A 72,089-nucleotide genomic window follows, 5' to 3' on the forward strand; every position below is an offset into this window, starting at 1 on the left:
GTGTTGCTGCTGTTGATAGTCCAGGATCCACCAAGGCCTGGATAATGTTTAGTAATTCATCAATTTTAGCCAAAAGACTGCTTTTCCCAACCTAACCGAATGGGCCAGTGATTTTTGCATTGTCTAAAAGCAGGCTGGGTGGGCTCAGGCAGGGGAGCCTCTGGAGGGAGAAGTGAAATGTTTGTACTCAGAGGCTAATCCATTGCCTCCTCCGGGGCATCGGCAAGATGTGTGAGCGGGCACCACCCCTCTCTCATGTCAACACCCCCCTTACACCGAGGGCAGGCAGTGCTGCCTCTGGGGACGCTAGACAGACTGATGAAGGATCAGAAGGAGCCACGGTTAGGCCATGAATCAACACAAGCTGTGCTGTGCCACTGGCAAATGAGGAAGGGAAGAAGGGGGAGAGTAGTAAAATCGCATGCAGTAAGCACCCAGGAATCCAGCCAGGCACTGCCTGTGCATTAAATCCTTTATTCTCTATGAAAATCCTCAAAGGCTGGCATTATTAACTGCACTTTCTAGATTAGAAATTGTGACTCAGAGAAGGTAAATTGCTTGTCAGCCTGGAAAGCATCTCCGTGACACCAAAATCTACCTTCCTTTCATTACAACACACTAAAGAGCATCTTATATTTTAAGTCATGCTGCTGGCGGGCAGAGGAACTGGGTGACATGTCTTCCACTTGTGAGTCAGTTTGTCATGGCCGTGATAGAAGTGTTGTCCATCTCGTGCTTCTCTGTAGCATTTTCCATCCTTTAGAGTTTATCTAAAGGTAAGAAGACAAGAAGAAACAACCTATAAATGGAGGTTGTGGGCAAGGAAGCAACGAAAGTTCAAGAATTGCTGGCACTTGTTTTCTGGGCTCTTCTCTTCCTCTGGTGTCTGTCATTATCAAGACCAGAGAAAAGAAAACCATATCATACAATGCAATTTTGATAAATAAAGTATTATGTATATTTTGTCTTACTCCTTGGCCCCCTCCATTCCAACTAGACTTTGCTAGCTAGAATTTTCTTTTTTACCCTTTCTTAAAAATGTTTATTTATTTTTGAGAGAGACAGAGCATGAGCAGGGGAGGGACAGAGAGAGAGAGGAGACGCAGAATCCAAAGCAGGCTCCAGGCTCTGCTCTGAGCTGTCAGCACAGAGCCTGACATGGGGCTCGAACCCCCGGACCGCGAGATCATGACCTGAGCCGAAGTTGGACACTTAACCCCCTGAGCCACCCAGGTGCCCCACTAACTAGAATTTTTAAATAGGATAAGCTGACTCCGTTGCTCAGGGCATTTATACTCTCTGTTCCCTCAGGTAATGCTATGTCTTTCTTTTCCCATCTTCCTTGGCCTTGATGACACCTCCTCAGAGAACATTTCTCTGACCAGATTGCCTGGAATGGTTTTCCCATGCCAGCCATCTCATGATTCTCAATCCTCTGGCCTTGCTGTATTTGTATAGGATTCCTGACTCTTTGATCTTATATGTTATATCTTTTTATCTGTTTACTACCTGTGCCACTCACCTGCTAGTACAATACTTGTCAAGCTTTTCCTTAAAGGGTCAAATTGGCCCTTCAGCCTTTGCATGCTGTCCAATCTCTGTTACAACTACTCAGGTCTGCTGTCGTGGAACCATCGGCAATTTGAACATTGATTGGGTGTGGCTATGTTCCGCTAAAACGGCATTTACAAAAATAGGTAGTGGGCTAGACTTGGGCTGCATGCCACAGTTTGCTGATACCTGATCTAGAAAATAAGTTTCACGTAAACATTGTCTTTCTGGTCTCCCACAATGTGCTCAGTATTAAAACTCGGGGCTTAGCATCTAGTAGCATTTAAAATTTATTTTTGAATAAATGTGTGAATGCATGAGTGAACCCAATACCTCAGGGAATGGGGAACACGTGGGAACTTAAACCACAAAATAAATAAATTACAGGATTTTAAAGCTGATATTCCCTCTCCTAAGGCAGGGTGATATCTCTGCTGCCATGACATGTCTTTATTCTTAAAAGAATAATTAAACAATTTTTTAAAGTAGGGTGAGAGCCAGATAACAATACAATTAATACTGGCATGATCTCTGTGAATGGACTTTGCCCCCTGCCCCTTCTAAGCTGAGTATGACCAAGGGTTTTGGGGGGGGGGTGTTGAGCAGAAATTCACAGAGAGCTTTGGGGATCTAAGAATAGAGCAGACCTGTTTCTCTGCCTCATCTGTACTTGAAGAGCTGAGGAAATGTCGATCATGGCAAAGAAAGAATGAAGATGGAGATTGGATAGTGTGGTAGGGGGATGGTCATCCTTACAGAACTTGTACTTATGCCAACATGGCGGAGGTCAAGGATCAATGGCCACCATGCATCTAAAAGCAGTTTGACAGTGGTCTTGGGGTTGGACCTTTTAGATGTCAGCTAGGAACAATGATGTGTATCCTGGAGGGACTAAGGCCTTCCTAGTAGATGTTGGCATACAGCAGATGCCTTTCCCCAGCCCAGTACCAAGGTGATATGAAAAACCTACCTCTTGGGCACACTATCTCTGCAATCTCACAGCATCATGCTTAGAAAGACCTCGTGCTTAGTTTAATGCAGTCTTGAAATTCTGAATAATTTTTTGAACAAGAGATTCCACATCTTCTTTTGGCATCGGGCACTGCAAACAACGTAGCTGGCCTGGCTTTGTGTGAATACACTAAACTTAGATCCAAATCCAAGGAGAGAAAGTGATGTTATTCTGTGATTGAACGGAGAAAACTTTTAATGGACTTGTTGAATTCAGTTTACCTTAAATTGTCAAAAGTTTAAAATTTTGTAAAGAAGGAGAATGGGATGACCTTGAAACAGATTCATTAAGATACAGAAAAATAAGTTGAAACTTTTGCCAAACGTGCATTTGTGGGCTAAGATTCTGGTCTCTATTGATAGGTAGAAAATGAACTAAACATAGATCATTTTCTAGCAGATTAATTAAAGTCCCCACTGGATTTTAATTCATTGTGAAAATACTAGGGAACTGAATTTTCAGTCTCTGAGAAGCTTTTCCTGAACTATCCTGTTATCATGGGAGGGTTGTTTTGGAACACAGGGGAAATGGTCTAATTCTTATTCCTCACATAGTCCTTATGAATTAAGCAAAAGCCGTATATATTCAAGAACTCAAAGCTTTAGGTCTAAGATCAAAAATTAGCTTGTGTTGAATAAGCAGACTGCACCGTACAAGCTGCCTCCCAAGAGAGAGGAAATGAGAACAGTCTGGAGCCACGAGGAGGATGTAAGGATAAGGGGACAGGACCAGGGGCAGCTAGCAGATCATTTTATGCTGAGGGTATCTCTCATCCATGTCCACTCTGGCTGAGACGGACATCTCTCTAGGTGACTGGAAAAGGGCATAGAAATAAAGCCAGGCCTTGTAATGAGGCTATTTTTATGGGGCTGTATAGTCCCCGGTCATGAAACTCACATCCACATAACAATTCAGTCACCAAGAATTCTGAAACATCACAGAAGCCTAACACATCTTTGTTTTCATGTAAAATAGGGGGATTTTCTTAGACTCTTTCGATAGTACATCTTAGGGCTGTCATGATAATATGGCATTTATTTGTAGGAACACACCCTGTATCAAGCAAAGGGCATCTTGTGACCTAACGATGTTCTTCCAAGTACAAGGAGTCTGTGGACCTGTACGGCCCTCTAGGAGCCTCGTATAAGCAAGGAAGGGCAGGTAGCGTATGTCATGGGCGAATGTCCACATTGAATTTCTGCAAATTAACTCTTGGAGGAATTGCTATAAGTTCTTCAAAAACAATAATCTCTCTAAAATGCATACTTGATCACGGCACGAGCTGATGCTGGCCTTCAATGTTCCCTGGTTGAGTAATGTATCAATTTAGAGCCCTCAGCTTGGCCACTGGGCCCCACTGTGGCCCAACCCCCACTAATTCTCTACTTTCACCTCTCAGCTTGCTGTTTTCTGCCTCTCAACCTTTGCTTGTGCTGTTTTCTCTGCCTGACCTATCTCTCTCTCCTCTTTCTGCTTGTGATTATGTCTTCATTTTCTTCTCCTCTGTAAAATCCCACTAATGCCTCCAAGTAAAAGTGCTACCTCCCTCCTTTGGACCAACATTAAAGCCCATAAGGGCCTTTATTGGTGCCCTATTCTCACTCTGCTGTCTGGAGTACAATCTGGGAGCCCCTTCAGGGCAAGGACTGGGGAAGTTGTTCACCACCACCTGGCCTGTTGCAGGATAAGCTCTTAATAAATATTTGTTGAATAAATGAATGAATGAGTGAGTGAGTGAATAAATGGACCCTTGCTAGACTGTGAGCTCTCAGCGGACAAAGGGCTATGCTTTTTCACTCATGCATTACCTGAATATTACGCAGTAGTTAGGAAAAGTGCAGTTATTGCTTATTTATAAAATAAATATGCCATTGAAAAGCAAATCTTTCTGATAGCAGAAGAGGCTGCACACTCAGTGGAGAGTAGCTGCTTTGGGAAGAAACACTGAGAAACCACAAGACAACACCCCCAACCAATGTGAACACAAGACCTTTTTGGAATTCCTTAATTCATCATCAGCCTTTAATTTCATAGAAAGAAATTTGTTATGGGTAGGGTGATTATACATCCTGTTAGCCTGGGGCCATATTGGTTAATGCGTGTCATCTTAGAGTAATTTTTGGTTGATCCCCTTTTATTCACCAAAGTGCCCTGTTTGGAAGATAAATTATAGGGCCACCCTAGCTGTGTGCTAAGTAATATACATACATTACAGGTCTCAGGTTATTAATGCTTCCATAAAGCCTAAAATGTGATACCATCTGAAGAAGCTTGCAATGGAGTAAGAAGGATGAGGGAAATACTCACAAGTTAAAATGCACCCAACACATCACTAGGTGAATTGAAGAGGTTGCACAATGAACAATATCCATGTGTTGGGCAGTTCTGGGAAAGGTTTATAAGAGAACGTGGCACTGGACAAAAGCCCTGAAGAATGAAGAAAGGGTCCTTCTTTCAGAAACGGAGGTCTCTTATATTTTCCTGGAAGCATCTAGAGCAATCTTGCCCTGGCTTGTACTGGTGTTTTCTCCTGCTCCCCCCAACCCCAATTTTGCTGGCAGTTGCCCACACCTTCTAAGATGCCTTCCCTCCTTTTATGCACTTATCTGAGGGTTACTCATTCTTCATGACCCAAGTTGATCCTGCACCATTCAGGGTATGCCCAATTCACCATGATTCCTACATATCTGAACTCCTATAGATCTTATGCTCTTCAACTCTTCCACTGATTTTCCATTTACCATATGGTGTCTTCTAGAATTTCTTTCTATTTGAAGCATCTACCCTTAGCTTCAAGTAAAAGAGCAAACCTGCTGGTGAGAATCAGACAGGTTTGGCTGAAGGAGCAGAGACTGAAAGCCAGTCACCCTGGAGTGACTGTGGCAGAGGAAGGTAAGGGACTGAGTTCTAGGACCAGGTATCAGCCAAGAGGAGCAGAAACTGTCTGTGGGAAAACGTCTGCCTCAGCCTAGAGCAGTATGAGTGGCTCTTTACTTGGGACTTGGGACACAGGGATCCCTACAGATATATATGGAGAAGGGAAGAAGCAGCAAAAAGTTCAAAGGTAGACTTGTCCAGTCACTGGGGGTGAGCAGAGGTTGAGCAAGTCGCTCCAAATAATGGCGGAACAAGCCTCTTCCTGTTGGTGACATGGGTTCTTCCAGGTCTCGCTGATGCCTAAGCTTTGCCCAAGGTAGGGAGGTCTGGAGAGGATAGGCTGTCCACAAGGCACAGGGGCAGTCATGGAAAGAGCAGCGAGTAGACTTTTCAGGCTGTCGACAGATTTTAGGAGTAGGGCACGTTGTTTCCATGCGGCCCATGGATTCTTCAGGAAGCAAGAAACAAACAGTAAGGGACAAGAGCACAACAACCTGGGACTAAAACCACACAGGACAGAAAGAAACACCTCAAGAATAATTTTCCTGCTTTGATTCAGAAAGAATTTCTGTAGGAGCTGAGATACCAAATAATTGTGCTGAAAGAAATGAGCAAATTGATGTGAGTTCTAACCTGGTCATCTGGGAAACACCTAATACATGCCTTCCTTTACTATTTTCCTTTCTTCTTTCCTTCCTTCCCTTCCTTTCCTCCTTCCTTCCCTCTATTCTTAAGCACAGTATTTAGCCTGATGCCCTGAACCTGGAAGGTCATAGGTGCTTGATAAATATTATGACTGAATGACTGTTTAAGAATGTTCATGGAACATAGGCATTTGAATCACTCTTGAAACTCACATATCAGTCATTAGCAACGTCCTTGGCTACTTGGTTATTTATTTTGGAAATACCCTTTTAAGATCCATCCTGTGGACACTATCTCTTGGTGTCTGTACGGTTCCATGCTCAGATAGTTTGACTTTAACGTTCTTAACCTTCTTGCTGAATTTGGGTAATGGTGGATGCCATAAGGAGGGGAAACAACATAACTAGAAGTCAAGTTCTGGAACCCAAATGGTCCGAACAGAGGAGAACAGCAAGAGCTAGGATGCTGGTTGGGCACAGAATGGTTTACAGGAACAGAGCACACAATCCACCAGGTGACCATTGACTCTCTGGCCAGCACCAAAGTAGTCAGTCCAGAAATTTAGAAGAAAAAGAATTAAGACAGGATAGGTCTTTGTGAAGTGGCTGAGGAATTTGCTGAGTCAGGAAGGGTCTCTACATTCTCTTGACTTTATTTTGTGCCTGAATTGGGGGATGGTGGCAGAAACTTCTGTTTGGGGTTCGGCTCATTCTCACCCACTTTGACCAGTATCCAAACCTCTTCCTATTTCTGCTGCCTTTTGTAAGCCTCTCTCTCATCACCGCATGCTCCATGATCCTCTCAGTTCAGCCCTTTAGGTGCTTTTCAAGTTCAGATGCAATCTTGGACTCCAGAAAGCAAGAATATACAGATGGCCTGTCCTTTGTTTCTTTCTGACACTTCAATGTATGGAATTTCACGCTTACCACAACTTTTGCCAAAGATTGGCTGACTTTTTCCACCCAAGAAAGAGCTTCCCAATGGGTGGCCTTGGCTCAGAATTGCTGGTGGACCAAAATGCTGACTCTCAGGTCTGCAGGGCAGTGGAGCTTCTTGACTGATCTCCAGGGTCATGTTAGGAAGCATTTATATAAATGTTTAGTTTAGGAGCAACATCCTTAGGAAACTCTAATCCCAAAGAACCTGACATCTTTTTTTTTTTCAAAAATGAAGAAGAAACACACCAAACAACTCTTTTTCAGGGCTCCAGGAGACTGTCTGAGAAGCACTGCTTGCTCTGGACAAAGATTAACGCTGCACAAATCATCACTCTTCAGGGCAATCATCATAAGCTCTTTCTAATCCCCTTACTTGGCCTCTCTTTGCCTGCCTTGATGTCTTTGCCTGTGTGTTTTTGAACTCCTGCTGCCCAGAAAGTTCTTCCTCCCCTGGATGACCTATCAAATGCCTAACTTGTCTTTCCAGAAGCACCCAGCTCAGAATCATCACCTCTGAGAAGCCTTCCATGATTTCCCCAGGCAAATGTGGGAGCTGTTTGTGTGGGTCTACTAGATTACTTTCTATTACTCTATTTGAGTACTTAATTTCGTAATAAAAAACATGATTGCCATAGGCCAAGAACTCTGCCCAGAACTGGGAAAAAATAGTAATAAAAGGGGGGGTAGACATAGAATGTTGTCATCCAAATTCTTACACTCTGTCTCTTGTCACATTGGTGAGATGATGTGCTTGTATATGGGCTCTGTGCAAAAGGAAAGCACAGTCTCTGAAATAAAGCTGTCTGGGCTCATACCCTGGCTCTGCATCTAACTAAGCTGTGGGACTGGAAGCACTCTAAATTCTCTGTGCCTCAGTTCTCTTATCTGTAAAATAGGGATATTAGTATCACTTCACAGGGTTATCATGAGAGGTACATGAATGAACATTTATAGAGTGCTTAGAACAGGGCTTGGAATTTAGCAAGCTCTCTTTAAATTGTAGTCATTATTTCACTAGACTCTTTTCCCTCTGGAGTAGGTCCCCAATTTTATTTTTTGTGTATTCTAAACATTTGATGTAATATGTAGCACACAATGAGCGCTTAATAAATATTTGTTGAATGAAGGAACCATTATACAACAGATTAGTTTTAAAAAGAAAAGACTCTAATTCATACATCTCCTCCAAGGCAGAGAATTCACTATTTGTTCCCTTAAGACATTCAGCTTTGACAGCCATGCATGAAACCATATTAAGCCTGGAGAATTTTCCATCCGCTCTGGTGGCTGCTATTGATTTTACCTACTGAGATATTTGGTGCCTTCATAAAATGAAAAATTATTCACAAACAAAACAGGAAAACAGTCTTTAAATGCTTATATCTGCAATTCACATGTGATTTAACATTTTCCCTTTTGGAGAGGAATGAAAAATATCTCTCCGTTTTGGATGAGAGTAAAAAATGGCTCCAAATCAATTGATTATTTGGTCTATAGTCATTTCAGAAGATGTATGGGGAAACAGAAAGTAATTTTGTAAACTGATTTTGCTTGGAAACAGCAGAAGATCGGATTTCCTTTTTGGCTCAGCCAGAAACCGAGATTTTATGTACTGGAGTTTGTTGTGACGGAATCTGCCAGTTAACTGGGTCAAACATTTATTTTGAATCACCTGTCTGCTGTGCCTAATGCTTACTTGAGTAAACTGGCTCACTCATTGTCCTTGTTTGGAATGGGAAGAGAGCTGTGGTACAAGAGCAATGCCATGCTTTGCAGGGACCTGGGTGCCCTCTCTGCCTTTCTATTAGGTAATTTTATTCCTTTTGGGATCAAAGTCTTTTGACAATCCAGTATAAGCCTGTCATTCTTCCAGGTTTCCCCCAAAGTTCACCGAGAGCCTGATCTGAGATCTAATATAAACTCATCCTTCCCTCTCCTCTTTATTAATATCAAAGTATATTACCAATTACTTAACACCTTTCACGTGTCAGGTTCTTTACGTGCATGATCTCCGCTAGTCCCCATAATGGTGGCACGTAATAGTCTTCGTGATGGTCTCAGTGGCTTCCCACACTACCGTTTTATGGTCTACCTCATGTCACAGTTCAGTCACATGCTTCCGGGGTGGTGGTCTCCTTCAGTGTGATTTAGGATCCAGGCTTCATTGATCTGGTGACTGCCTCCCCCCCTCCCAGGACATTGGAATGCTCCACTGGACCCTCTCCATCCACTGGGACACTGGAGAATAGTGTAATGGGATGAACTATGTCCTCCAAGAAGGCCTGTTCAAGTCTCAACTCCTTGGACCTGTGCAAGGAAATAGGGTTATTATTTGGAAATAGGGTTTTATTTGGAACCCTATTTGGAAATAGGGTTTTCGCAGATATTTGGAAATAGGGTTTTCGCAGATATGGTGAAGACATAAGTTAAGATGATGTCATTCTGGAGTAAGGCAGGTCCTAAATCCAATGACTCGTGTCTTTGCAAGGGAAGAAATATTTGAAGACCCGGGGAACAAGACCACATAGTGGTGTAGACAGAGACTGGAGTGATACGTCTATAAGCCGGGGGTTACTCTCGACCACCAGAAGCTAGGAGGGAAGCCTGGAACAGATTCTCCCTCAGAGACTCCAGCAGGGACCAACCCTACTGTCACCTTGGTTTCAGACTTCTGGCCGCCAGAACTGTGAGAGAGTAAATGTCAGTTGTTTTAAGCCACACAGTTTGTGGTAAGTTTTATAGTAGCCTTAGGAAACAAACACTCCAAAGTAGGAGAGTCCACAGAAGTCTTCCTTACTGTGGATGCTTTTAGCACTTTAGATGTTGTTCCATTGGCTTCTTCCTGTTTCCAGTGAGAGAAATCTAGTGGCTGCTTTATTTTTGTTCTTTTGTACGTGATGTGGCTTTCTCTGGCTGCTTTACAAATTTTCTTTGTGTCATTGGTTACATTTTTTTTTAACTTAAATCTGAGTTGGTTAACATATAGAGTCATACTGGTTTCAGGAGTAGAATTTAGTGGTTCATCACTTACATATAACACCCAGTGCTCATCCCAATGAGTGCTCTCCTTAACGCCCATCATCCATTTAGCCCATCTCCCCACCCAATATCCCTTCACAACCCCTAGTTTATTCTCTGTATTTGAGAGTCTCTATGAATTGCCTCCTTCTCTGTTTTTATCTTATTTTTGCTTCCCTTCCCCTATATTCATCTATTGTGTTTACTAAATTACACATATGAGTGAAATCGTATGGTATTTGTTTTTCTCTGACCGACTTATTTCATTTCACCTAATACCCTCCAGTTCCATTTATGTTGTTGCAAATGGCAAGAATTCATTCTTTTTGATTGCCAAGTAATATTCCATTATGTATGTGTATAAATACACACACACACACATATATATATATATATATATATATAATATCTTCCTTATCCATTCATCAGCCAATGGGTATTTGGGTTCTTCCATAATTTGGCTATTGTTGATAGTGCTTCTATAAACATTGGGGTTCATGTGCTCCTTCAAATTAGCATTTTTGTATCCTTTGGATCAATACCTAGTAGTGCAAATACTGGGTTATATGGTAGCTCTATTTTTAATTTTTTGAGGAACCTCCATACTGTTCTCCAGACTGCACTAGTTTGCTTTCCCACAAACAGTGAACCAGTGTTCCCCTTTCTCTGCATCCTCACCAACACCTGTTATTTCCTGAGTTGTTAATTTTAGCCATTCTGACAGGGGTGAGGAGGTATCTCATTGTGGTTTTGATTTGTATTTCCCTGATGATGAGCAATGTTGAGCGTTTTTTCATGTGTTGGTTGGCCATCTGGATGTCTTCTTTGGAAAAGTCTGTTCGTGTATTTAGCCCATTTCTCCACTGGATTATTCGTTTTTTGGGTGTTGAGTTTGATAAGCTCTTTATAGATTTTGGATACTAACCCTTTATCTGATATGTCATTTGCAAGTATCTTCCCCCATTCCATCAGTTGCCTTTTAGTTTTGCTGATTGTTTCCTTTGCTGTGTGGAAGCTTTCGATTTTGATGAGGTCCTAATAATTCATTAAATTTTTTTAATGTTTTTTGTTTATTTATTTGTTTATTTATTTATCTGAGAGATACAGAGAGAGAAAGCTGGGAAGGGGCAGAGAGAGATGGAGAGAGAAATCCCAAGCAGGCTCTGTGCTATTAGCACGGAGCCAGATGTAGGGCTTGAACTCATGAACCATAAGTTTATGACCTGAGCCAAAACCAAGAGTCAGACACTTAACAGGCTGAGCCTCCTAATAGTTCATTTTTGTTTTTGTTCCCTTGCCTCTAGAGACATGTCTAGTAAGCAGCTGCTTAAGCTGAGGTCAAAGAAATTGCTGCCTGTTTTCTCTACTGTCAACACTGTTGTTCCACATAGTACTGGAAGTCCTCGCATCAGCAATCAGACAACGAAAATAACTAAAAGGCATTCAAATTGGTAAGGGAGAAGTCAAATTTTCACTTTTCTCAGAGGACATGATACTCTACATGGAAAACCTTAAAGACCCCACCAAAGAACTGCAAAAACTGATACATGAATTCAGCAAGTCACAGGATGTAAAATGAAGCAGCAGAAGGAGAAATCAAGAAGTCAACCCCACTTACAATTGCACCAAGACCCACAAAATACCTAGGAATAAACCTAACCAAAGAGGTAAAAGATCTGTACCCTGAAAACTATGGAAAACTTATGAAAGAAATTGAAGAAGACACAAACAAGTGGAAAAACATTTCATGCTTATGAATTGGAAGAAGAAATATTGTTAAAATGTCTATACTATCCAAAGCACTCTACACATTCAATGCAATCCCTATCAAAATAAAACCAACACTCTTCACAGAGCTAGACAAACAATTCTTAAATTTGTGTGGAACCAGAAACCAGAAACCAGACCCCTTTCCCTTGAAAAAGAAAACCAAAGCTGGAGACATTACAATTCTGGACTTCAAGCTGTATTACAAAACTGTAGTTATCAAGACAGTATGGTATGGGCACAAAACAGACAGAGATCAATGGAACACAGTAGAGAACCCAGAAATGGATGCACAAGTGTATTGCCAACTACTTTTTGACAAAGCAGGAAAGAATATCCAATGGATAAAAGATAGGGTGCCTGGGTGGTTCAGTCAGTGAAGTGCTGACTTCAGCTCAGGTCATGATCTCTCAGTTCATGAGAGAGTTCAGTTCATGAGTTTGAGCCCGCTCCATGCTGGCAGCTCAGAGCCTGGAACCTACTTCAGATTCTGTGTCTCCTTCTCTCTCTGACCCTCCCCAACTTGTGCTCTGTCTCTGTCTCTCTGTCTCAAAAATAAATAAACTTAAAAAACATTAAAAAAAACTGATGGTCTCTTAAGCAAATGGTGTTGGGAAAACTTGACAGTGATATGTAGAAGAATGAACCTGGACCACTTTCTTACACCATACACAAAAGTAAACTCAAAATGTATATAAGACCTAAATGTGAGACAGGAAACCATCAAAATTTTTATCACTGGTTTTAAGCAATTTGATGATGATTTGCCTTAGAGTAGTTTTCTGCTTCTTCTGTTTGAGGTTCATTGAGCTTTTTGGATAGTGGGTTTACAGTGTTCTTCAAATTCACAGATGCTTTGTTTATTTTTACATTTTTTTCACTTTGTGTGGAGTTTTGAATAGTTTCTCTTGCTATGTCTCTAGCTTTACTAATAATTTTCTTCTGAGAGTTCCTATAATCTTCTGTGAATCCCTCCCAAGGTATTTTTCACCTCAGATATTGTACTTTTCATCTCTATAAATTTGATCTCATTACATTTTAAAATAGTTTTCTTATATCTACTTAACATGTTCAATCTTTCCTGCAGCTTCTTGAATATATGTAATACAGTTATTATTATTTTATTTTATTTATTTATTTATATTATTTTATTTATTATTATTTTAATGTCCATGTCTACTAATTCAATTATTTATGTCATTCCTGGGTCAGTTTTTATTGATTGAATTTTCCAATTTGGAGTTGATTTTCCTGCTTCTTTGCATGCCTGGTAATTCTTGGTCGTGTGCTACACATCATTATTGCCGTTACTTTCCTGGTTGTGGGATATTTTTGCATTCCTGTAAATAAATTTTAGTTTTGTTATAGGACATGGTTAAATTATTTGGAGACACTTTGACACTTTATAGTGTTTCTTTTAAGCTTTTCCGGGTGGGATCAGAGAATTTAGTGTAAGGCTAATTTTCCCCACCTCTGAGGCAAGATATTTCTTAGCCCTTTAAATTATGAGGTTTTTCACTGCGACATGTGGGAACTGGCACTATTCCTGGTCTTCCATGAGCTCCAGACTCTGTTCTTGCTAATCCTTTCAGGTGATTCTTTCTTTGAATCTTTGGGGTCAGAGAACTTTTTTCCTCCACATGCCTGTTCTGATCAGTATGCAGCTAAATGTGTAATGGGGACTTCCTGCAGATATCTAGAGCACTCTCTCTTTGCAGCTTTCTCTTCCTCTGTATTCTTCCCTGCACTCTCCAGCTGCCTTAGCCTTTTCAGACTCTGTCTCCTCGATTATCAGAGAAAGTCTAGACTCTTCTTGGGTTTCCCTCCCTGTACCGTGACCTGGAAACTTCCACCAGGCTGTAAATTGGGATGATCTTAGGGCTCAGCTTTTTGTTTCTATCCTTGGGAATTGCTAGCCTTCATTGCCTCTTTCCACTGTTTTGGATAATGTTGGTTCATATGTTTATTCAGTTTTCAGTTGTTTTACGTAAGAGGTTAATCTGGCCCTATTTTTCAGTGTTGACTGGAACACTGTGGTGGATTGAACAGGGGCAGAAATTCTTTGACACTCTTCCCATCAAGAAGTATGGTTTATGTCTACTCCCTTTACATACAGGCAGGATGTATGGCTGGCCAAGAGAATACAACAGAAGTAACACTGTGCTAGCTTCTGAGTACAGACTTTAAGAGACTCACAAAGTCCTCTTCTTCTGTCTTAGAATTCTATTACCAGAGTGGAAGGAAACCCATCACCCCATAGAGAACCTTATGTGAGAGAAATGGAGGCACCAACTCATCAGCCATATGAGAGAGTGATCTTGGAAGTAGATCTAACTCCCATAAAGCTGTCCCAGCAGACGCCACATGGGAAAGAGACAATCTATCCCTCAGCTCTGCCCAAATTGCCGATTCATGAGCAGAGTCAATCGTTGTTATTGTTTTAAGTTGCTGAGTTTTGGGGAAGTTTTCTTTATTTGTTTGTTTATTTGTTTATATTTATTTATTTATTTAATACAGCAATAGATATCTAGAACACCCATTCTTAACAGGCAGGAGCCCACCATTTGACTCACTCACTGAAAGGAGCTGGAAGACAGTTTCTTCTGAAAGAAGAAAACATGAATTTTCTTAGTGTATACTATTATCTCCTCACACTTTTGAAGTAGGTTTATGACCCTCCTGGATACTCTGGAAAACGAAGACTTGGAGAGGGCACACAAGATGTCCAAAGTCACAGCAAGTTAGTGAAAGTGTCAAGATTTTTCTCTGTTTCTTTTGCTGTTGTTGTTGTTGGTGGTGGTGGTGGTGGTGTTTACCCCTTCTTCCTTTCCCTTCCATGGATCCTTCATCCATCTGAGCAGCTAGACCCCTGCACATTCATAAATCCCTCCTCTTTGTGAATCTTCCTCCTCTCCTAGAAGAACTTTGACAAATGACTGGAGTTAGTGTACATGGTTGGAACTGAGAGAAGGAGACCCAGAAGTTAAGTGAAATGGACCCCATAATAGGGGTACATGTGACACTGAGGGTCACATGGGAAATCAATCCCAGAGTCTAGCAAGAAGATCCTGAATGCATCACCAAAATATCAGGAAATTTAAGATGTAGGGTGCAGGGAGTAGAGACTAAGTTTTAGGCGGTCTTCGGAAAATGTCTTGAAGCAACATTGTGATTAGCTCAGGACCAGCTAGTTTTGAAAGCTCCCACCTGGGGCTGCCATTTGCTGTGCAGTGAGGGGGCTCATTTAGGCTGGTGTGGATTTAAAAAGGAGGACTCCCAAGCAACAGCTTATTGATTTTGACCCTGGGATGATTAACGTGTCAGCCTGGCTGGGCTATTATACCCAGTTATTCAACCAAACCCTAATCTAGGTGTTGCTATAAAGGTATTTTGTATAGGTGGTTAATATCTCCTTTAGCTGACTTCATATAAAAGAGATTATCCTTGAGTGCTTGGATGGCTCAGTCAGTTAAGCATCCAGCTCTTGACTTCAGCTCAAGTCATGATCTTGTGGTTCCTGAGATCAAGCCCTACATCAGGCTCTGTGCTGAGCATGGCGCCTGCTTGGGATTCTCTCTCCCTCTCCCTCTCTCTCTCTCTCTGCCCCTCCCCTGCTCATGCTCTCTCTTTCAAAAATAAATACATAAAAATTAAAAAAAGAGATTATCCTTGATAATGTACATGAACCTCCTCTAATCAGTTGAAAGGCCTTAAGAGCAAAACTGAGGAACGAGGAATGAGAAATTTTGCTTCTAGAAACTGGAAGTTTCTAGACTTCCAGTCTACCCTATGGATTTCAGGCTTGCCATTCTTTACAATTGTGTAAGCCAATTCCCTGAAATAAATTTTCACACACACACACACACACACATCCTACTGGTTCTGCTTCTCTGGAGAACACTGCCTGATCCAGACTCTATGAGGGGCACATGAAATACAGACAAATTACCATTCCGATACCATATTTGAGCCCTTTGCTAAAATATCTGAGAATATAGGTGTTAGCATTACGATTCAGTTGTAAATATTCAGAGAGAAGCAAGGGCTACCACCAACTTGACCTGATCTTGGTGGCATCAATTACACCCTTGAAAGAGATGAGCAAGTTCCCCACACTCTGATCTCCATTGCTCAGCAAATCAATGCAATGCTCATCTTGGAAAGCTGACTTATTGCCCTAGAAATCCAGGAGCTTCTCAGGTGGCAGAGTGGCCTCTCCTATCAAACGTTTATCCTTAAACTTGGGCTCAAGCACTGTGGGGACCAGTGCTGCTTTAAGGAATTTCTCTGAGAGGCAGTTATCTGCATTGCACAACGAGGCTTAGGCAATGCTTACTGGAAGGCAGCAATTTAAACTCTATGCACACACCAGTGGCCTCTGAATTAACTGCAATGTCTGTGTTAAAAGGAGAGAAAGAGGTAAAAAAAAAAATGGAAAGAAAGAATGTGAGATCTATAGCCAGTGTCATCATTACGGGCCGTTCAATGAAGACATCTACTCCATGCTCGGTGGCCATCAGAGCTGCCACAAGACACATGACCATGTGATGGGGTTGGGGAATGAGATGCGGAAATATTACGCCATTCAATAAATCAGCGGCCCATCCTCTCTCTGAACGCAGCAGCCAAGGCCAGCTGTCTTATCTCAATGAGGAGATAAATGAAAGGTTGAAAGGCCAGCAAAGGGCAGTGTGGCTGATGAGAGGCATCAGGAGTGGGACGTGGGACGGGAGGCAGAGGCGAAGGGACATGCGGATGATCAGAGCTCTGGATTTCAGAGATGCGTGGAGCCCTAAGAGCACTGGCACAGGTACCTGAAGTCATGAGGGGCTCCCCGAAGGCCGAGTGGGTGTTCCTATGTATTCCGCCTCATCAAATTCCATGGCAACAGATAAAAGGACATCTCTCTCAATGCACAGGTCCTTGGTTTTCAGCTGAGTGTACGGGAGGCCGCCTGGCACATGGAAAAGAGTGTGAGGGGTTTAGGTCGAGGTGAAAACGCACAGTCCCTGGCCTCCCTGAGGTGGGCGTGTCTGGCCCAGCAGCTACCCCTGTGGCTTGGAGAGGACTTTCCAGCCTGGAAGGTCCCTGATTGTCTGCATCTACCTGGCCGGGAGCTCAGGGAGTCCCGGGATGATGCTGTGGGCTGCATCCTTCCCCCCCCCCCCCCCCCCCCCCCCCCCCGGCATGCCCCCTACTGGGAAAGGAAGGGAAGAGGCAGGCGGGGGAATGGAGGGACCAAAGGCAGGGACTTCCGGGGGCAGGTGGGTTGGTGGGGGGGGCAGGTGGGTTGGTGGGGGGGGCAGGTGGGTTGGTGGGGGGGGAGCAGGTGGGTTGGTGGGGAGGGGTGTCTTCACAGCATTTGATTGCAGAAGCCTGAAATGCTAACAGTATGGAATGTGTTTCAAGATAAATTAAAAGCTCTCCTAGATAAATTAAAACCTCTTTTTGGATCCCCGAATGATCCCAGTTCATATTTCATGGGCTTTTTGACTGAAGTGAATTACCAAATTGCTTGTCTTCTCTGAAGCTCTGTTTGTCTTTAAAATGGGGATAACATGGGGCACCTGGGTGGCTCAGTCGGTTAAGCGTCCGACTTCGGCTCAGGTCACGATCTCACGGTATGTGAGTTCGAGCCCCGCGTCAGGCTCTGGGCTGACTGCTCAGAGCCTGGAGCCTGTTTCAGATTCTGTGTCTCCCTCTCTCTCTGACCCTCCCCCGTTCATGCTCTGTCTCTCTCTGTCTCAAAAATAAATAAACGTTTAAAAAAAAAATTTTAAAATGGGGATAACGTGATCACCTCCGTTTTGCATAACACCTATAAGGCGCTTAGCCACACACGCAGTGTTTAGCAAAGAAAAGCTATCACCAAAGCTACTATTAAAAAGATGGATAAAAACCCACTAGTAGTTTGAGAAATCAAACAGGTAATTAGTGGTAGATTCTAGACTCCAATGCCCGTCCATTGTCATTGGAAATATGTGCTTTTTTCACCAGATCATACTGCCTTTAGTTGAGGGCAAGAGCTGTTCACGGTCCAAGGCAGCGTGTGATTAGTGCCACATGTTTGAGGCAGGTAAAGAGCACTATAAGAGGTCAGGGAAGGGGAAAGCTAAGTAGGATAGGTTGGGTGGTCCTGGAAAGCTTCCTGGAGGAGGGGCCATTCGAAATGGGTCTTAGCAAAGTAGAAGACTAAAGCGGAAGCCAAAGGGGCAGTCACAGTAGGAGACAGTGTGTGAGCACTTCAGAGGCCAGCTGGATCCTGGGAAACACCCCTGCCTTCCTGGGATTGAGGGTGGTGGTGATGGAAAATGGCAGGTGACAAAGGGCTTAGGAGGGCTGGCTTATCTTGAACGTTTTCCAAAGGAAGTTGAGGAGCCATCAAAGGCTTGTGAATTCGAATGGGGCAAAACTCACTAAAGTGTGTTTGGGAAGATCCATCCTGCAGCTGCGTCCAGGGCGGAGGAGGGAGATGGGGTCCAGCGGCTGGCCACTGTCCTGGCAGGAAATTCTGAGTGATAGGACAAGGACAAGGACAGTGGCAGTGGGGACCAAGGCAGGCATGGCGACTGTGGCGGGAAAGAATGAGGGCATAGTAGCAACCATCATTGCCGCCTCTCAAGGACCTGCTGCGTGTTGGGCTATCTTGGTGGGTCTCCACAGCCACGCCAAGAGGCTGGCCCTGGGAGGCTCTGCCGGCTTTGAAGCAGAAAGACCTACTCCCTCACTTACCCAGCAAGCCACTGGGCCAGTGACCACACCAAATCTCAGTTTGCTCTTTAAAAAATAATTAACATTTATATATTATTGAGAGAGAGAGAGAGCACGCACAAGCGGGGGAGGGGCAGAGAGAGGGAGACCCAGAATCCAAAGGAGGCTCCAGGATCTGAGCTGTCAGCACAGAGCCTGAGTTGGGGCTTGAACCCACGAACTGTGAGCTCATGACCTGAGCCGAAGTCGGATGCTTAACCGACAGAGCCACCCAGGCACCCCTCGGTTTGCTTGTTTTTAAAATGGGATAAGAATATCCGTATTACGGAGTTGTTTGGGGGGCTAATGATAATATAGGAAAGACACCTAAGGGTGAAGACTGTCTTGTAGCAAGCATGTGCAAATGGATGCTGTTGTTCCCATGTTTATTTTTAAAGGACAGCTCAAAAGAATTTTAAGGCCTGGATGTGAGTAGGTGGCATGAATATTCAAGGGGTCAAAGATGACTCCAGAGTTCCAAGTATCAGAGCCTGAGAAAAGCCTGTTAACACTCACATAAAGTAGGAGCATTGGCTTTGGGGGAAATGTGAGAAGCTTGGTTTGATTTCAGGGTGGTGACTGAGTAGCCAAGCAGAAAAGTTTGACAGGCCATTGGAAGCAGAAAGTCAGATCCCGGGCAAGACATCAGCTGTTTATAAGAAAATTGAATAATTTATCAAGTGTCTAAATATCTTGCCCACATAATGACAAACATCCAGATTTTGGGAACCTTTCTGACATGGATTTAAATTTCAACTTTGTATCTCAATGCTTGGCTGTGTTGCTTTGTACACAAAGACCTCTTGTTTTTCTCTGGATTTTGAATCCATTTTTTTTGCCAAGATCCACAGGCCCCAGATCAGCATTTATTTCTTTGCCCCTTGGCAGGAAACCACAAAAGGGTTAAACCAGAGGTTTACTTCTATTTTAGCTCTCGGTTCTTGGTTTCTTTATTATTCACACCTCAACAAATCTTATTTCATTACATTTTTGAAATTGCAGTATAATTTTGGTGATTAACTTTAAATTGGGGATAATACACTGACAGGCATTAACATAATGTCAAAACATTTTCTTACAATGATTCCTTAACCTCCATCAAATCACCCTTTCCCCGCGGACCTTTATTAATATAATATGGACAACGCACCAGAACTCAAAGCCGTGGAAAGGAAAAGTGATTACCAAGAGCATTTATCAGAAATGATCAAGGCTAGTAAAAGACAGTGAGGCAGAACTTCGCATCCCTGCATTTCCCTGCCCAGGAGCAGACGTGAGGAGATGCGTTCTGGAAGCAGCTCCTGGGATGTTTGGGTTAGAACGTGGCTGGTGGGAGTTTTGTTCCCATTGTCACATCTGTTGCCATTACCCAAATGGAGCACGCATTCTGGTGAAAAACGAAAACAGCTTGGCAGGCCAAAAATAGTAGCTCAGCCCCACGTGGAGAGACTTCAGGAACCAGACAGTGCCTGCTAGAAGAAGAAGTGGAAATAATAGGATAGAAAGCAAGGGCGTCTTAAGAGGTTTCAAAACATTTTCACTTACATGATCTACTTTGGGAATCCCGGCCACGCAGTGAGAGCCGGCAAGGTCAATATGGATCGTCCTCCTTCGACGGAAACTCAGACATTGTAAGCACCTTGCCTCCCGTCATTCGGTGAGGATGAAGAAGTGGAGAGTGTTGGTAATTGGTTGTGCTTTGGAGTCAGGGAGGCCGAGCTCTGATACAGCCTGCGTCCCACCACTTACCAGCTCTTCAGGCCTGGAAAGCAACTTAATTTCCCAGGGTTTCAGTTTCCTCATTAGTAAGTGGAAGGCGATAGCAGTGCATTCCTCCTACGGGGAAATTCACACAGAAAGTTCTCAATAACTGGTGGCTATTAGTATTATTATCAAGAGGCTAATAGCGGAATCCGATAAACCTGGTGTTAGGACGTCAGCATGCTGTCTTGCTTTTCCCACTATATCTGCACGATGCAGGGACAGACAAAACAAAGAGGAAAAGAAAGTGGGGCAGATGTGGACGCTGGGGCTGTCCGGCCCCGTGCCTACCCCTTCAGACTTGCAACCCCCAGGCTGCTATGCCGGGCGGGGTGGGGGGCGCTGTACGGCCTTCAGTGGCTCTTTGCAAACTTCATCCCCTTGCTAAGCCCCACTGAGCTTGAACAAAACATTGCGTCCCTACGGCTTGCTTCATCCAAGGGGAGGTTATTTAAATTAAAATGTTACTAGTGGAAAATTCTAGTTTTCAAGGAAATGAGCCTCTCAGAATATAAAAGGGGAACTTAAAAACAACAACAACACAGAAATACAATGTTGGCTACATTTCCCAGGTCCCATGGCAGCTGGCACTTAGCTGGCTTCTGACCATGGAAGGCTCAGGAGAAGATGGGGTCTGGGAGGAAGGGAGAAGCCGAGATATTTCTCCTCCTCTCTCTGTTTGCCTTTGGTGGCATTTCTAGCAGTGGCTCCAGTGCCCAGTAAGAAGTTAGAACCATTCACTGTGGGTCTAATTGGTACCGGCTAATCCCAGCCCCGGGGCTCCACCTTTGTCCCTGCAGCCTGGGGTAGTCGTGGTCCCTGCTGTCTAATCTCTGCGCTGCCTCCAGTCTCTGGCTGGCTTCTAGGCCTTCCCTTTGTCAGTGTGTATAATCAGCTCTACTTTCTTTTTTCCTGGTGTGTTCAGATTAGTGTCCCCTCTGAGTGCCTTTCACTTTGCCTGTTTGCTACACACACCATTCATGTTTGTAGGATGGATGGTGCTGCCCAAACACAACCATAGAGGGGTCTACGGAAATTCGGGAAGAACTCTGATAAAAATTAAGAAATTAACGTGCTGGGTGAGGGTTCTGGCAAATTGTAAGAGAAGTGGAGAAAGAGACCGAAGCTAGGAAATGGGAAATAACATCACTGGTGGTACCTTTAATATAGTTTATGACAGAGCTTAGTAATTATACTTCCCAGTGCTATCAACGTTTGCCTAAAGGACCGGCATAGGAATTAAAGAGTACTTGAAATGATTTACTTATGTCTGAAGCACGGGAAACTTCATTTTATAAAAAGATTTCTCTTTGGGATAGTTTCCTGCTTATAAAAGCCATCAAGAACAAAGCAGAGGTCAGGGACAGGTAGAGTGATATGTGGGGGAATTTCATGATGTTTTCCTTTGACCTTCGGTGGCCCTCCGCTGGCCAAGATCTTCCATGAGAGAGTCGCCCTGTTTGCAGGTTCTAGGGCCATGCTTCAGTGCGTGAGCATCTGTTGGGATGCACCGGTTCCTCTAGAACTCCATCCGGCAAATTGACCAGGGTAAAGAAAATCCTGATGGGAAAGCCATAGGAAGTTGTGGGCTGGGGATAGGCTGCGGGGATGCGAGGAAGGGGTTGATGTATAAGCCCTACCCTTTATCAGCACTGTGATGCTCAGCAAGTTAGCCAAATTCTTGAGCTATCCTCAGTTTTCTCATCTGCAAAATGGGAATGCTGATGTTTGATCTGTCGTATTTGTGAAAACTACAGAAGTTAACATTTATAAAGTGCCACCGACACAGAGTAGAGAAGCAATCCATGGTAGCTGCTGTCACTGGCACTGTATTCATCCCCATCGGCATGCTCAGTACTCAAATAGATACTGACCTTACTTGGTCCTTCTTCCCGGTAGCCTCATTATACAGAGTTGGTATTTTGAAGGACAGAGTTTCCCAAACCATGTTCCATGGAGCACTAGCCTCCCTGCTATCACAATTAGTCTTACAGATATGATAAAATATTCAGCTTACTTCTATTTTCTTGATCATAAACTCTTGTTAAGCACAATATCCAAATACCCTAGGATATGGTTTGTTAGACAGCAGAGCAGTGGCCTCAACCCTGTCCTTGGGAAACAGACAGCTTTCTGCTCTAATCCTAGCCCCATTATTCATGGTTGCACGACCCAAAACACATTTATTACTGTTTTTGAGCTTGACTTCCCAATATGTAAGTGGTGGTCACGATAGTATTTACTTTGTTGTTGTATTGAAGGTTTAATAAACTCGGACTCCTTGCATCTGTTCCCGAATTAATTCCCAGTCAAGAAGGGAAAAGGGGTAGACTTAACTGGTATAAACAGTCATCCAGTAGTATCTCTTTCCAAGAACAGGAGATTCTTGGTCTGCCCACTGCATATTCCTCACAGGTAGGAAGTACACATAACACTTCTAAAACTGGAAAACTTGATTCTGAATCCGTGAGGTATGTAGGCTAGACTTGACATAATTCTGGGTCCCTCCACGCAAGAAGCCTGTTTACCAGTCTTGCTTATGGAGAACCATTGCTCTTAAACTTGAGCCCCTCCCCTGAGACTCCTTGCCACCCCTGACATACTGGTTCTGCCCGAGGGCACAATCTCACCTCGACCATGGCCCCAGCTCAGGACAGTGGCTGGGCATCTGAGGTCATAGGTATTGTCTCCAGGCCCTTCAACTTTTGAATGATTGGATTTGGAAACTTTTAGTTTACATTGTACGATTTTAGCCTCTGGTCAAAATTGCACTGGCCAGTCTACATGACTGATAGTTTTGTTCTTTCCTGAGAGAAGTTAATTCTGTTTATTTTTCACTGAGGCAGATACAACCTTATCACTCTTTCTTCCTTTCCTCTGTGAGGACTGGCCAGTGGGAGAGTGTTAGCCCAAGGAGAAGAGATAAGAAAATAGCATTTAAACTCTAACAAGGAGTCCTTGGGATCAGAAGGAGAGGCCCAGGAATGGATTAAATGCATCCTCATGATGCTACTGTTTCTTGCCACCATGTGGGGCCCAATATTTTGGGTTCTACTGATGAGAGAAGGTGTTTGGTTGGTGGGCAGCATGAAAGCTTCGAAGCAGGAGTCAGATGAGGAAGACTGGGTTGGTGGAGAGCCCCGGGGGGGGGGGCAGGCAAGGTGAAGGAGACTGGGGTCCTGGTGGAATATATAAGGCTTTTCCAGGGAGATGGGTTATCGAGGCCAGAGGGTAATTTCCCAGCTTGTTTTAGCCACCAAAGCGGCCGTGGAAAGAGTGAACATGCAGCAGTGGAACATAACTCGAAAGGTAAGAACAACTCAGGGCCTAAAGAAATCAATAAAATTGACTAATAAAACACTTTACCTCAATATAGGGACTTACGAGAGTGGCTGCTATTGTTTTCTAGAAATAAACGTGTGATTTGTAAAAGACCATGTTGTTCCTATATGAAGGCTGTCTCCTGGTCAATACATAAGAAAAATGGAGAATTCAGGAGTAGGACCTGGTCAGAAGTCGGGGGATCTGAGCTTGTTCCAAATCAGATTTCCTGTACTGGTGTTCTTCTTCTCCCTCTCCCCCTCCCTCCTCCTCCTCCTCCTCCTCCTCCTCCTTCTTCTTCTTCTTCTCCTTCTTCTCCTTCTGGTCTCCTTAAGACTGACCAGAGGTGAGGGGCGCCTGGGTGGCTCAGTCGGTTAGGCAGCCGACTTTGGCTCAGGTCACGATCTCGCGGTCTGTGAGTTCGAGCCCCGCGTCGGGCTCTGTGCTGACAGCTCAGAGCCTGGAGCCTGTTTCAGGTTCTGTGTCTCCCTCTCTCTCTGCCCCTCCCCTGTTCATGCTCTGTCTCTCTCTGTCTCAAAAATGAATAAATGTTAAAAAAAAAAAAAAAATTAAAAAAAAAAAAAAAAAAAAAAAAAGACTGACCAGGGGTGAGAAGCAAAGCCAGGATTAGGACAAGCCTGTTTATCCACTCACATTTCTGATGTATGCCAGTGTGATCACAGTTTCCTGTTGGAGCCCAAGTGTCTAAATCCCCTGATGCTGGAGGGCTGGCTTTAGGAACATGCTCTTATTGCCTAGAGGGTATAGACCAGGATGGAATGACATTGGCAGAATTGTGCTTGAGAAGAAAACATAATAATAATATCATCAATATAACAAAGTGGAGGGAGTTGTCCCAGCCAATGGCCTGGAAACTTAAGAAATTTAAGAAGCATCCTGGCCCAATGAGCTGTAACTGCTCAGAGTATTTAGGCTGATGGAAGTCAGCCACCAGGGCAAGATGGCCCAGAATAGCACATAATGTGGGAGGTAGAAATGGGTAAGAACAGAAAGCCCGGTTATTGTGAAACCACACAAATTAAAAGCTGAAGCAACAGTTCATTGGGTAGCATCGCGCCTGTGTGTTACAGTGAAATATTCTGAATTGACAGGCTAACAGAGCAGTCTGTTTGAGGTCAGAAGTGGGAAGGCACAGCCCTGCAGAGTGTATCTGGAATGAACAATATGAGGCTTGAGGCTTCCAGGAGACTAGAAATTGTACCAGTGAACAAAGATAGAAATTACCGTCACTGTTTATTGAGCACTGACTCTCCTGGTGTGTCAAATATTCATTTTATACTCATATTAACCTTTGAGCAACTGTGGAAGGTGGTGATTTTAATAACACTTAACAAGGTTAGTTTACTCATCCAGAAACAGTGGCCGCTTCGTGTTTTGAACCCAGATTTATTTGGCCTCAAAGCCTGGTTTTGCACTGTGGATCATTTTATCGCTCTACAAGCCAGTCTGTTCGTAGAGCAGATGATCGCATCTGCCTTCTAGAGGGGCATGGCCGAACTTCTAAGTGATACCTGTCAGATCCTGCAGCCCTCTCAGCCCTTCCCAGCTGTGACTTATTAAGATCTGTGACTCACAACCAGCCCCTTGCTTTGCCACAGTGGTCTTGACCGGAGAAAGGATGTCGACTGCCTTCTTCCATCAGTACATCCAGGCTTGAATTCATCTGGCTGTCTTTTTTAAAAAAAAATTTTTTTTAATGTTTATTTATTTTTGAGACAGAGAGAGACAGAGCACGAACGGGGGAGGGGCAGAGAGAGAGGGAGACACAGAATCGGAAGCAGGCTTCAGGCTCTGAGCCATCAACCCAGAGCCCGACACGGGGCTCGAACTCACGGACCGCGAGATCGTGACCTGAGCTGAAGTCGGACGCTTAACCGACTGAGCCACCCAGGCGCCCCAGCATCTGGCTGTCTTAAGACCCACATTTACTCACGCCTATCAGTGGGTCCTGGGTGCACCCAGACCTAGTGAGCTATATCCATCCCTGCATCCTCGCCCACTTTGCATGACAAGCTTCTCTGTTTAACTTGATGACTCCCCAGGGTCTAGAAAGTCACCTGAACCCCAGCTGGATCCTGTTCACTTCTGCTGGGAGGTCTGCCGTTGAGCCCAGCCGTGGCCCCAAACCATGCTGCTATACCGCCACATAGCTGGTGCTGTCCCGTGCCTCCTGGACTCCTATGGGTGCCCACTGTGGCAGCCGCATGGTGTCACGGAAATAGTCCAGCCTGAGCTTCAAAAGCTGGCCGTTATTTACTATCTGTGAAGCCGTGCAACTTAATTTATCTGAGTCTCAGTTACCTCATCTGTGAAAAGGGGATAACACAGAGCTTGCCATGACAGTTTCGGGAGCATCTATCACGATGCTGTCTTTTGTTACGTTATCCCATTCCAGCTCACGATAGCCCCACATTCCAGTTCCCTTCTTTCTTGGCTGAGTAGGACTCTTCTGTTCTGATGCCTTGTCTGATAAAAGTAGAAGTTTATTGTGTTCTTCGGTTACTGTGTATTGATGACCGAACTGCCCTTACAACGACTACCCGACGTAGCCTGGTTACTTTCTCTAGTTTTCTCTCGTTGCCAGGTTCAAACTCCTCCCCCTTTCACCAGCCATGTTGTTGAGCTACCAGCCTCACAACTAAGACGCATGGGGGGCAGGTCACAGAGGTCCCTTTGGGCTGAGCTGAGCGGATTAGATGTTACCCAGCAAACAGTGACCGCCGTCACGTGTCGAAGGATGGTGGATTGTTTGGGAAGGGTAATTTACCTGGTGGGATGCAGGCCCCGCCAGAAGGTGCACTTGTTATCAGCGGAACTGCTGCATCGCTGCCCTAGATTACAGCACAGGGGTGATGGCACACTTGTGCACCCCCAGCGAGTCCCCAGGCGTGAGCCCATCAAATGAATTAAATAAGAGTATAAGTATGAATCGAAATGTGCTCACGGACAGCTGCTCTACGATGTGTGAGGACAGATTTTATAATTCTGTGCCGCTGACAAGGTATTCCGGTACTTGATAAACTTAATAAAACACTGCAGTCGATTGATGTTGCTGTACCGCTAAGCACAAGACTCCCAGAACATATGCAGAGAATGAAAAGAAACGTTCAGGCCTGAGACTGAAAGAAAACAACGAGGGGTCATTCAGTGGCGTGGCAGGCACATCCCACTCCAATACATTGACGTAAACTTACGTGGATGGGTTATTTCCAAGAGTTGGGACGGTAACCGACTCACCTAAGTTAGCATCTTAGGCAAGACTGCAAACTGCTGTTCTTTGTTAAATGCATTTTATTCTTTCTTTAAAGGTTTTGTTTGGGAAAGTTTTAAACATACTTAAAGGGAGAGGGATTAGGATAGTGAAAACTCACGTATCCAGCAGCAAATATTAGGATTTTGTTAATCTTTTTTTCTCCTCTGGAATAATTTGAAGCAAACACCAAATAGATTGTGCCCCACAAGTATTTCAGGGGCCAACGTACTTTCTTATTTTTTTTAATTATTAAAAATTTTTTTTTTCAGTATTTTTATTCATTTTTGAGAGAGAGAGAAAGAGAGAGAGAGCATGAGCAGGGGACGGACAGAGAGAGACAAGACACAGAATCCGAGGCAGGCTCCAAGCTCTGAGCTGTCAGCACAGAACCTAACGCAGGGCTCAAACTCACGGACTGTGAGATCATGACCTGAGCCGAGGTCGGACGCTCAACCGACTGAGCCACCCAGGCGCCCCATGGCGCCAACGTACTTTAAAAGATGCCCTGATATGATACTCTTTCGGTAAAGGGGAAAATGAAGTGCTGTGTGTAGTTTTTTCATTTACTAGGCTCATCTCTTAGTTTAAAAATGAACCTATGATTTCTCTTCATTGAACTTTGACAACATAATGCAACACACATTGGATTTCTACTATGGCCAGAAACTGTGTGTAATTAGGAAATAAATATTTAATTTACTCTCCTTGCCCTCAATGCTAGAGGTACAAGCAAGGAAGATAAAGTGGGTGAGGTTTGGAGAACCATCTCTCGAGTCCAACGGAACTCACTGGTGGTGTGACTGTTGTCATTTAGTTTCACTACCCCCAGTCTCATGTCCCTTTTCTCTAAAATGAGGCTGTGTGTCACTTACCTATTGCTATAATAATGCATAAGAAATGACCCAACACACAGGGGCTTAAAGCAATAAGCATTTATCTGCTCATGAGTTTGCAGTTCAGAAATTTAAGTCTAGAGCTGGCCATTTCTTCTGCTTTGTTTGTTTGTTTGTTTGTTTTCTTTTTTCTTGTTCTGGGTTTACTGACATAGCTGAGGGTCTGCTGGTTGCGGGCGTATCTAGGGCGGCCTCACACTAGGATGACTGTGACGCATCGACTCTGTTCCAGTCACATCTCATGTACATGTCAGAGGAGCCAGAGAATGAGCAGAAATGCAAAAGCCCTTTTTCAAGTCTCTCCTTGTTTCCTGTCTGTTAATGTTCCCTAACCGATTGCACGTGAGCCCACCTGCATGAATGAGCCAGCAGTGAGGTGATGTCCCACCCACCGGGGGAGGTAGGGTGCTGCAAAGTTACAAGGCACAGGGTGCTGCGGATTCAGGGAGGGATAAGGAAAGGGGTTCATTCGTGCAATCAGCGGATCACAGGATTCTCACAGGACCTGCTGCATAGGATCATCATGGGGATTAAGGGAAACAACGTTTGCAAAGAGCACGGTGTGTGGCATGTTGTAAGTCCTCCATAGACGTCGCCTATTCATTGTTGTTATTATAATTATTGTCCTATTATTGTTGTTAACATTTCCAGGTGATAATAAAGGGCAAGGAAAGTTCTAGAGGGACATGGGAAATGGAGAGACTCGTTCTAATCTGGAATAAGGAGGAAGATGGCCGAGGGAAATAGCATTGGAATAAGACATAGAGGGACGGGAAAACAACAAACAACAAACACACAAATGCAAGACAGACATTCCTTCAAAAGCCCACACATTCTGTTAGGTTGGACTGGACGGGCATCTGACTACCTGAACAACTCGAAGGATTCCAAGAAGCTTCCCAACCCCTATCACTTCCATTGCCTTGTTCAAAATCCTTCCTGGGAGAAGTATTGTTCTGGATGAGACAATACCATTATCCTGAAGGACATGGGGCCCAATCATGTCACCTGTACCCTGCTACGGTTCTCGGTAGCAGTGACATAACGCATAGTCCTTGTGGGGGCGGAGCCAGGCCAGTGGGGACCCGTGTGGGTCACGTGATGATGCTGTCCTCCAGGGGCAGGCTTTGAGCAGCTTCCACAGAGTGACTCCCAGGGCGTAGACACTGAAAAGTTAGTCCTGTGTGGGAAGGTGTTGATGGAGAAACAGTAAGATGGTCCTGGCAAAATGATCATCCTAGACTGGGCTTCTCCAAAAGCAGATCCTGAGTATGGATGGCTGATCCCGGAAACATTGGTAGGAGAAGTGAGGCAGGACAGTGAAGGGGTGTCAGTGGATAGGGTACCGCGGTGAGCCACTGGGGCTCAGGCCCCCTTCAGGGTGGGAAGCATAGGATATGCGTCAGGCCTGTCACACCCAGGTATGGGGGAAGCCGGGGTAGTTTCCAGCTCCAGTCCATCCACGGTGCCGGGCTGCTCCCGTGGGCAGTAGTTCCCTGGCACTCGCATCTTGCCCCTCACACTGTCCAAGCATATTCCAGTAGCCAACGGCAGAGTGATAAGTGTGCACAGGGTGACACATTTGAGCGAGCTTGGGAAGCACGCATGTGAAGGGCACACGAATGACGCACCAATAGCAAGTTCATCCATGACCACAGATGGGATTTCAGTGTTGCTGTAAACCAGCCCTCCTCATGGGCTGGTCTTTCTCTTCTGCACCATTTCCCATAAGGTATATTTATATTTCAGAGATAGGAAATATGGTGTGGGGGAACGGTGTAGAACTCCCCTCTCCTTCTGCTTTTCAAAGTGGATGCTAAACATTTCCTGTCATCTGGTGCAGTGAACGAGGGAGGGGGATGTGAGCCAAGACAGGGGGAGGTGTGAACATGACAGTAAACTATAAGAGCTCATTATTCCCCCCGACCAACGCTGACGCTTTTGATTATGACTGAAAGGCATAACTAGGTGTTAAGAGTAAGCAGAAACTGTTAAAAAATAATCAGTCCTCTTTAAACAGGCTCACATTCTTGTGATCTTCATTTTTATTGGTTTTGGATTTACTCTACAACGTAAATCATTAGAACTACATAAAGTGGATCAATCTATTTATTTACAAAATATTTAGAGATAGCAGTTTGTGTGCAAGGAGGGGAGGGGAGCAGAGGCAGAGACACACGTGAGCTTTTTCCAGTGAGACTCTCTCAGCCATAATCAAATATATCCACTTGAAAAACAAGCAAGAAAAAAAAAAACCCTGCAGAGATTATTGTGTATTAAAACAAGGGAATTGTTCGCAGGGGCAAAGTAGGGATAAAGCATGAATCATCATGAAACATATGAGAGATGTTAAGAACAGACTAAAAATAGTCTCTTTGTCATCTATTTTCTGTTGTGTTCTCTTCTCTTTGTCCCAGCTGGCAACTCTCTTCCTAGTGAAAGAAGAGAGAGGGTCATCAGTGTGAACGCAAGTTGGGGGGCAGTGAGTCAGGCAAAGGACCGAGAATTATGGACATGCTATAACCTTAGCACTTTACAGTCTTTAATTTTTTCAACAGATGCTAATTTATTGGGTTGTTGTCAATAGTCTTGGGGCAGAGCAGCTGGTAAGATGCCGATTTTGTGAATAAAGTAACTGAGGCTCAGATGGGTTGTATGACTAGTTCAAATCACACAGCTAGACAAAGGCAAGAAACCAGGGAAGGGCCCAGGCAGTATTTATGACATTACGTCTATAAGCCATGGATGTATATCTACTCCCACTCCTGGGGACTCACTGCCTGATATCTTAAGGTGACCATTTTCTGATGAATCCTATCCCCATACAAAGGAAAACAACAGGGAACAAAGCATAATTCTTTTCCTCGTGAAGCTTCTGACACCTAGCTCATGAGAGCTACACGGTAGCTGGCCAGAGTCCATGGGCAGGCCAATCCGTCTGAAGGGTAGTCCTGTAGGAAGTGAGGGAGTAGTACTGATATATTCAATTATCTTTTTTTCTCATTTCTTTTTCTTTTCTTCTTTTCTTTTCCTTTTTCCAGTTTTCTTCTCCTGTTTCATAATGTGATCCATCACTGTGTCCCAGGGTAGATAAAGCAAGTTCAGAGAATTGACTGCTCTTTGGTGGATGGAGTAAAAGGAATCAGGGTGTTGGGGATTTTAAAGTCCTGAAAATGGGAAAAATGATTAGGCAATCTATCTGTTGCTAGTGAGAATCCAATTCCCCAGCTGGGATTTTAAGGAAGGCTTATGAAGCCTCGGGAGGGAGACAGAGAGACATGAGTAAGTCAGGGTTCTACTCTTTAAAGAGAAATCACAGGATGAGACAGGCTATGAGCCAATGACTTTAAACTGAGTTGTACTGTGGTAGGGTCTTGAGACTCTGGACTTGAATGAAGTGACAGGGTAGTGATGGGGGGGGGGGCGGGCAGTGATAGGGTTACTACTTGAGGAACAATGCCAAGGCCAATAATTAGCCATAGGATGCCATGATTTAGGGCCAGTTTTTCCATAAGGGAAACCTGGGCCACAAGAGTTGATAGAGGCAATGGGGTAGGAGTTCTATGGAAGGGATGAGGCCAAAGTATGAGTGTTAGTCTTTCCTGAATCACCTAGTATGGGAGCCAAGAGCAGAAAATGCTACAATGGGTCAGAATTTCTGCCCAGAGTTATGTTCATGATCCCACTCATTCCTTACAAAAGCCCTATAAGATAGGCTTTGTTAACTCTGCTTTCAATGAGGAATCTGAGGCTCAGAGAGATCATGTAATTATCCTTGGGACACTGCTAACAAGTGGCAGAGTTGGAATGAGGATTCTCCTGTCTAGTGACAGGAATCCCACTATGTCTAGTCCATTGTACCATTTGATAATAAAGACAGTGAATTCAGAGGTGGGGTGACAAGTGGGCCAGCTGCGGGGTGCTGTGACGGGCCAGGCAAGGTGGTCTGGGTGTGGGGAAGGGGACAGATGGCTCGTTTGGGGCTTTCGGTCTTTACTAGTATCACCATGTTCCAAGCAGTTGCATTTCCTAGTCACAAACCAGAGGTCAACAAAGATGCATCTGTGTCTTTGAGCCATTGCTAGGTCACAAAATGAGAGGTGGACGGACAGTTTGAATGAATTGGGCAAATCTGCCCATCCCAGTTACAACCCTGGGCTCTGACTGAATTTGCGTGTGGCACAAGCAGGTTGGCATGGTTAAGAGCAGAAGAATATTTTACTTAGAGATTCTCTTTTACCCCAAACGTTGTGCCAATGGATTGCTACAACCGTATGCTGCGCTGTATTAGCCCCATTTTACAGATGGTGCTCATCACAGCATAATTGTCCAATGGTAAAAAAACAACTTAAAAGTTCCACATTAGAGGAGAATTAAGTAGTTTGAATTCATTCATAGAATTGCGTTGGTCATTTATTAAAATGCTCTCTACCAGGAGTATTTATTTTTAATAATGCATGAAGATGTACAGGCTATGGTAATAGATGTAAACAGATTTGGCTTCTAATAGGTGATTTAAGATATGGGACAGAATCAACTCATTGAGCACCCAACATATATAAGGTATCTCCACAAATATCCTACCACCTAATGCATGCAAAACCCCTGTGTCTTAGTAACATCGGTATCATTCAGACAGGGAATCTGAGGCTTGTTTTTTTAAGGGTTGTTCCCAAGTTCACACCTCAAGTACCTGGAAGTAATATCTTCAGTCCTGCCTCCTGGCCCCAAAGCCTCTGGAGCAGTCTGCTGCTTCTGTGTGAGAAGAGGCAGTAGGTTCCCAGAGTCTGGAACACTGGTCACCTTAGTGAGATGCAGAAAGGACCCCAATCATGAAGAATAATGAACAGAATGGAGGTCTTATATTTTTACCCTAATCGTTGTATTCGCATTGTTTCAGTATCGGATTCAAGGTTTTCTTCCTTTAGGGGGCACATGGGTGCCTCAGTTAGCTGAGTGGCCGACTCTTGATTTCGGCTCAGGTCATGATCCCAGGGTTGTGGGATTGAGCCCTGTGTTGGGCTCTGTGCTGAGCTTGGAGTGTGCTTGGAATTCTGTCTCTGTCTCCCTCTGCTCCTCTCCCAAGCTCACATGCTCTCTCTCTCCCAAAGACAAAACAAAACAACAAAACAACTGGTCTTCCTTTATAAATTGAGCCTTCCAACAATAACATTCCCTTAATTCTCAGTTAATCAATAACTTGAAAATAAACCCTTCTCTTTCCTCTTATCAGTGTCTGGGTCTCCAATCCTAAATTAGTCCTGAGCTGGATTTTCTCAAGGGATGGCAAAAGCTTGTCACTCCTTTGCTGTTTTCAGAAACTTCTTTCCACTCGTGATGATACATATAATAATAGATGAAAACTGGTTTCTTTTTTTGTTTTTATTTATTTTTTTTTAATTTTTTTTTTAACGTTTATTTATTTTTGAGACAGAGAGAGACAGAGCATGAACGGGGGAGGGTCAGAGAGAGGGAGACACGGAATCTGAAACAGGCTCCAGGCTCTGAGCTGTCAGCACAGAGCCCGACGCGGGGCTCGAACTCACGGACCGCGAGATCATGACCTGAGCGGAAGTCGGCCGCCCAACCGACTGAGCCACCCAGGTGCCCCTTTTTTTTTATTTTTTAAGTTTATTTATTTATTTTGAGAGGGAGAGCAAGTGGGGTAGGGGTAGAGAAAGAGGGGAGAGAGAGAATCCCAAGCAGGGTCTGCACTGTCAATGCAGAGCCCGATATGGGGCTTGAACTCACAAACCGTGATATCATGACCAGAGCTGAAATCAAGAGTCAGATGCTTAACCAACTGAGCCACCCAGACACCCTGATGAAAACTGGTTTCTAATGAGCAATAGAAGACATGGAACAGAATCAGAAGAGGAAAAAAAAACCCAGTATTCAGATATTACTGCTATTGGTTATAATAATTACAGTAATTAAACTAAGTAATAATAATTCCTAGCAGATACCAAAATACTAAAACTATGTAATATTCTAACACTAAAACACTAAACACTGAATATATACTAAATAGTATTAAATAATAAAGTGGATGATAAAATATTACAAAAATAATTCAATTAATGGCTTAATTTGTATGTCTCATGTAATGTACAATTTCACTTACTATATATCATTTTATTATTATTATTTTTAAATTTTACGATATATCATTTTATTTATTTTTTTTTTAATTTTTTTTTCAACGTTTTTTATTTATTTTTGGGACAGAGAGAGACAGAGCATGAACGGGGGAGGGGCAGAGAGAGAGGGAGACACAGAATCGGAAACAGGCTCCAGGCTCCGAGCCATCAGCCCAGAGCCTGACGCGGGGCTCGAACTCACGGACCGCGAGATCGTGACCTGGTTGAAGTCGGACGCTTAACCGACTGCGCCACCCAGGCGCCCCCGATATATCATTTTAATCTACTCTGTTGGATATAGGCAGGGCCCTGGTTTACATCCCAGACACTTTGTAAAAAAAATTTCCAAAGGTATTAGGCTGACTTTATGGTAAGGTTAACACACTGTATAATAGAAAAAGTAAGAGCCTCTAATGATTAATCCATTCCAGATATTTTTCAATTTATATCCAGAAAATTAAATGCAGTCGACAAACATACCTTGGGGATCATGTTAGGCGCTGATGGGGAAAATGAAGACAAACGAGTTCGAGTTCCAGCCTGCGAGGGGCCTCAGTCTTCTGGGAGAGATGAGACTTCAGCTCTCAGAAAGAAGAATGGTTATGAATGATACGCGTGATAGTTCAAAGCTGCTCTAGATGAGATGTTTCCAGGAACTCACCCACTTGGCTGGAGAATATGGACTCTTCCTGACAAGCTGGGTCCTGTGTTCTCCAGGCAGACACGGTAGAACATCTTCCTTTTGCTGGAGTCCGACAGGCTGAAGTTCGAGTCCATTTAATCACTTACTGACCGGATGGTCTGGGACAATTTACTCACTTCTCCTGGCTCATCCCTTAACATGCATGCAGCTGGGATGAAAGCGAGCCGGTCATGCCCAGCACGGCCGGCCAGTAGGCCCTCTGCAGGCTGGAGTCCTGTGTCTCAGCCTCCCCTCGTCAGGTGGGGTCACAGGTAAGCAGGCTAAGGTGAGGAAACAGCACACATCATATGAAGACATCCAGGGCACTTATTTGGGTTAGAATATTATACATGTTTTCTGAGAGCTGAGAGGCTCCTGAGGGGAGCAGAGGGAGATAAGGAAAGAGCATGGACGGTTTGTGCACTAATTAGAAGGGGGGTGAGCTGCTTCTCGGCAGCCCACTGGTTTCACGTGACTTCTCATAGGCATCTATTTACCTGAGGGGAAGGGGCCATGTAGGGAGCGGTGACCGGCAGGCATCTCGGGGCAGGGCTCCCCTGGGGGACATCTGATGTACCCTCCAGCTAAGGTCCAACAACTAGTGTCTGAGCCTTCAGCCAAGGGTGCAGACAGAGGCCAAGGGAATCGAGTTTGAAGAGATCCTCTGAATTATGGGAACAAGGGGCCATGAGTGTCACTGCCTCAGGGACCCTGTAACTCTACCCAACATGACTGACAAAACACAGATCTCTTTCATTCACAGCAATGGCCGCACAGCTCTGGCGTCTTGAGGGCTCCAGGGAGAGGTGCCAGTTTTCGGTGGGCTCGGACCCTGATGGGCACCCGTCAGGTCTCACGATGCCTTGGGGAGCAGCAGTCCTGCTGGCAGAACTGGACTGCTTTGCAGGTACAAAGTGGGAGCCAGAAACACCTCTGGTTATCTGTGGCGTGTTTTCCAGAGTGCAGAGGGCTGGTGGATTAGGATTTTTATTATTATGTTTGCATTTGATGCTACTAGTAGGCGATGTGTGGAAAAAGTCAGATCACCCAGACCACAGTGGCACAAGTGAAGGCCCAGGAAGGCCCTGGAGGCTTCCCCTCCAGTACCATTCCCCAGGACACACAGATGGGCACATGCATTTTCTTGGCCTATCACCTGGAGTCACCCGAAAGGTGGAAACCACGTGCTAGATATCCAGATCCGGTGAGGTAAGTGGGCCATGGTTGCCAGGTGCTACAGAGATATCCTCAGTTCCGGAAGGAAAAAAAAAAAATCACTGGACTATATTTGTTTTGAAAATGTTGGGGGTGCTGGGTGGTTCAGTTGGTTAAGTGTCAGACTTTGGCCTAAGTCATGATCTCATGGTTCATGCATTTGAACCCTTTGTCTGGCTCTGTGCTGACAGCTCAGAGCCTGGAGCCTGCTTGGGATTCTGTGCCTCCCTCTCTCTCTGCCCCTCCCTTGCTCTCACTCTGTCTCTGTTTCTCAAAAAGGAATCATCGTTAAAAAAAAAAAAAAAATGTTAAAACAAAGAAAATGTTTAGTAGTCTCAAACAGGTCAAGGGAGGTGAATGCTGCCCTAAAAGTGATGAAGAGCAGTGATTTCTTTCTTTTGTTTTATTTAAATTTTAGGGTGTTTTTCTTTTCTTCTTTTGGGTAAAAATAACACATTTATCATAAATAATTAAAAAGTACAGAAATTACAGAATTAAATAAAGAAAACATCATCCTAAATCCCAGCACGTGCCATCTAGATGCACCTTCTTCTGTGCATATATAACCATATGTACAATTTTACACAAATGATGGCCTACTGTTGTGTACTGCTTTTCCCCACCATTCACCAGTATGAAAGAATATTTCTCTGTGTCATAAATAGAAATCTGCATCACTGTTCATGGAAGCTTATTTTTCCACTTGTACATCCTATAATGTACATCCTATATATAGGATGTACATCCTATAATTTATTTTAACCCAATCCTATTCTTAGGAAACATTTAGTTAGCCTTATAAAATTTTCAGGGTTATGGACAAAGATGAGATGAACATCGTGGGCACCATTCTTTGGCTCTTGTTTGTTTTATTATGCTATAGTCTTAGAAGTAAGATTGCTGCATGAAAGGCTATGCACATTATTGGGGCCTCGGGATGTGACAGGACCAGTCTGTGCGCAGAGCTTCTGAAGAGGTGCCTGGGTACAACCAGAAGGAATGGAAGCTGGACGGGATGGGGAGCCAAAACCTCAGGTCCTCCACTTCTCAACTAGAGATGATCCAGTTTCATCACTTAACGTTATAGCTTGGGCTCTGTGTAAAATGTTGCTTCAAGAAATCTTTTCTTGGATTTAAAATATATTTATAGGGGCGCCTGGGTGGCTCAGTCGGTTAAGCGTCTGACTTTGGCTCAGGTCATGATCTCGCGGTCTGTGAGTTCGAACCCCGCGTCTGGGCTCTGTGCTGACGGCTCAGAGCCTGGAGCCTGTTTCAGATTCTGTGTCTCCCTCTGTCTCTGACCCTCCCCTGTTCATGCTCTGTCTCTCTCTGTCTCAAAAATAAATAAACATTGAAAAAAATTAAAAAATATATGCATATTTATAAAGTTTGAAAACCACAGAGAAAGTCACCTTACCAACGATTGCAACTTGGTCTCACAAATGCATCCAGTGAATGCTTGCTTCAACCTGTGTGCCCTCAAACTGGTTATGTTGTTGATTTTCCAGTGACTCAGGGAAATTATGGTCTTAATTATCATAATAATGATCATGATTTTCATTGAGGTAGGAGGCCCAATTCGGATTTTTTTTTTTTTTTTTTTTTTTTATCAAGAGCTGAGGAAATGCCTGTAAGGGAAAGACTGGAGGAGCCTCTGAGAATAGGACTGAAATTTCAAGATCCCCCACCAACTGATAACATCTTGTTCCTATCAGAAGGGTTGAGGTCAGGGCAAAAGGCAGTCGCTTGCCCCATTCCTTCTTTCCATCCCTTGCCCCATTTCTGCACAAGCAAATGCACAAGTGCACACACACTCACACACAGGAAGCCATGACCTATTCCTCAGGGAAGATGGTCAACAGTGTTGAGGGTCTACCAACCACCTGAGCGCTAGGGGTTTTCAAGGCATTTCCAGGATGAAGTCAGAGCTTCTGGCCAGCCCTGGCGAGGAACCCAGAATGGATCATCAACGTTCCTATCCTTCGGAGAAGGAAAGGCTTTCAGATCTTTAGTCAAAGTGAGGGAACAAGAGTTCTGCCTAACTAGTCAATTTTCCTAATGAGCTATTAGAAGCTGTTTTTGTGCTGAACACTCTGTCCTCATTATAACTGCGCTTCCCAGAAGCAAAGCTCTCTCTGCCTATTGTAATGAGCAGAACGCCAGAGTGAAACACAGTTTTAATGAGTTACAGCATGGATGTAAAGTGGAACAAGTTACATCTGAGAGGAAAGCACCTCAGAGTAAGCTAGGGCCGGTGGGTAATTTACAGCAGTGGAGTAAACCATATGGAGGTGACTTCTCCCATCAGTCAGGCTGGAAGAAACCAAGTGATCTTTATAGTAAAGTGCACCGTGACTGACAGATGTTAGGAAGGGAGACCTGGGGAGTCCTCTTAGGGCAAAAGAAGGAGAACTTATTGTGATCTCGAGAAATAGAAAGATTAAAGTCTTATACATGGCAGTATTTATGTTACTCTGTAATGTACCATATTGCCCCAGAGCACACTGGGAGTGCAAGGGAGCAGAGCTGAGAAAGGAGGGGCTCATTAGCTGGGCAGAGTATGAGTAGGGGGTCGAATTGAGACAAAAGGGACTAGTGGATGCTGGATCTAATTCATACCAACCAATGAAAGCTCCCTGCTAAATTTTCAGGAAGTTTGCAAAGTGGTTATTACATACAGTCATTCTTGAAACTTAAATAGTATGAGCTGACAATTCTAAGTACATTATTTTTTTTTAAAGCTACTAAATACTCAAAACCCATCACTTCCTAATTATTTTACAACATTTAACTATTAACTGTGCTCTGTAAGTTATTTATATCTATTGAATCCTTAAGATAGAAATGCAGAAATATACAATGTTGTCCTCATTTCTTCCCAACTTGATATTCAATGATCTTTTGTTGGTAGCTTGAAACTGGCATGGTGGGAGCATTAACAGGATGGAAATCAACAAACACCACAAACCAGGGCTTGATGTATTGTTTTCTGGATTGTTGCTGGGGGAGATCATCAAGAAGAGGTGATCGCTAGTTGACCCTTGAGCTGGCCCCAGGCACCTAGAGGCCCCTCCCTCCCTCTCCTCTCCTTGGAATGTGGGCGTCCCTTGCCTTTCCTGCTCCCAAAGGCTGCTCCAAAGACGCGGCCCTGAGATGGCAATGTGGGGCTGAGAACACCACATGGGTACACACAACTGAACCCAGTTAAGACCGCTTTATAAACTTTTAAGAGGTGGCGCGCCCGTGCGGGGATCCACTCGTCTTGTAGCCGCCACCCAAGACAAGCCTGGTAAGTAAATTCCCTTTGCTTATTAAACCCTCCACCTTCCAACCTAGAATGGCTGCCACTTTATTCGGGATCGGTTTCAGATTATACCCAGGGCACTTACCAGAGGTTTATGAGTCAACAATTGTCTACATAGAAAGGGATGGAAAAATGTAAATAATGCATATTGAATTAGAAATGTGTCACCTTCTAGCCATTATTTTGTGAACAGAGCACACACGCCAAACAATGTAAGGAAATACCACGTGAAAACTATTATCCGGTTTGGCAAAGAATTCAATCATGTCATTGATCAATGGGTGAAGTTCCCTTTTCAACTTACTCATTGATTATAAACAAAAAATATCTACCAACATTCACACTGGAACTACACTCATTTATCAATTGAAACCATAGGTTGGTTACAGACATGAGAGTTTGACAAAACTCATGACACACATTCAATAAGAATCAGTTGGCTCTGTAGAAATTTCAGTGAAGGGCACCTGGGTGGCTCAGTGAGTTAAGCGTCTGACTCTTGATTTCAGCTTAGGCCACGATCTGACGGTTCTAGAGTTTGAGCCCTGCATCGGGCTCTGCATTTTCAGCGTGCATTGTGCTTGGGATTCTCTCTCTCTGTCCCTCCTCAGCTCTCCCTCTCTCTCTCAAAATATGTAAATAAGATTAAAAAAAAAAAGGAATTTCAGTGAGGAGTTGTGTGTAATGTAATATTTCCATAGTATATGCTATATATCTTTTGTATCAGCAAAATTTATAATAAATGCATAAGATGTGTATATATATATGTGTCTGTATATATATGTGTATACATACCCAAATATCTCATGTATATCTACTTTTTTTTTTTTTTTTTGGATACATGGTTGTTAAATTTTTACTAAAACAGGGGCACCTGTTAAGCGTCCCACTTCGGCACAGGTCACGATCTCACAGTCCACTGTCTGTGGGTGTGAGCCCCTCATCAGGCTCCATGCTGACAGCTCAGAGCCTGGAGCCTACTTCGGATTCTGTGACTCCCTCTCTCTGCCTCTCTCTTGCTCACGCTCTGTCTCTCTCTCTCTCAAAAATAAATAGACATTAAAAAAATTAAAAAAACATTTTTTTTTACTAGAACATCATTGAAGAGACCACTCCTCTCCCAGCGCCTGTGTGCCTGAGCATCTTTGCATGTAGGGTGCAGACTGAGAGTTTTGGACCCAGGTTGGAATATGGGTCCTGGGTCTGACTGCTTTGTGTTAGATAATCACTCTCACTGAATTTTAGCTTACTTGTTGAAATGGAGACATTAATACCCACCTTAAGGGCTATAGTAATGGGAGATGAGACCAAGTGTTGCATTAGAATAGGGCCTGACAGTTAGCAGGCATATATTCTTAATTTCTGACTGTGATTATGATTATGATTATTTGTAAACAAAAATGTTGCAGATCTAGTTCAATTCCAGACATGCTGAAAGATCTGAGCTTCTAGTTCAGTTCCAGACATGCTGAAAGATGCTTTGATGTGTGGGGAGAAGAGAGACACAACCTTAGAAGCCTTTAAAAGGGCTGCTGTCCAGTGTCACCAGTGCGTACTTGGCAATTCAGCTCGACTTGAAGATCAGGAAGCAGATTCATGAGCATCTATCATTTGCCAAGTTCTTTGATATACAGTCTTATTTCAGCTTCCTGACAATTTTGTAAAGGAATGTGGAAGGTCTTATTTTCCCGTGATGGCTGACATAGTATTTCCCTTCCCATATCGAACTTTGCCATCCCGCCATCAAGAGGTAGAGGCTAATTCCTCTCCCCTTGAATCTGGGCAGGCTTGTGGTTAGCGTATAGCCAGCCAAACACATCAGGGGTGGAAGAACACGATTTGCAAGGTGATGGAATTTCCGTCTCATTGAGGTTGCTCACCTTTGGAGCCATCATATAAGAAGTCCAACTATCCGGTCCACTGTACTGTAAGGAACCCACACTTCTGGAGGGGCTATCTTTTGGTACCCTGGCTCATGATCTTAAATTTCATGTTCTCCCAATTCAGACTCCAGACACATAAGTAAAGGAGACTTTAGATGATTTCAGGCCTCCGCTGTCAACTCCCTCCCAGCCTTAGATCTTCCCACGTGAGGCCGCAGACATTCATGGGCAGAGACAAGCTGTCCCGATGTGTCCTTTCCAGATTATCGACCTTCAGAATCTGTGAACATTATCAAATGGTTGTTTTATACCATTAGGTTTGAGGTGTTTATTGTGCAGCGATAATTATTAGAATCAAAGTTATCCTCATACACATTTTGCAGACAGGGAAATTGATGCTTAGAGAGGATAATTATCTTTTATAGTCACACAGCTGGTCGTTGGTCATTCACACGTGGGGCTTGCTAACTGGACATACCATGCGCTGTATACTAGGCTGCATTGCCCTGCGCATGGCAGCGGGTGTTGGGAACATCTGCTCTAATGACCAGATGGATCCTGGTGGGCCAGGGTGAAGTGGGGAGGAGAAGGCAGGAGCTAGTCACTGTAGAGAATCTGAGGGCATCGGGGCTCTTGTTGGATACAGCTGGCTGGAGTGGTCAGGGGAGCTGACCATTTCGAGAGTGGGGGGCAAGGGGGCTGGGTTCAGACTATGAAAGCAATTCTCTCTCCTCTTAACAAAAACAAAATAAAACCAAATCCCATTCCTGATGTTTTCATGTTTACAGCTGCTTATTTTATAAATGCAACACGTTTCCACCTGGAGATTGAATTTATGAATCTATTTGACCACATCTTCTGGGGTTATAATTACACGAGGTCTAGGTATCAGACCACGCAGGGACTTGCCTCACCTCAGCCCTACTCTGTGTATCAGGAGATGGCATGTAGCTGGGGGTCCCTCTGAGGTTTCTGGGGCTCACGGGGGGAGCAGCAGGCCTCCAGTCCAGGTACGAAGCAGCTGTGTGAACAAGTCCAGGACTGGCTGTAGGCAGTAGGTAGAGTGAAGGCATTCTTCGCTTTTTCCTTCAGGTCCCCCGTGAGTACCTTGGAACATTGAGTCCAGTCTAGAGCTGGTCTTTGGGCTGAGGAATCCTCACAAGTTTCTTCCCTTCCTTTGAGGTTCGTTTCTCGCTTAACTGACACCGTGCAGTCATCGCTGACTCCCCTGGACACGTTTGTGAGACTCTTCCTTGCTTTCCTCCAGAGCCAGGTACATAATTCTCTTAAGGCATCTATTCCATTGTGTTGTTCATTTATTCACGCAGCTCAGTACTACTAGATTCAGTCCCTTCGGGGACAGGGAATATATTTTCTTCACCCTCGATATCTACAACACCTGGCCCAGAGGAGGGAGTCGGAAAGTTCACTCATGCAACCAATTTTAATTGGGCATCTACTTCTCAATCCTTTATATATATCAACTCGTTCCTCAAAAACAACCCTGTGGAATAGGTCCTACTGTATCCTGTGATGGTATATTTTACGTGTCAAGTTGACTGGGTGTCAGTGCCTCGATATTTGGTGAAACATTATTCTGGTTATTTCTGTGAAGGTAATTCGGGGTCAGATTTATATTTAAATTGATGGACTTTGAGTAAAGCAGATTACCCTTTCATGATGTGAGTCTAATCCAGTCGCTTAAGTCTTCAATAGAACAAAAGACTGGCCTTTCTCAAGCAAGAAGGAATTCAGCCAACAGAGGGCTTTTGAGCTTGAACTGCAACATTGACTCTTTCTGAGTCTTCAGCCGGTTGGCCCACCGTGCAAAATCTGGACTTGTCAGGACTTGATTGAGCCAATTTATTTTATTAAGATAAATCTTTGTCTCTCTATACACATCCTATCTGTTCTGTTTTTCTAGAGAACCCTAATACATATCCCCATCTATGTATGGGGAAACTCAGGCACAGAAAGGGTTAGCTAGTTACTTATTAGCTGTGTGTCCTGGGTTAACAGTGAATAAATGGAAGGACTAGGACTTGAACCCAAGGAGTTCTGGCTCTAGAGTCTGTGTCCCAAACTTGCTGCGTATTGCCAGACAGTTCTCAGTCTTGGAAAGAATAGTGGCAAGAAGACAAAGTTTATGCTAGAGTGGAGCCTGTATTTGAATGGGGGCAGGGCCAGCTTGTGCAAATATTTGCAAAGGGACATGCCTGCTAGCTTCATCCTGGCTTGCAGGAGACAGGTTTATGGAGAAGAGGAGTTCAAAGAGTAAAAAGAAGAATGAAAGAGGTCCAAGGGAAGGGGTTGAAGGTTCTGGAGCCCAGAGGCCAGTTCATGCTAGATTATGTGCCCCAGGACGGGTGCCAGTTGAGCTCCGAAAGCCCCAGTGTCAAAGACTGATAACTGATTGATCGGATAAGGACGATCGGAGACAGGAGGTTGCCCATATTGGTCTGGTTGGGAGCAGCAGCTTTCCGTATCTGAGTGTGGATGTAATGATATGTGATGGCGATAGTGCCTACATCTCTGCTTTTGCTAAATCAGCTTCCCCATGGGCAGGGCTATCTTCTCTTTCCAACCTTGGATGTTCCATGGTTTCTAAGTAAAGTAGAGGACCAGTCAAGGTAAATAAGACTGAACAAGGAATCTTCAGCATCGAATGCCCTGGGTGGAGGCACACAGGAGACACAATCCTCATGTTTCCCAGGCAGGCAAGTACCCCTGGCCCCATTTCTTGAGGCTCAGACACTGCTGACAAGGAGGACCGAGACGGCCCTGTGGCAGCCTATGCCTTTTGGTGGCTGAGGTGCTGTGGGAGGAGAGGAGACTGTTGGAGGCTGTGAGGAGGGTGAGGAGAAAGGGAAGAGCCTGTCAGTCAGCATGTCAGCTTGCGCCGAGGGTGTCCGTGCAAGACCTCGAGCTCTGGCTAGGTGAGGGGCTGGGGGGCTGGAGCTGTGTGAGTGGCTGTTGCACGGATCGCATGACTTAATGGGTCTAAAGTGCTTAGAATAGGGCCGGGCACAATGCACATGCTCAGTACACATGGGTTGTTATCATCCCCACTGAACCCCTTCTATTATACAAGACAATACATCCTCTTTGGGGCCCAAATTGGTTTGAACAGGATGTCTGCTACTTTCTACCAAAAGAATCCTCACTAATAAAAATGCATTTTGAGGATACCTGGAATGCTAGGATGACTCAAATGCCTCTTCAGGGAGAACAGAGAAGAGGATATGGTGGCCATAGAGGTGAGGATATGTTGGGCATGTGATTGGTTAAGAAGAATGATTTGAACAAGAGTTTATGGCTAGAATCAGTGGTTGTCAAACTTGAATGTGCACTTGGAGGGCTCCTTAGGACAGACTGCTGGGCCCCACCCTAGCATTTCTGGTTTAAAAAAGTCTGGGGTAGGGGCTCAGGAATGTGCATTTCTAACAAATTTCTAGGTGATGCTGAGGCGTATGGTCTCAACACTAGGAGAACCATGAGATGAGATGAAAGGCAATGATATTTATTTAGTATTATTTAACAAAGTCTTAGCTTGTGCCTACTGTGTTCAAGATGCTGCTCAAAGTGCTTTAAAAACACTGCCATTTAATATTTTTTAAGTTTATTTATCCACTTGGAGAGGGGGAAAGGGCAGAGAGAGAGGGAGAGAGAGAATCCCAAGCAAGCTCCGCACTGCCAGCTCCCAGACCCTGATGGGGGGCTCAGACTCACGAACCATGAGATCATGACCTGAGCCGAAACCACAAAGTGGATGTTTAACCCACTGAGCCACCCAGGCACCCTAGCATTTGATTCTTCACAACAGCTTTTTGATATACTGACTGTCACCATTTTTCAAGTGAGGAAACTGAGCTCAAAGGATATGCCTGAAGGTTGTTGGTAGAGAACCAGGGAACGTACCCAGGCAGTGTGCAGTGTTCCTAACCTGTATTTCAGGCTACCCCTCTCACTATTTCATGCTACCGAGGAAATGAATGGATTTGAAAAAGGAGGATGCTTGAATCCCACCCTCAGATGGTGGTTCTTTAGGTTTGAGGGTGGGGGCCTGGGTCTAGGTAGCCCTGCCAGGTTTACAACCACTCGGATACCTCTGATCCTAGCTCCCGGGTCTCTCGCCCGGTCTGGATTCCCTCAAGAAGGGCCTTTTCTCTGCAGTGTTCTTGGGCACCAGGAAGGTCTGGGGAGGAGAAGGCTCATGTCCGTGGCAGCTACTGGGAGAGCTGGGGGAGCAGCCGCCAGGAGCCAGAGGTTAAATGATACCTCCGAGTAGGACCCGATAAGATCTTGAGCAACAATTAGCACCTCTTAGCGCCTTCCAGCAGCAGTTCCTCATGCTTTACACTCCCCTCCCTCCCCCCTGCTCTGTTCTGAATCAGTGAGGAAGGCCCAGACCAGGCTGAGCAAAGCAGGGCCAGTGCCCAGGATGGCATTTCCACGGGTTTCCATGGGTGTGTTGATTTATTCTCAGAGAGAAAAGGGAGACCGGGAGTGAAACAGCTGCCCCTTATATTGTAAGGTGCTTGCGTGTCCTATTGCACGGATTCAGTTTCTAGAACTGGAAGGGAGCTATGGAGATAATCCAGTCCCATCTTGTCCCCCTCACTTCCAAGCCACCATGGCTTCCGTCCTGCAAAGAGGGGACTTTTGCGGTGCAGAGGGCAGAAGCTCTCAGAGAACGGGATTAAAACCAGAGTGCAGAGGGAAACGCTTTGTAATAAGCGACAATCCCAAGGTCGATCTCTACACGAGTCTAGGTTTGAAGCAGAGCTCTTAACCTGTCTTGAGTGAGTCGAGGCGTACCACCTCGATTTCCCCGTGACCTTTACAAAGTACAGTTTTCCCTTCACGGGTATTACAAAGTCATTTTGGTCATTGGGACTAAAATAACAAAAATAACTGAGCAGAGGCATTGGCTTTTGCTTTGAGTTTGTTTTTGTTTAAAATGCCACAATTTCATGTCTCAGGAAGCAGTTCAGACAAACTTGAAATAGTAATGGAATTTTCTTCTATGTGCGTGTTTGTTCATTCTTTCGTTCATCTCTGGTTTGTCGGGTGAGACGTCCTCTGCAGAGAGAGAAAGAGAAGGACGTCCAAACCATAAGCATTACTTCTGGAGTTTACAAAATAGTGGGGGAAGGGGCAATATCTTTAAGGCAGCATACAGTAAATTCGACAGAAGGGGTGGGGGACTAGAATCAGCATTTATTATGAACAGTAACTGCATTAGATGTTTTCTATATGTTAGGTTATTTAATCTTCCCTAAAACTCTGTGGTATAAACATAACAGATGAAGAAACTGAGACCTAGGCAGGTGAGGTAAAGTTCCCAAGATCAGAGTCAGTTAGTGACAGAGCCAGGCTCTAACCCTGTTTACTTAGGTTCAGTGTTTGTGTTATATCTGCTCTGCCATGAGGTGTCGGGCACACAGGTGTGTGAGTTAGTAGGTAGATATTGACATACATAAGCACACATACATGTATGTCACAAAGAGCGTGCTTTGATAGGATGCCTGGTAAAGGACCCATAGGAGAGGCTGTGTTTGGTAGATCAGCAGAGAGGTGAGAATTCCAAGTGGGGGATAAAAAAAAGACAATGATGTGATGGACATCGGAAGGCACAAGTTGGTAGAATCATATGCAGTTCTGTTTGCCAGGGAGACATGGATTGTGTGGGGGAAATAATGGGAAATAAGGAGGAAGAAGAAATTTGTGGGAAAATACCAGAAAAAGTTGAATGCTGAGCTCAGGATCTTCAACTCTGGGTGCTGTGGCTGTTGGGTGCTGATAGATGGCCATCTGTCACGATTTCACGCAAGCCTGCCACTCTCTTACCCAAGGCCTGGTAGGACTCAGCGTGACCCATTGACTTGCTTCAGCTTGCTGACATGGCACAATTTTTATGGAGTGATGTCAGCAGCACAAGCTCTTTGTCAATTCCGTTTCAGCCATAATAAGCATTAACACTGGGAAGAAAACCCAAACAGTCTTGAAACTGCCCCCTTGGTCCCTTCCTTCCAGGTAACCTGATCCCAGAACATCCCCCACAATACTGAGCATCACTGAAGGCGTTGCAAAGACCTGCACCAGTGCCACCAAAGGATCTTTTTGACATCCTGCCTGTTCTGACTGCTAGATTCCCCTCACTCTCCACCTCCTCTACCCATGCCTTGTAACATCCCCAGGGATTCCCCTCAACCCATTCTTCCCCACCTTCTCGCTGCTTAAAGACAGTGCCCCTTCCCTTCTCTGGCCATCTTGTGAAGGTCACTCACCCTGGCATCGATTCATTAATCCTCATGCTATGTACTTGCTTAGTTTGCTTAGTTTAATTCATGAGATTTGTTCAGTGTTGTTATCTGCAGTAAATTCTTTAGCAAGAAAGAGGATTAAAGAAAAATCGCCTGGTGTGTTCCTCATACTGATTGTAATGCCCACCCCTTGGTGTTTTCTTTAGGCAAAGTATGATTGAGTGGAACATATAAGTAAGACTTTAAAGAGAATAGGAAAAGAAGATGTCACCAAAGGCAACAGCCTTATGGGTAAGTGTGGAAGGGAAGGGGAGAGGTATAGTGAGTGTGTGTGTGTTGGCTGATCCCTGTGCATAGCCCCATATTGCCTTGATTTTGACTGAATGGACATCTTGGGTCCTTTTAATGCCAGCTGGTGGGCTGACTTCTTTGTCCAAAATACTTCCTGTACCCTGTTGGAGATCTACTTTACGTCTTCTTATTTAAAAAAAAAAAAAATGATTCCGCTGTGAACCAAATGCATTGGGAGAAGTGCTTCACAAGACGTCGGCTCCACAATGAAAGGAAAATCTGTTGTTGTCAGATGGCCGAAGGATAATTGAAATATCATCGGATACATGCAGTGGGGACAGAGAAAAGGACAATGAACGATGCCTGTGTGGGATAGGATTAGGCAAGATTTAGGAAAGACTGCGTAGTAACGCTGACATTTGAGCTTGACCCTAAAGGACTTTTAGGGTTTAATCAGGAACAATAGTGAATGGTGGAAAAAGAGAAGGGACTGGAGGATATTCCAAGTAGAAGGAATAGAGAACATGTACGAAGGCATCGAGACCAGGAAGAACAAAACACACAGGGAATGGTAGGAAGGTCATTATGGCTGACGTTATGTATAAGAAGAAAAGGGATGAAAGGCAACAGTATTCTCCTTGTCTGCCTTCCAGCTTGTTGGCTGTGCTGCTGCCACTGCAAGTTCATCCTTCTCTTCCTGGTCGTTAGGGCTTAAAGTCCTCAAGCCTTGATCCTGGATCTGCTTTTCTTCCACTCTGTCTTCCTCCTGTGTAACCTCGTCCATGCCCTATTTGAGAGTGACATATGAGAATGACATAGGAGTTCATATTTCTAACTCAGTCTGACTTCTAGCTTAGACCCTTAGGCCCCCATATACCATGTGGAAGTCTCGAAGGCACCACATTTGGTTAAACACTGAGCCCATCATCTTACTCTCTCCACCTGTTTGCCCCTTCAGCGACCAGCACCACATCTAACTTGTTACCCAGATTGAACAGTATCCCGACCATCGTCCCAAACACCTCTCTTCAACTTCCACATTCAGTTCACCACAGCTGGTGCTGATTTTACTTCTTCAATATCTCTCAAAACCATCTCCTACTCTCCACTTCTAGCAAGTCCATGGCAGTTGAAATTTCAATTTCTTGCCTACACTATTCTAACAAGTCCTGACGTGTCCTCCTGTTCCTACTCTTAATCTCACTGTAACTTAAACTCTCCAGTTCAGATTAAGGGAAACCTTAAAAAATAGGAATCTGAACACAATGGTGGATTAGAGGTCATAGACATTTCTCCCAGGATACAACTACATGCGTTACATAAATTCGGCATGGCTGATCTGGGGGAAAGGAAAGGGAGTTCTGTGGGGATTAGGCACTAAGTAAGAGTGCAGATCTGCAGGATCTGGCACCTGCCGTGGTGGTTTATACTCTGGGTTTCAATGGACCATGTCCAGAAAAATAAATCAAAGACTGCCCCAACACAGGACAGGAAAAAACAACAAAAACAAAACAGAGATAGCCAGAATAAAGCTGAGACTTATAAAGAGTGACATCTGATGATATAAACTAGGAAAAAAATTCTTCTACTGAGTAAGACAGTAGGAATACATGCAGAGTTTTTCACTGACCACTCAAAGAGTAGGGAAAAAAAGTATCCTTGAAGTATTACTATTTTCAAGTCTTTATTCAAAGCTTGTGGCCTACAGAAACAAAACCCAAGCTTAAATATACATATTTAAATAATTCAAGGTTAGTCATTCCCAGGTGACTTGCAAAAGCAAACCAAATGCTACGTGGAGGAACAAAAACCCAGGCTTCAAAGGATTTCCACAGATAAAAGGAACATAACTTACATAAAAAATAAATTAAAACACATGAAGAGGAGAAGTCAAGATGAGCAAGAGTAAGCAACAAAACAAGACAAAAAACAAATTCATAAACAGACCCATAAAGACTGCGTGTATTAGAATTTAGATAACAGAATATCAAGAGGAACTTCAAGAAATATGAAGAAAGTAGGAAAGGAAGTATGGGGAAAGAGTCTTTCAAGGTTGATGTGATGCATAGGAAGAAGAAACAAGTTGAACATTCTAGAAATGAATACCTTAATAATGTACGATAAGCTATAATCATAGTTTAGACACAGGTGAATAGAGAATTAGTATAATGGAGGACACTAGAGAATTAATGAACTGCAATCTAAAACACAGAAATTATGGAGAATATAAACAAAAGGTCGGAGAGATGGAAAATATCAGAAAATTAAAAGAGATATTGAAGATACAGTGAGAAGATGCAATACATATCTGATGGGAATCTCAAAGAGAGAAAATAGAATGAAGGAAAGTCAATACTTCCATTGCTAATGGTTAGGCTCCATATTAGTTACATATATCAATCATTAAGTACAGACAGCCCACATTTAAAATCAATGAATGAATGAATGAATCAATCAATCACACCTAAAATAAATTAAATTTGTTCTTAAACGCATTTCAGTGAAACACAGTGTAAAATGCAACTTCTACATGGAGATTACATGGACATGGAGAAGTTCTGAAAAGCAGTTAGAAAAAAGACAGATGGCCTACGATGAAATGGCCATTAATATCTGATTTCACAGAAGTAGCCGTGGAATCAAGGAGAAGGTGAAATTTTATCTTCATAGTTAAAATATTTTTCCTTTTAAAATATCTCTTCTAGTATCAATAAAGTAGGAAGATCTTTTCAGACAAATAGAAACTGAAAGAATTTACTACAAGTAAACTTCTGTAGAAGGAATCTCAGGAGGAAAAAAAAAATGTTACCAAGAGGAAGGGAGAGAAAGGTACCAGTAAACAGATAGGTAAATGTAAACAAATGTCAATGGTTTAAAACAATAGAGCAATGTATATTTTGTGTGGTTAAAAAGAAATATTAAGCTAAAATACAAACAAACAAACAAACAACAAAATAAATTAGTCCAGGGTTAGTTGTTAAAAATTAAAGCATTTGAAAGTACCGGTGTTGTTTGAGAAAAGGGTAAACGCTCTGGCGAACTTTAGATTTTATATTAAATATACATGTTAAAATTTCTAGACAGCACTTGTCAAGTAGGGTTTTTAGTGATGTTGAAAATGTTCCATAGATCTGCATTATTAAAAACAGAGTTATAAGGCAGATGTGGCTATTGAAGACTTGACATGTGGCTAGTTGTGACTGAGGAACTTAATTTTAAATCTTATTTAATTTCAGTTAATTTAAAATTAAACTTACGTGACTAGAGGCTACACTATTAAACAACATGATTCTAAAGTAACTGTATATTTTTTAACTCAGTATAGAGGAAAACTAAGGATGTAGTTTACAATCAGATAATCCCAAAGAGGGCAATTGAGAAGGAAAATAAAACAAAAGCAAAAACGAATACCACTTGAGCCAAAGATGCAGAGCTAGTAAGTAGCGGGACCAGGATTTGGATCTTGATTTCTGCGGTTCTAAATAGCATGCTCTTAGTCACAACAATGCCGTTCCATGTGTTGATAGGTTGATTAAAGACCACTAGGAAGAAAGAATACTAATCAGAGAGGTAGGCAGGGCTTTTATAGCATCCCATGTCTATATTGCATAGCAGCTTGCATGCACTTTCGGATACAACCACTATTAGTACATGTGTCCCTTTCTCTCATGTGATAGCTCCTGAGGAGCAGGGATGGTGCTTATCCACTCTGTGTGCATCCCCTCCACTCGGAGCTCGGTGCCTACCAGTGAGAACTGAACCGCAAAGCTGTGTGTTAGGGAAAGTCATTGAGGGGATGTGACCCCAGTGGACAGGTGAGCTGGACCCAAGCTCTTGGAGGCTCCTCACCTCAACCTCTGTCCTTGGAATGCGTGTTCTGATTGCCTTCCTTGCTCCCAGAAGCTGCCTCAAGGACACGGCCTTAAGATAGATGCGTGGTGTTGAGTTCTTCTGAGAGTCAGTTAAGACCTCTATATAATTTGTTTAGATTTGTTATAATCTGTTTAGATTTGGTGGGTGAGTGAGGAGATCTCGCAGCTGCCCATGACAAGCATCATAGGTATGCTGTCTTTACTTTCCACTCTCTAATGCACTCCTACCTGTCTTTAGGTTTTACACCCCAGGGAAGTCTTTCCTGATATCTTTCAGTTGAGCCATATCCCCTATTACATGCTCTTAAGGCATTAGGTGCCTCTCTGTCTCTCTTTTAAAATATAATTAAACTCAGAGTGCCTGAGTGGCTCAGTCAGTTAGGCGTCTGACTTCGGCTCAGGTCATGATCTCAAAGCTCGTGGGTTCGAGCCCCACATCGGGCTCTGAGCTGACAGCTCGGAACCTGGAGCCTGCTTAGGACTCTGTGTCTCCCTCTCTCTCTGCCCCTCGCCTGTACACACTCTGTCTCTCTCTCCTTCAAAAATAAATAAACATTAAAAAATATATATATAATTAAACTCTTTATTTTGGAAATAATTGTACATTCACATGCAATTTAAAAAATACTACAGAGATCCCACATTCCCTCTACCCAGTTTTTCTCATTGTAATGCCTTTCAACACTATCATACAGTATTACAACCAGGATATTCTTATTCATACAGTCAAGGTAGAGACAGACCACTTTCTTCCTCTCCCACCCCTTGGTCCTTAATCAGCAGCAACCGCTAATCTGTCCCTGCTTCTGCAATTTTGTCATTGCAATAGTGTTGTATAAATGAAATCATACAGTATGTAACCTTTTGATATGGCTTGTTTCAATCCACATAATTCTCTGGAGATTCGACCAGTTGTTGCTTGTCTCAGCAGGCCACGGCCTTTAATTGCCGAACAGTATTCCCTGATATAGATGTAAGCACAGATCGGGAAGCATTCATTCCCTGAAGAACATCTGTGTTGTTTCCAGTTTGGAACAAATGAGCTGCTCTAAGCATTTGTGAAGGCAGTGAGCATGTGTGTGTATGTGTGTACACAGAGCTTCATTTTTGTAAGGTAAATGTTCAGGCTGCAAGTGATGAGTTGCATGGTAGTTGTACCTTTGGTGTTTTTCTGTCACAATAGTTTTTCAGAATGTGGTTCCATCTAACATCTAACCTGTAATATATGAATAGCCCAGTTTCTCTACATCTTCATCAGCATTTGGTAGTGTCACTATTTTGTATTTTAGCCATTCTGATAGATACATCATGATATCACATTGTGGTTGTAGTTTGCATTGTATAACGGCTAACGATGTTAATTTATATTCATACGTTTACTTGACATCTGAGTATCCTCTTCAGTGAAATGCCTTCTTATGTCTTTGTCCATTTTTTAAATGGACTGTTTTTTACTCTGAGGTGGAAAGTTCTTTATATATTGTAGATACTAGTCCTTTGTTAGATATTTGGTTTGCAAATATTTTTCTCCATCTGTATCATGTCTGTTCATCCTCTTAACAGTATTTGGCAGAGCTTAAGTTTTTGTTTTTAATATATATATATATATATTTTAATGTTTATTTATTTTTGGAGAGAGAGAGAGAGAGAGAGAGAGTCAGAGAGAGAGAGACAGAGACAGAGAGAGAGGGAGACACAGAATTCGAAGCAGGCTCCAGGCTCTGAGCTGTCAGCACAGAGCCTGACATGGGATTTAAACTCATGAGTGGGGAGATCAGGACCTGAGCTGAAGTCAGACGCTTAACCTACTGAGCCGCCCAGGTGCCCCTTAAGTTTTTGTTTTTGATGAGATCTGATTTATTATTTTTTCCTTTTATGTATCATACTTTTGGTGTCAAGTCTAAGAACTCTTTCCCTAGCCTTGTATTCTGAAGATCTTTCTCCAACATTTTTTTCTAAAAGTTGAATACATTTGCCTTCTATATTTAAGCCTATGATCAATTTTGACAATTTTTATAGCAAGTTGAGGTTGATTTTTCTTTATGAATATCCAGTTTCTCTAAGAAGGCTAGCTTTCCTCTATTGATTTGCTTTTGTACTCTTTTCAACACCCACTGGACATTTTTCTATGGGTCTATTTCCCTGATTTCTATTATTTTCTGTTGATCAATACATCTATCCATCAATCAATATCACACAGTCTTGATTATTGTAGCTATATAGTAAGTCTTGATGTAGAGTAGATTGATTTCTCCCAGTTTATTCTTATTTCTCAAAATTGTTTTAGCTATTCTAGCCCCTTTTACTTATATATTTCAGAATAAGCATACTTATATCTACAGATCTTCTTGCTGGACATTTGACAGGAAATGTGTTAAAGCTATATACCTATCTTGGGAGAATTGATCTCTATTATATCCATGAACAATCCATCCATGAACATGAGATAGCCCTCCTTTTATTCAGCTCACTTTTGATTTTCTTTATCAGCATTTTGTGATTTTCAGCATATAAGTGCTGCATATGTCTTGTGAACTTTACACCTAATATTCCTTTATTTTATTCAATTATAAATAGCAATACGTTTTATATTTTAGTGTCTATGTTTTCTTTGTTAGTATATAGAAATGCAGCTTATTTTTTATGTTTAGTTTGTATTCTGAGAAAGTACAGAAATCATTATTATTTCTGAGAGTTCTTTTGTATATTCTTTGGGATTTTCTACATACAAAATGATGCCATCTGCAAATAGGGGCAATTTTATTCCTTTCTTTCTGATCTGTGTGCCTTTTATTTCCCTTTCTTTCATTACTTCATTGGCTAGAATGTGTAGCAATATTTTGAATAAGGGTGAAGAGAGCACATAATTCCTTCCCCATTCAAGATCTTAGGTGGGGGGTGGGGGAAGTATTCAGTGTTTCACTATTAAGCAAAGTGTTAGTTGTAGGCCTTTTTGTGGATGCTCTTTATGAAGTTGAGGATGTTCTCCTCTATTCTTATTTTTCTGAGTGTTTTTAATCACTAACAGATGTCAAATTTTCCCAAAGATGTTATTCTACATTGACTGATGTGAACATGTGATTTTTCTTCTCCAGCCGATTAATAGGCTGGATTACAGTGATTTACTTTCAAATACTAAGCCATCCTTACATCCCTGGAATAAACTTCACTTAGTCATGGTGTATAATTGCTTTTATATATTTCTGAATCTTATTTGCTAGTATTTTATTAAGGATGTTTAGGTTTATATTCATGAGGTCATTGACTTGTAGTTTTCTCTTTTGTACGATCTCTGTCTAGTTTGGGTATCAGGTTAATATGAGCTTCATAAAATGACTTGGGAAGTACTCCCTTTTCTTCTATTTTCTGGAAGAGATTTGTGTACAATTGGCATTATTTATTCTTTAAATATATGGTAGAATTCTCCAGAAAAGCTGTCTGGAACTGGAGATTTCTTTTTGGGAGTTAAATTCATATTATGAATTTAAAGTCTTAACAGTTATATGGCTATTAAATTTATATATATTTCATTTTTTGCAAGTTACAATTTTAACCATTTTGAGGTTTATAATGTAGTATTTTTTTATCGTATTTTCAAGGCTGTGCAACCATAACCACTGTCTAATTCCAGAACATTTTCATTCACATTAAAAATAAACCTTCCAGGAGTGCCTGGGTGGCTCAGTCAGTTGAGCGTCCAACTTCGGCTCAGGTCACCATCTCATGGTTGTGAGTTTGAGCCCCATGTTGGGCTCTGTGCTGACAGCTCAGAGCTTGGGGCCTGCTTCGGATTCTGTGTCTCCCCTTCTCTCTGACTCTCCCCAGCTCGTGCTCTCTCTCTCTCTCTCTCAAAAATAAATAAACATCAAAACAAACAAGCAAACAAACAAAACAAAACTTCTGCAATGAGCAATGACTAATTATTCCTCACTGTTCCTGTCCTTGCCATCACGAGTATACTTTCTGTCTCTGTGGATTTATCTATTCTGAGTTATTTCATATAAATGATATCATATGATATGTGACCATTGCTTTCACTTAGCATAGCGTTTCTGAGTTTCATCCATGTTGTAGCATGTACCAGTATTTCATTATTTATGCCTGAATAATATCCCATTGTATGGAATATATTTTGTTTAGCCATTCATCAGTTGATAGATATGGGCTATTTTCACTTCTGGGCTATTATGAATAATGGTGCTTTGAATATTCATTTAGAAGAGTTTTCATAAGTATATGTTGTTAATTCTCTGGTATGTACCTAGGAGTAGAATTTCTGGGTCCTATGATAACTTTAGGTTTAATTTTTTGAGGAACTGTCAAAATGTTTTCCAGAACGACAGCATCATTTTCATTTCCCTCAGCAATGTATAAGGATTCCAATTTCTCCTTACCAGTTCACACATCATTGTTGATAACTTTTTAAAATTTTAAAGAATATTTATTTGTTTTTGAGAGACACAGAGAGACAGAGTGTGAGTGGAGGAGGGCAGAGATAGGAGGGAACACAGAATCCAAAGTAGGCTGCAGGCTCTGAGCTGTCAGCACAGAGCCCGAGGTGAGGCTTGAACTTGCCAACTGTGAGATCATGATCTGAGTTGAAGTCAAACGCTTCACCGACTAGCCACCCAGGCTCCCCAATAATTTTTTACTGTAGTATCTTAGTGAGTATGAAGTAGGATCTTCTTGTGGTTTCTATTTTCATTTGTCTAATGACTAGTGATGTTGATGTATTGGCATGTGCTTATTGGCCATTTGTGTATATTCTTCAGAGAAATGTCTGTTCAAATTGTCTGGCAATTTGTTAGTTTGTCTTTTTATTGGTCATTCAAAAGAATTCCATATATATTTTAGATACTAGAACTTTATCAAATACATGATTTACAAATAATTCTCTTCTTTTGGGGGTTTTCTTCTTACTTTCTTGATAGGGTTGATTGAAGTAGCACATAATTTTTAAATTTTGATTATGTCTAATTTATCTTCTTGTGTTTGTTTGTTTGGTGTGCTTTAGGCATCTTATTTAAGAAACCATTGCCTTGTCCAAGGTGATGAAGATGCACCTTATGTTTTCTTGTAAGGGTTTAGAGTTTTAGATCTCATATTTAGCTCTCAATCCATTTTGAGTTAGTTATTGTATAGGGGGTGTGGTACTCGTCCAACTTCATTGTGTTGTGTGTGGATATCCAATGGTTTCATTGAGTTGTCTTAGCACCGTTGTTGTTAAGCATAAATTGCTTAAAAATGTATAAATTTATTTTTGAACTCTGAATTCTAATAGATAGATAGATAGAGAAATATAGAGAGATATAGAGAGATATATTCTCAATACCACGCAGCAGTCTTGACACTAAAACTGTAGTAAGTTTAGAAACCAGTAAGTGCCAGCCCTTCAAATTTGTTCTTCTTTTCTTTTTCAAGATTTTTGTCTATTCTGAGTCCTTTCCATTTCCATACGAATTTAGGATCAGGTCATCCACGTCCACAAAAATATGTCTGGATTTTGATAGATATTACATGGAAACTGTAGATCAATTTGAGCGTGATGAGCTCAGTGTGACCAGGTGGCAGTCTTAACTTCCAATTCTTAACAATATTTAATCTTCCATTCAATGAACACAATTTATTTAGGTGTCCTTTGATTTCTTCCAACGATGCTTCTACAGTTTTCTATGTACAAGTCCTGCGCCTTAAAAAAAATTATTGCTATGGATTTTATTCCTTTTGTTGCGTTGTAAATGTAACTGTTTTCTTAATTACATTTTTTACTTGTTTATTTCAAGTTTATATAAATGAAATTGATTTTTTTGTATATTAACAGATGATATGTTTTCTGAACTGGTTTATTAGCTCGGACAATTGCTTTTTAGATTCCTTGGTATTTTCTATATACAAAATCAATTCATCTGCAAATAGAAATAGTTTTTCTAGGGGCTCCTGGGTGGCTCAGTCGGTTAAGCATCTGACTTCAGCTCAGGTCGTGATCTCACAACTCGTAGGTTCCAGCCCCATGTCGGGCTCTGTGCTAACAGCTCAGAGCCTGAAGCCTGCTTCGGATTCTGTGTTTCCTTCTCTTTCTGCCCCTCCCTCACTCATGCTCTGTCTCTCTCTCTCTCTCTCTCTCACAAAAATAAATAAAAACATTAGATAAATAAATAAGAAATAGTTTTTCTTTCTTTTTTTTTTTCTTCCTTGCCTAACTGGATGGCTTTTATTTCTCTTTCTTTTTTACTTACCTTGGCTAGAACCTCCAGTACAATGTTGAATTGAAGTGTTGAAAATAGATTGTTTCTTGATCCTGATCTAAGGAAGAAAACTTTCAGTCTTTCAACATTAACTGTTACGTGGTCTATAGGTTTTACATAGATACTCATTCTTAGGATAAGGCAGTTCTCTTCATTTCTTATTTTGTTGACTGTTTTTATCATGAAAGATGTTGGGTTTTTTGAAGTTTGTTTATTTATTTTGAGAAGAGAGAGCATGCAAAAGTGAGTGGGGAGGGTCAGAGAAAGAGAGAGGGAGGGAGGGAGGAAGGGAGAGAATCTCAAGCAAGCTCTGCACTGTTAGCACAGCCTGATGCGGGTCTTGGTCTCATGGCTGTGAGACCACATGACCTGAGCCAAAATTAAGAGTCAGACACTCAACCGATGGAGCCACCCAAGCATCCCAAAAGATGTTGGATTTTTGTCAAATGCTTTTTCTTCATCCATGGAGATGGTCATGGGGTTTTGTACCTTATTGTTATCACTGTGGCTTATTATAGTATTTGCTTATTTATGTAAAGCTCACCTTCCCTTCCTGGCGTAAGTTTCACTCAGTCATGCTGTATATTCCCTTTTCTATGTTGCTAGATGTTTCTACTACTGTATTTTTGTGCCTATATTCATAAGGGATATTGTTGTCTAGGTGTCTTTTCTTGTGCTAGGTTCTTTTCTTTGTCTGGTTTTGGTATCAGAGTTATACTAGCTTCGTAAAATGAGCTGGGGAGTGTTCTCTCCTCATCTACATTTTTGAAGAGTCTGTGAAGGATTGGTATTACTCTTTTAAATGTTTGGTAGAATTTACCAGAAAGTCTGTTTCTGAGCATTTCCTCATGGGTAGTGTTTTGATTAGTAATTCAATCTCTTTTCTTATTATAGTTTTCTTCAGATTTTCCATTTCCTCTTGAGCCAGTTTTAGTAGTCTGTGTTTTTCCAGACATCTGTTTATTTCATTTAATTATATTGTATGTTGACGTACAGTTATTCATGGTATTCCCATATACTCTTTTTCATTTTTCTAAGAACAATAATAATAATATCCCTCTTTCATTATTAACTTTAGTAATTTTAGTGCTCTCTTGTTTTCTCGTGTTTGGTGTGTTTAAAGGCTTGCCAATTTTATTGGCCTCTTCATAGAAACACCTTTTAATTTTGTTTATAGTGTTTTTCAAGTCTCTTCTTGTTGATTGTTTCTTTAGTTGTTCTATTAGAAAAAAGAGAGGTGTTGAAGTCTCCAACCATTGTTGTTTTGAACTGTTCATTTCTCCCCTCAGTTCTCACAGTTCTTGCCTCATGTATCATAGGGTTCTGTTATTAAGTCCATAAATACCTACAGTTGTTAAATCTTCTTGATTGATTGTCCTTTTTATTATTAAGAATGTTCTTCATTCCCTCTAGTCCCAATTTTTGTCTTAAAGTCTAGTATGGTAATTAGAGCACCTTAACTTCTTTTGTTATTGTTTGTATTTTATATGTTTTTTTGTCTTTTTCACTTTCAAAAAAAATTTTTTATAGTAGCATTGGAATTTCATATTTGAAGATCGCATGTAGTTGAATTATGTTTATTTTATTCATTCTGTAAATTTCTATCTTTTAATGGAGTGCATAACCCATTTACATTTAATGTAATTATTGGTAAGATATGATTTATGTTTGCCATTGGCTATTAGGTCTTATATATCTTATATTTTTGTTCCTGTATTCCTTTATTACTATCTTCTTTTGTGTCACATAGATATTTTCCAGCGTATCATTTATCTTTGTCATTTCTTTTACCTAAGTTTTGAGTTATTTTCTTAGTGGTTGCACTGAAGAATACTATTAGCATCTTAATTTATAAAAAATTAGTTTGGATTAGTAACAACTTAATTTCAATAGCATACCAAAACTTGCTCCATTCCCTCTGTTCCTTGTGTTTTCATGTCATAAAAATTCAATGCTTACACGTTGTGAGTCCATCAGCACAGTTATAATTATTACTTTGTGCAGTTTATTTTTAAATTAGGAAAAAATATTCATAAAATTAAAATATATTAATATTCTTTTGAATATATTTATATAGTTACCTCTATAATTACTCTGAATATTTTCATGTGGAGTCAAGTTACTCTTTTTATTTTTCATTATTTATTTATTTGATTATTTATTATTTCGTTATTTGAGAGAGAGACAGGGAGAGAGAGAGAGCATGAGTGGGGAAGAGGGGGTAGAGGGAGAGAGAGAGAGGGAGAGAATCTCAAACAGGCTCCATGCTCACCACAGAGCCCAATGTGGGACTCAGTCCCACGACTCTGGAATCAAGATCTTAGCTGAAATCAAGAGTTGGACACTCAACCGACTGAGCCATCCAGGAGCCCCAAGTTACTTTGTTATTTCAACCCTTTAGTATTTTGCCTTTAGTCCTCCATAGTTCCCTTTGAGAAATCAGTCATTAATCTTATTGAGGACTCCTTGTATGTGACGAACCACTACGCCCTTGTTGCTTTTGATATTTTCTTTTTGTCTTTGACTTTTGACGACTTCAGTATACTTTGTGTATGCATTTCTTTGTGTTTATTCTGCTTGTAGTTTGTTGATTGGATTTTCAGATTAGTGCTTTAAGTAAATTTTGGGAAGTTTGTGGCCATTATTTATTTAAATATTTTTTCTGCTTCTTTCTCTTTTTCTTCTTTTTGGATCAGTGAATATACACAGCTTGTACTAGAAATCTAATAAAGGTGAAGTTGGGAATTGATTGAAATGATATTTCCTTGGTGGAGGAAAATGTCCATTGCCCAACTCAGGTGTCAGAAAGGATTTTCCTCCATATGTGGATGTATGTGAAAGTGCACACAGCACATGTCTGTGGTAAGAGGCTGTGTAGCGGTGAGGACTGTGCTACGTGTGGACTCTTCCTTGGGCAAGTGTCCTGGAATGAGTTACTCATGACGTGACAACACTATAAAGGCTCCTGTTCTATCACTTCCACATGATACAACAAAATGCCAAACTCCATGGAGAGTCATGATTAGGAAACACGCTTGGAATTTCAGAGGAGAAAAATCAAGGTTTCCCCGTGAGATTCTGCGAGGTCACTCTACGATCCCTGCCAGAATTTCAAGGATGGAAATGGTAGCAAACTCCACTGTTCAGGGCTCCAGGAGCAAATGTCACTTGTAATTGTCCGATGATGACTAGTCATGTTTGGCACATCAAGAGTATAAATGTGAAAATAACTTGCGTAGAGTCTGGAGTTGAAGGGGTGTGGCTAATGTACATATGCACATATACATTTATGCAAACCTAATTAATCAGTGGAAGAGAGTGACACTACTCTCCTTTGTGTAAAAAGTGGCATTTCTTCAAGTCACCAGGCATAGATAGTGTGGAAAGCACCTGAGATAGCTGAGGCTGAGAGTCAGAGGCCCAGAAGAAGGCTCTGTGGTCTCTGTCCTAAGGAGGGTAAAGAGCTGGCATGCACTAGGCTTAATGGGAAAGTATGGTAAAGTCCAACAAAATGTTGTCCTTTTGAAGAGAACAGACTGAGAGAGTAGCAAAGAAAATTGGGCTTTCTGATGGACAGTTCTGATTTGCCAATTACTGGTTGTGTGATCTTGGTTCACTCACCTTCTCTACCGTTAGTTGCCATCCCTGCATTGGAGATAATAATAGTTGTTGCTTCATTTGGAAGGTCTGGGATCCCTGTACCTAAGGTTCTTGGCTCAGTAAATGGCTAGAAGAGGAGGAGAGGAGAGTTGTTCCTGGTATGGGGGAGTGTTTGCTTCACGGAACTTTCAGTACTGGTAAAAGGTTGTACTGATTCGTGCACACTTGCATGTTCTAGGTCCCCTGTGATAGTTGATGGCTGCAGTGTAGGTGGAGACCTGGGTGTGGGGCAGAGGCCACATAAACCAGACTAAATATGGACTGAACCAGTGATCTGGGCTTCTTCAATGAGAGTGTCTACCTAGATGCTCTGATCAGCTCCAAAGTAGTACATTCCAGAAATATGATAACAGTACACCAGGGTTGCAGAAGAATTGCCTGTCCCACCATAGATGCTGACAATGAGCTGGGGTCTCAGGCATGGCACAAAGGGAGATGATCACCAGAAGTCTGAAAGCAAGTATCATGTCATCTCATATCCTCCATGAAGAGAAATTCATTTGACCACGATTCATTTGACCAAATTCATTTGGCTCCTTATCTGTGGATTGGGCATGACTTCACATCTCTTCTGTTGTAAGACAGAAAATCTGATGAGAAGAGGCAGAGCCCATTCGTTCGTTATCAATGGATGGCTTTCTCAGTGACGTCACCTGCTCCACCCTGGTGGCCATGCCTCTTTCTCCTCGTGGGCAACTTATTTGCCCTAGAACCTTTAGCAGAAATTTGAAAATACGGGCGCTAGAGGCTGCTGTTCCCAGAAAATAACTAACCGTGTCCACATTTAGAACATCTGGTAAAGCATCTGGCAGCTAGCAAGAACCAGGCAGGCAGACTAGAGGTCCTAGAGCAATGCAACACGAGGTAGGTTGCAGTGACAGTTCTTCTTCTCAGTGTGCCTGTGAGGGAGGGAATGGAAGAGATCCAGTGCATGAAGGACGTGCCCAGAGAAGCTCTCGTGTTGTGGCTGTACCTGTGCTTCCCCTGGGAGCCTGTGTCCTAATTGCTAAAGGAGTTGCTGTGCTGGGCCTGTGTTTTCCATGACCACTCTTCTTCTGTTTTCATCCTTTCCGGGAAGCAAAGAAAGCAAGAAACTGACCAGAAGGCCAAGGGCAACAGGACGTTGTTCTCTCCGCAGAATTTGACATTGTTGATTTGGCCAAATTCCATGTGGATTGTTTTTCTCCCCAAGTTAACCACGACATTATCCTCTCTGCTTTTCTCCAAACAGGCACTCTGATCGCTCCCTCCTCTGTTTCCTGAACTGCCTCCTCATTTTCACCTTACTCGGAAAATATGGTGTTGCTTTTCTGTACCCAGTCTTCTTTCTCAGAGGCATAAGCCATGACAGCCGTCACCTATTTATAACATGTTGGAGTTCATGCACTCATACTCATTATTTGTACAATGCTCATTTGTTCTCAGGTCTTGCAAGAAAGGCACTGAGCAAGGCGCCTGGGTGGTTCAGCCGATTAAGTGTCTGACTCTTGATATCAGCTCAGGTCATGATGTCAGGGCTTGTGGGTTTGAGCCCCATGTCAGGCTCTGCATTGGGCATGGAGCCTGCTTAGGATTCTCTTTCTGTCTCCCTCTCTCACTGTCCCTTCCCCGCTCCCTCTCTAAATAAATAAGTAAGTAAGTAAATAAATAAATAAATAAATAAATAAACGAGCATTTAAAAAAAGAAGGGCACCGAGTGAGGTAGTGAAACATGCTACTCTTAAGAAGATGACAAACCAACAAGGATATTCAGCTGTCCCCTTTCCCCCTAATATGGCTGCATTGGCTAGTTATCTGTTGTAATCAGTCTGTTTCTATGTTTTACCAGGGGTTAAATGTTTTGACTATTAGCTCTACCTATAAAAGGTACACACTAGTCCCAAGTTACCCGGGTTTCACTTGCTGTGGTTTCAGTGATCCGTGGACAACCATCATCCAGAAACAAATGATCCCCCTCTCATGTATTGTCCGCAGGTCAGTGGTAGCTTCACGTTATGTCACGGTGTCTACGTCACTCATTTCACTTCGTCTCATCACGGACGCCTCTTTTCATCTCACATCATTTCGAGAAAGGGAAGGGTGAGTACAACACAATAAGATATTTTGTAAGAGAGATAGACCTAATCTATCCTAATATGGTACACTAATGGGTATATAATGGTATATTAGGGTTATAATTGTTCTAGTTTATTATCAGTTATTGTTGTTCATCTCTTACTGTGCTTAGTTTATAAATTAAAATTTTCCTATATATCAGAAAAACATAGTATATATAGGGTTCATGTTATCCGTGGTTTCAAACATCCACTGGGCCCTGGGACATCCCCTGGGTCTTCGTCCTCCTGTGGAAAAGAAGCCACTGTATTAAACAGTAGAGAAAGTTTATATCTAAAGCTGACTTCTGTCTTGAACTCTAATATCCATTTCTGTGGTTTACAGTTTCCTATTGATATCAAAAATACAAACTCATTTTAACCAATTCCCATTTAAAAAAAAAAAAACAAAACGAAGTTCAGATCTGTTTCCTTTGGAAGCTTGCGTCATGGACACTGAGCCCAGTGGAAGTTCAGAAATTTGGCTGGCTTCTTATTTCGCAAATGAGGAAGCGTCCCTCAGCAGGGGCTGTGCCTTGTCCAGTCATGCAGTTGACTGGAACCCAGATCTCCCAATTCTGAGTTCAGTGTGTCAGCAGTTTTAAGGCTTTGGAGGAATTTTTCAATTTCCTACCAGCTGTCCTGGAATGCAGACACACTATTAAGATTCTTCAGAGAAGACGTGTCAGTGCATTACCAAGAATGTGTGAAGACAGCTTATGGGAGCAAGTGCATCCTTCATAAGGGTTGGAAGGATAGCATAACCGCCATGCCGTTCGTAGGCCAGACCTTATGCTGCCGCATGTTTAATCTGCATGTATTTGGTGCTTTTATTTGCCCTTCCCACATGGCACTTCAGCAAGGCCTTAGCTATTGTCAGTTAAGCTGTCATGACAACCGTATGCATGGATTTCTCAGGGACAGTCCTGTTTCAAACAATACGTCCCAGAAATTCTTAATATTCTGGCATCCAGAGACATGTTCCAAATCGCTTTGCGTGCACGCACGCACATACACGCGCACACGATACAAATGGCTCTTGCCAGATCCTGTGTCTTGATATTTACTTGACAATATATGGCCAGTGGACCGATTAGAAGCACGGCAGAGAACAGGAAGCAGAAAGACTGACAACAAAAAGTGACAGCTGACAGTCTGATAGCGAGGGGAAAGGCAAAAAAAAAAAAAAAAGATAAAAACCATGGCAGTAACGGGCCATTCTGGGTAGTGACAAATCGCTCAGCACATATCAACATCATTATGACAGTAGAGGCCAATAATGGGTATTAGTAATGAAAATTGTGAAACACCAATGAAAAATGTCATTGCCTTCTGTGTCTTTTGTTTTTAAATGCTAGAATATGTATCAGAGACTTTAGGAACACTTCTAATGAAAATGATCAAAATGTCTTAATGGTGCCTTAAGGTAATAATAGTATAATAATACGAATAATGGGGAGAAGAAGGGGGAGAAGGAGAAACATCTTTGTTTCTCTAAGTTACCTTTTTGTTTGTATTGTCCAGTATGATCTCCAAATGAACTCAGCGAGACAGGTATTTCTCTATTGTTGCTCAGGCTAGTAGTTGAGAATACAAAAGGGGAAAACAATAATAGCAAACAGAAGGGACCGTATGAATGGCTGCTTCTGTTGTGTCTCAAAATATGTGGTTTGCATACTCATCTGTGAATTGCAGGGCTGGGTCCCTGGGATGACTGCCCTAATGGACCTCACTGTTTCTGGGGTCTTCACTTGCTGCGCCCTAAAGAATCCACCACAAAATGCTCCTCTGTTGTCCATTTGGGACGATCTGGCCGTTTCCCCAATCCAGGATTCATAACCCTCTATGCCTCCTGCCCTCAGTGTCTTCCTGAAACTTCACCACACAGCAGTCTGTCTGACTTTGCATGATTAAAGGTCCCCCCTTCTGACTGTGACATCCAAACCATGGGGGGGAGTGAGGTGGCAGAGGATGGGAGCGGGGGTGGAGACCAAAGCAGGCATGTTGCAGCACCCCAGGCGATAAACTGTCCAGTTTCCCTCCATGGCGTCCACGTCACCCCTTCGCCTAACATCTGCACCTGTCCCACGACTCTCCCTCTGCACCACTGGGGCTGTTGAGGGGTGACATTTGTTCTCTGGTGCATCAGGGTTATTCACCGGGCTGGCTGTCAGCTCTGATGTGTGCAGTCATCTATCATTTCTAGCAAACTCCCTGGTTCTTGCAAATCAGACTCTGGAGTGGGCCCAGCCCATCAGCTCTCTAGATAGACTGGGATGGGTTTGAACTGGAAAGGAGTTTTATATGAGCCTCTTATATGAGACGTGTCTTGTGAGCCATGGTGAATCCTCTTGAATTCACCTTGCTACAACCACTTGGCAGTAGAGAGTTCTCAGCAGAGTGCAGCCAGCTTCATGCAGGTGTAAGAAGACAATCCCTTGTCCTAAACCATCGGATAAGTGCATTCCCTGGCAGTCTGTTCTGAGATGGGTTTCATCTAATTCTTTGGACGTCCCAACAGTTCAGCATCAGTTCCTTGTGGCAGTAGCCCACTGGATAACCCGTCTGTGCATGGATTTTCCCTCCTTTCATACTCCTCTGTCCCTCTTTCCTGGGATCATATCCCAAATAACCACCTTGCTGAGAAGCCTTTGTTCAAAGCTTTGACCTAAGTGGATGGGTTGGTGGTAGGTAGGGAGGAGGAAGTGGAGTCCAGACCAAGACATTCTTGCATCAGGTAAAAAAAAAAATAATAATGGGTGGCTCGGTCGGTTAAGCGTCTGACTTCGGCTCAGGTCATGATCTCGCAGTCCGTGAGTTCGAGCCCCGCATCGGGCTCTGTGCTGACAGCTCAGAGCCTGGAGCCTGTTTCAGATTCTGTGTCTCCCTCTCTCTGACCCTCCCCTGTTCATTCTCTGTCTCTCTCTGTCTCAAAAATAAATAAACGTTAAAAAAATTTTTTAAAAAATGAGAAAATAACAGCCAATATTTATTGACCACTTATCATGTACCAAACACAGTTCAAAACGCTGCATGTTCCAACAAATGTAATGCAATGTGAGCATTTTACAAATGCGTAAAGGGAGTCTGTGTTGAAGTGACTTGTCCCGAATACCGTGGATGGGAGAATTAGACCACGAAGCTGGTTAGGTCTTCTGAACCGACATTCAAGAGTTCTTGATACGATATGATACTGACGGTCAGTCCCCAGCTGTTTAGAAGCCTTGGGGAGGCAGACAGCTCATCCCTTAACTTCCGAAGACCATTCTAGTGTAAACGATGTTTTGGACAGCTTCTTGGAGCTCAGGTATCTGTCATCTCCTGTCCACTTTTGCTGGTTAGATGTGATATGCTCAATCTCTCTGTGGTTTAGCGTCTAGTGTACTAAGTGCCAGGGTAGAGGACCTCATTTGTGACGTCTCTAGGACAGTTATGTATTTATCCCTCCACACTAGGAAAGGAAAGGATGCTCCCATGACTTGGTGCAACCTCAGTGGTCAGCACGTTGATGGGCCCATGTCACGCTAACATTGGCCTCAATCGCACACAAACCTACACACACACCTGCCTCCCTAAAACTCGAAGTGGGAATAAGTTCCAGCCTGCATACTGCAAGGGCTGATTGAGCCACAAGACTGGCTTTGTAAACTGAGGCTCCGGAAACCCTCCTCTCAAATGCAGCCCAGTGTTGACTTCATGACTCCAACCTACTCAACAGCGATCAGGCCCTCCCTTTTGGCGACTGATTCGATGTCTTTCCCGAACCTCTGCTTAGACCTTCACGCCTCACAGGCTCCAGGGCTTTGTGTTGGGTAGGGCCCACCTCCCCAGAAGCGGTCTCACACCTCTGCTCAGAAAAAGCAGCTGGCCATGCCACTGACCGGTTTATGATACAATAGCTTCCTTGGAGCATGCTTATAAATATTTATAGCATCAAGTGAACAGTAATGGGCTGCTATTCAAACACACCTGCTAGGGAAGAAAGAAGTAAAACAGAGAAGAACAAAAAACCACATACACACTCACGCATATTTATGCCCACCATATGAAGGTCATTTAGGCGTTTAGACACAGAAAACATCTACACAGAGCTATCAAAATAATTCTGCTTTCGCAGGGTCTGTGGCCCAGGCATGCAGTATCCTCTCTGAGGAAGCAGGGCAAAGTCTCATTTTGTTTTTAAATACTGCTCCCCACCCACCCAGCCCTGATAATGAACATGTCTGTGGAACTGCATTTGAAAAATACTGAACTGTACAAAGGAGAAGAAAAATATTACCTATACATCTTATCTCCCAGAAGTAATAGCATTCATATTTTAGAATTTTTCTTTCTGTGCTGTAAGAAATATAGACTTTATGCTCTTGTGGGCCCTGCTTTATTAGAGTTAATGCTATAGTGTCTTTAAAAAGTTTAAAAATCTTTTCTAATTTGATAGTTGAAAATGATATTTTATTGTTCTAATTTGCATTGATTTGATTATTGGGGGCTGCTCATTAAGTCAATCCATACAAATTTATTCCAACAATACTGAATACAAAGCCCCCGGCGTGGGTAGTGGGGATACACTGATGAACTGGACAGAATCTCTGCCCCTCAGAGGCTTATAACCTGACGAAACAGAAAAAGATCGTCTCTTTCTAATATATAATAGCCATTATTACTTCTCCTTTTGTGACCTGTGTATTCAGGCCTTTTAATGGCTTGGTTTTTCATTTAGGAAGGGAGACAACATGTCAGGGAAGAGATGTTTTATTTCTGTCCTCTATGCAACCATCAATCCAGGGTTCAGGATAAAAGGGCCTATTTAACATTGCTTGTGGACTTTCCTCCAAACAATTTGGAAAATGCGGCTTCCAGGAGGCTGGTAGGAGTTCAGATCAAACCAAATGTTCTTTACATGCAGTGATATACCTCTATGATTCTTGGGGCTAGCCTTTGGTAGTGTAGTAAGTATGCTTCAGATCGCCTTTTGTTTAATGACTTTCCGTGGATTTCCAGGTACCCACTATGTTGTCTTCTGCATTTACGTAGTAAAGTGTTATAAACATTGCAGAGCAAAGCCTCACCGAGTACATGTGGAGTGTCAGACTTAGAGCCTGAGTCCAGAGAATCTCAGAGATGGAAAAGACATGCTGCCTCTACCCAAGGAACTTCCTTCCTCAGGGACCTAAGACTTGGACCAGTGCTGCCTCTTGGTTTCAGTGTTGTCCACAAGGCGAGGGCTGTCCATAGTTACTAACACAGTAGGGAAAGACTGATGCAGATTAGATATTTGTGTGCTGCCTAAGGAACACTCTACACATGAACTTGTTCTTCACGTAGGGAGCTTGCAGCTTTACGGTGGAAATGTCTGGTTGTCACAGAGTGATTAAACTCAGCCTCACTGAGAGTAGGTCAACCCAACATCACATGCCTCCTAATGTGATGTGAAATGAAATTCAGCACTGCCCATGAACTCATCTTGCTTAAAATATTTAATCTGAAATTAATTAGGCTTTTACACTGCAGATGGCAGAAAATACAGGGAATAGGTAAACAAGTTAAACAACACTATGGGGAGACATTCGGACAGATCTAGAATGTGGAACAACAATAACAATGAAAGGCCTGGTCTCTTCATCAAGGTAGTGTCATGAAAAGAAGGAGGAAGTAAGTATTCTAGATTAAACACATTTAACGGATTTAATAATCAGATTAATGTGCTCCTTGATTAGAGACTGATTTTTAAAAATTCCCAAACTATACAAAACATTTTGGGAAGAAGTAGGGATATTTGAATGTGAGCTGCTGGTTATATGATATTAGAAAAGGATTGTTTATTTTATGAGGCATGAAAATAGTTATTTGGGCATGTGGGAGATGACCCTTGTTTTGAGAGTTGCATGATGAGTTACTTAAAGATGAAATGACATAGTGGTCTATCAAAAATAGAAATAAATAGATAGATAGGTCATAGATAATAGATAGATAAGTAGATAGATTGATATAGATAGTAGATGGATATGAAAACAGGAGAAGGTAGGTAGATAAGCAAATGTAGCCAAGTATTAATTATGCTGAATTTTGGTAGATATATGAGTAGTCATTTACTAGAAGTGCAGCCCCTCTATTTATTCACAAACTTCCACAATACAAAGTTGTTTCAAAAGTGCTGTCTCTGTCAGGTGACCTCAAAATCCCTAGGGAAATGAGAATTGCTCTTAGATTTCTTTTATGTCAAAATGGAAGCAGAGGGAGTTAATTCAGGTCACTCATTCAGCAATGGAGAAACAAGGATTAGTCATGGCTTTTCTGGGATATCACAGGAGGCCTAGCGTTGGGATGAAATTTACAGACTTTCCCTCACTTCTGGTCTCTGTTCCTTTTCCCTCAACTGTTTCATGGCTTGTGTTTCTTCTGTTCATGGTTCCATGTTGAAGTAGACAGCACGTTCGGTTTTGAGTCAGAAGTTGTGGGTTTGAATTCAGGGCTGTTACTTCTAGCTGCCGGGCATGGGGAAGACTATTTAACTTCTTAGTCCTCCCTTTCTCAAACCATAAAATTCAAATATTGAAATTATTGACTTCACACAGTTAACTGCGAGGCTGGGAGAATGTTTTGTGGAGTCTCCATCTCTGTTGTTACAAGGCAAAATGTGCCCCCCTCCTCATCCCGATTTCATGTACTGAAGCCTTAACCTCCAGTACCTGAGAACGTGACTGTATTTGGAAACAGGGCCTTGAAAGAAGTGATTAAATGAAAATGAGCCCATTAGGGTGGGCCCTCATTCAAAAGTGCTGGTGGGCTTACAAGAAGAGGAAATTTGGACACGCCGGGAGATACCACGAGTGTGCCTGCACAGAGGGAAGACCATGTGTGGACACATCGAGAAGATGGCCGTCTACAAGCCAAGGAAGAGAGTCCTAAAAGGAAACTCACCCTGTCGACACCTTGATCTTGGATTTCTAGCCTCCAGAACTGTGAGAAAATGAATTTCTGTGGTTTAAGCCACCTAGTTTGTGGTACTTTGTTACTAGCAAATACATATTCCTCATACATGCTGGCATTTATATTTTCATTGTCTTTATAAAACTGCTGTGCAGTATTCCAACCTTCTATGAGAAGTATTTTCCCTTGTCCCTAATACAGCTCTGTTCTGGACCCTAAGTGTCCTTTTAGCAGTCTTGTCTCAAAGGATCATTCTGTGACATGTCTGCCTTTCAGGGGCCCCTTAATCTGCTGATGGGACAAAAATCATTAGATTTCAATTCTCCCTGAAAGTACTTTTCAGTTTGTCAGTCATTCACAAAAATTTGATGAGCTCCTACTATGTGCCAGACTGTTAGAGGCACTTGAATACTTAAGAGAAACCAAAACCAATGCCAAGTTATTCTTCAGCTGTTATACAAAAAGGACTACAGAAAGTGTTCCCTGCTAAACATTTTGGAAAGACGTCTGCTAGTTCTAATAGCCCATCCCTCCCTCCCTCAAATGGTTCTACTCGTCAGTGACATTTGCAACGTTGCACAATCTTATTTGGAGTGTCACTGCTTAGACGATGAACGAATTAATAAAATTTTCAATCAACAAATATTAATCCATGTGTCTTGTGAAACGAAAGCGTTAGAGCCTTTGCCCTCAAGGAACTCACACAAACTTTGAAAAGCTGCAAAAGAGGAAAACAGAAGAAATGTCACAAAGCGAGACATGATTAATCACTGCTTGAGTAGATGGATGGTGGTAAGAGATATTATGGTTCAGGGTTAACAGGACGGAGGTGGAGGACAATGATCTGTGCTGCCAGTGCCGAGAGAAAGGGGATGATGGACAGAAGGAGCAGGGGGAGCAGAAGGAGTTGAATAGTAAGAACATGGGAAGATTAAGCAAAAAGTAGCTGAGAAGTAACCAACCAAGGTGGCACTAAACATCCACTTGTGTTTCAAAGCCGTGAGGACTGATTTGAGAAAAGAAACTTGAAGTGAGGCGCCTGGGTGGCTCAGTCAGTTAAGGGTCCGGCTCTTGAATTTAGCTCAAGTCAGGATCTCAAGGTCCTGAGACTGAGCCCTGAGTTGGGCTCTGTGCTGAGTGTGGAGCCTACTTGGGATTCTCTCTCCTCCTCGCTCCACCCCTCCCCCTCTTGCACTTTTTTCTCTCTCTAAAACAAATAAATAAACATTAAGGAAAAAAAAAAAAAAAGGTCAGAGCAACCCCAGGTAGGATAAGATGTTAGATGGGATTATACACTTGATAAAGCAGCCTGAATCAGCCGTGCAGGAGAGGGTCGTTGGAGGGTGGGACGGTTGAAAATAAAGTTTCAAATAAGCATTGTATTCAGTTTTGCCAAAGACAAGAGAAGGAAAGGAGGCTTCTGGAGAGGGCTGACAGAATCACTACAATGCACATAATGTAAGCCACCATGTTTTAGCTCAGGAATGGTGCATTCTGTTTTTGTTGTGGAAGTATAACTGACATACAATGTTATATTAGCTTCAGGTATACACCATACGGATCCGACAATTCTATGCATTACGCGATGCTCACTATGTTGAGTGTGGTCTCTATCTGTCACCATATAACCTTATTACAGTATTATTGACTACGTTTCTTAGGCTGTGCTTTTCACCTCTGTGATTTATTCATTTTATAACT

General features: G+C 42.7%; 1 long non-coding RNA gene across 2 annotated transcripts; it reads right to left on the reverse strand.

Annotated features, from left to right (window-relative positions):
- Positions 1-379: 379 nt before the first annotated feature.
- LOC122221121 lies at positions 380-20,371 on the reverse strand. 2 transcript variants are annotated; one of them, XR_006203082.1, is made up of 3 exons: positions 20,104-20,371; positions 16,623-16,762; positions 380-770 (listed from the first exon to the last, which is right to left on the reverse strand). It is a non-coding gene; the product is annotated as an uncharacterized LOC122221121 (long non-coding RNA). The 2 variants fall into 2 exon arrangements; XR_006203081.1 differs by lacking the exon at positions 380-770 and adding an exon at positions 14,463-14,731.
- Positions 20,372-72,089: the final 51,718 nt, after the last annotated feature.

Source organism: Panthera leo, chromosome B3 (genome assembly GCF_018350215.1).
Source record: "Panthera leo isolate Ple1 chromosome B3, P.leo_Ple1_pat1.1, whole genome shotgun sequence".
NCBI lineage: Eukaryota > Metazoa > Chordata > Mammalia > Carnivora > Felidae > Panthera > Panthera leo.